Source organism: Lampetra fluviatilis, chromosome 18, assembly GCF_964198595.1.
Source record: "Lampetra fluviatilis chromosome 18, kcLamFluv1.1, whole genome shotgun sequence".
NCBI classification, from domain to species: domain Eukaryota; kingdom Metazoa; phylum Chordata; class Hyperoartia; order Petromyzontiformes; family Petromyzontidae; genus Lampetra; species Lampetra fluviatilis.
The window spans coordinates 13,490,868-13,562,956 of NC_136292.1; the positions used below are offsets into that span (position 1 = coordinate 13,490,868).

Genomic DNA, 72,089 nt, shown 5'->3' on the forward strand with positions numbered 1-72,089 from the left:
GAACCGATTAAACCGTAATCGTTTCCATCGATTTTTCCCGTGACCCGCCAGCGCAGAACCGCTAAAATCTCACGGGCGGCCATGGGAGACGATGCCGCACTGCGCATGCGTAGTGGGGAATGTGAGGGGCGGGGCCGGGGGAGGGGCGGGGCTGGGGGGAGAGGAGGGGGCGGGTTACACGAGTTCGGGTACCCAGCCCCCGCTCTTTATTCCAGCCCCGCCCCTCCCCCGGACCACGCCCCCACCCCTCCCCCCGGCCCCGCCCCGCGCCCCGGGTCCGAGGTGCGACCCCAGTGATACAGTGCGACAGATACAGTGCCGCTATCGCCGCTGCTGCTACGACAGCTACAGCCGCCGCTACTGCTGCCGCTGCTCGGTAATGCGGCGCCGCGACTCCCACTCCCGGCTGCGCCCTCTCTTCTCTCTGTGTGGCGTCTCTCGCCTCGCTCTCACCGCGTCTCTCGCTCGCCACGCGAACCGGGAAGGTGGCGCGGCGGCGCCGTGATAGACGAGGCCTGGACGCCGGGGGATGGGTCACGCGGGGCCATACGGGCCCCCCTCCTCCTGTGGCTGTCTCCTCGTGTCTCCTCTTGTCTGCCTGGCTCTGTCTCCCCGTGTCTCCATGTCTCCCCGTGTCTCCCTGGCTCTGAGTTCCCGTGTCTTTCTGAGTCCCCGTGTCTCGCTGTCTCCCCGTGTCTCCCTGTCTCCCCGTGTCTTCTTATCTCTGTCTCACCGCGTCTCCCTATCTACCCGGGGGTCTCCTCTCGCAGTGCGATTCGCGTCCGTGCAGGACACTGCTGAAGGTGCCACTGTGGTGTGAGCAGACGTGGTCAACCCTCGCCCATGTGGTGTTCAGTGTCACCTATGTGGTGGTGGTGTAAGTAGTGGTCTCGGAGTCACCCATGTAGTAGTAGTGTTCAGTGTCACCCATGTGTTGTAAGGGATCTTATCGTCCCCCATGTGAACACCATGATGCTTGCAGTGGCTGAGGCATTTGCTCCACCGCTGTTTGGCCGCTACAGTTTTGGGTGGAAGCTTGTAGCGACTTGCTTCACGGCCCGTGTCGCGCCGCCGTGGTGCCTGTGTTGAGCAGGCCACGGAAGGGATATTGAGGCACAATTGTGACGTGACGCAGGTTGGACCCCAGGGATGGCTGGCCACAGTGATGGCTGGCACGGTGCGGTGCAGCAGGTGGTCAAAAGTTCGCCTGCGGCTGAGTTTGGCATTTAGGACAGTTTCTGCTCCCGGCTCTGCACAGTGTTTCTCCTGTTCGCGTGCGCTGGTGCCCTTGTCACCACAAGGCCAAAGGATGGCTCGGGTTGTCACTGGGTGGAGTCCAATCGCACTGCATGGCAGGGAAAATGGACCAGTACATTATGATGTTAATTTACAGTCTCCGGGTTGTGGTGCTGCACACATCATGTGCAAATGGAACCAGCGCGTGTATGACACTTGAGTCCTTTTATAATGTTAGTTCATTGATGAAAGTCTCCTTGAATTTCAAATATGTTCTTTGTGGTACCCTGGTTTGCTGTACCCTGCTTTGCATTGTAGCCCTTTCAGTCCTCTGCTTGTAATCTGTAGTATTAGAAGCAAGTGAAGTTTGTTTAGACATGGTTTAGTACGGCATGGCGCGGTCGATCGGCACGGCATCATCTTGTTTCTCGCAAGCTATGTATAGCCTCAATCCTAGAGTGCAACGTGGTATCAAATGACGACGCTTCGGTAAACTGCACCTACTACTGCACCCAAGAGTTGAATTTCAGCTTCACACGTGGAGCGGGGCGAATGTGTTTTTTTAACAATGTGTCGGTGTAATACATTAAAAAAATCCAAGTGATCTACTCAAATAAGCATTGAAGTGGTGCTCATCTGTTTGTAGCCCTGAGCCAGTCGTAGACATTCCTTGTTCCTATGATGGGGACGAGCCTCCACAGGACAACCATTGTTGACCCCTCCACAAGTGGTACTCATTCGATCTACCCCAGAGGGATGATGGGCTGCGTCAACCCCCAACTCGGATGTGAACTCGCAACCTTGAAATTGCGAGCCACTCGCTTTATTGTTTGACTATTTTCATGTGGGATGAATCCGGAGTGGAGAAAACTGCCATGTGAAGGGATAACAAAAACACCATGAAGATAGGGCAACATCCTGCTTGCTGTTCTGCCTTCTGTAAAACACTTTACTGTCCCAGATTGTGAGCTGTCGGCAAGATCCACCAACTCTGCCTCCAAGTAATTCGATCCTAGGCCTGCAGCAAATAGAGCTGGCAGATTTATGTAGCCATTACACTCAATTCCTACAACTAAACCCCAGACGGTTTCTGCAGGATTTACGGTTCTTCTGTGGGTGATACCGTGCTAAAATCTACCTTAAAATTAATGTGATTCTACGAGTGATTCTGCCACAGGAGATGTGTACAATAGAATGGTATTCTACTGTGATTTTATTGCATAGCTGGGATCGGTCAGCGTTGGTTCTGGATATCTAAGCATCACCAAATCCAGCTGGCTACAATGGTACTGCAGCCCAATTCCTCGTGGCTAGAATTTGCATTGAAATGCTTTTCTGGAATTGGACTGGTTCTACACTGGTTCCAGGGCATTGAGTTGTGGTCCTCGATATCAGCTGGCCAGTAACCAGAATTAACATTACGTTGGATCCACAAGCATATAAAAGTTTTCTTATTAACACAAACAGTATTACTGTTGTATGCATATAGATGCACACTCCGATTCATGTTTTTCATTCTGCGTATCATGGGTTCCTGCTGTTGGTTCCCTGCTTGCCTGTCACCCTGCTGCGATTCCGTTGAGACTCACGCGAATGGATTCCAGGTCCATAGATCCGGATCCAGAAAGATCCAAGAGGAAAAACCCACATCGGCATTGATTCACCCAGCAGGAAAATCCTTCCTCTTTATAAGCCAAGTGCAAATTTGCTTTGCCAATGTGAGCTAAGCTGGGTTTGGGCAAAGGTTTCCCACTGCAGAATCATTATGTCATGGTGCAATTCCCACCCGCAGTGGTGGCCAACCATGTTGGCTCTGATCCAGCTGACACACATAAATGGTACTTGGCCAACTTTATGTGTGTGTGTGCTCCTACGCGTTTAGAATGAAGCCGTCCTCCTGGGCCCGTGTAGAACAAAGCACGTCCTGCAAATGACCTGCAAAGTATGGAGATGTTCCAGAATGGTTGTGAAAACAGTCAATGCGAGTGGCACAAATCGAGGGCGCGGTCCGACTTTTGGGCATATATATCAAGCAACTTTATTTAAAATTGCACCCTTCACAATAACGTCAAAGAGCGCTTCACAAGTAAACATTACATCAGTAAAATTGTAGATACACAAAGCATTAAAGAGTATATACAGTTCAAAATATGCAATACATGTGTACTGCATATGGCAATCTTACTGCCGATATGTACACACGTGTGTGCATATGTGGGGATGCGTTTGTGTAGCGGTCAGCGTTGCACTGGACCGGGCGACCCAAATTCGATTCCCACTCACGGCCACCACCAGTGACGATTATCTGCACGGGCTTGGGCCTCCCCTAGGTTGACTCGGCCTCAAATGAGTACCTGGTGTGGTGTGTAAACATCGCCACTGGGGAGACAACGACGGTCGGGCGTGGTGCTGGCCACCCACCCCCTCGTGTACCGTGCCGGCCTTTATAGGTGTTTGCGAATAGCACAGGCAGTCGGTCACCCTTGCTTGAACCAATGATGGGGAACTGACAGACGTCCATAGGCGAGTACCCCCTCTGGTCCGAGTTCGACACAACCACAGAAAACAACGACACAATCGCTTGTATTCGTTTATATATAAGGGGGAGTGGTAGCGCAATGGTTAGCGCATTGCTCTACCATTATGGCGACGCATGCTAGATTCCTGCTCACGACCAATAACGGCAAACGTTTGAACCAGTCCTGGGCCTCCCCTAGGTCGACTCAGCCTTAAATGAGTACCTGGTGTGGTGTATAAACATCAGCACTCGGGAGACAAAGGTAGCCGGGCATGGTTTTGCTTGCAATACCCCCACGTGTGCCATGGCGGCCTTTTTGGGCTACACGTGGGAGGCAGTCCAGTTTACTAATATTCATGCGAACAAGAGATCGCTTCCTTCCAGCCAAATTCAGTGACTTGCACAACGTGGGTAACTACCAGTAATGTGTGCTGCAGCTGTCACCCACCTCCAGCATGGCACGGCCATAGAGACCTCTAAAGTCTGCTCCTGTCGTGTCGCTCTGTCTAGCTTTGTATCCTTTAGCACATTACCGTACTTATCAACACCCTGCTATCAAGGTCCGCTCTCAGTCTCATCGCAAATGGTTGCCCACCACTGGGTGCCCATTGCGTGCACGGCCGCTGATGGAAAGGCCTCTGTTGGAGCGAACTCTTTAGGGCAGGGCTCTCAAACTCGCGGCCCGCGGGCCAATTGCGGCCCGCGGGACGATATTTTGTGGCCCCCACCTTAATATGAAAGTTTAATGTTAGTGCGGCCCGCGAGTTTTATATTATAGCAACCTCGCTGTTAGCTGCTGTGTGGGACAATGTTATGATGTTCTGGTTTCCTACTGTGTGCCTGTCCAGTGAATGCGGCATGCATGTGAGTGACATGGGGGGCGGGGTCGTGTGTGTGTGTGTTTGTGTACGTGTGAGAGTGAGTGAGAGAGACAGCCGGGAGAGAAAAGAGTGGCTTTGGAAGTGCGGAGAGCAGGAGGGTGAAATTCATAGTTTTCCGCCCTCTTTCGCGCAGGTCATGATGTATCCAGTGCTTCATTTGTAAATCACAAGGTGCCGGAACGCTAAGTACATATGACAGCGCAGGTACGACGAGCACAGGTCCCGGAACGCACATAAAACGATGCTTAAAACAGCACACACATGCCACTTACAATGCAGTGGGACTTATTTAGGCTATACTGCAGTGACGGTATCAGTCTTTGTGTCAGTGATTAATAAAGTGGCATCTTGAGCAAAGGCAACTTCTGTGTCCAGCGGAGAAAACGAACGGAACACACACAATTTGTTAAATTGAAGGAAAAATTCAAGGGACACCACGGCTCCTTTAGGCAGACGGATTATTCTAAACCGCAGCAGTTTATAACATGTCATTGAGCTAATATCTACATTTTACAGTCTGGGCTGTTTTACATTATTATTTACACCTGATATGTGTGGATGAATTTTAATGATTTTAATTCCCTCATCCTCTGGTGGTGACATTTACGCACCGAGCCACAGACTGTACATGACGATGTGCATAATTATTTTGGTTCATCTTAGAAGTCTGCATTTGTTATTTTATGAAATTGTGATGCTGTTGTTAAGAAAGCTTTATATATAACTTGTTAGATTATCTTGTTATTGCGTGGCCACAAATTAGTAATTCATCCACCGATGTCAACAGGGGCTCCGTCATTTTCGAGTGATTACATTATATTGTTATATTTAATTTTAATCATTTCTTAAAAAACTTTTTTTAATATTCATATTTTTTTCGATACGAGAGGTACCGGATCTGCTCAAATAAGTCCCGGAACGCAGGCAAGCCAACACGCCGGCACAAAGTAAGCACAAAAATGTATAGAAAAATATGATGATGTGACTGAAGGCAGCGAAAGCCCCGACAGTGGCCAGCAGCATTTGAACCCCGTGGTCACACAATGACGCTGCCTCATATAGTCTTCTCCTCTCCCTCTTTTGGCTCTCCACTGTGCGCGCACCGGAGCGCGTCAAAGCGCAGATCCACAGCTCATCCCGGCTCAGATCCCCGTGCTTTGAACAGAGAAGCGTGTATAGTAGCAGCCGCTACAGCTGTGTCTGCCTGTGACTGGGGTGTGGGGACGAAATCTGATGGGAACGCATTACCCTCCTCCCCCCATAATATACGCATCTGTTGTTACCGGAAAAAGCGGAAATGACGTGCATTTGCAGAAATTACGTCTCCGTGCGTCGCTGGTTGGCTAAACACTTGACTGAAACTTTATTGCGTGAGCGACAGCAAGTGGAATGAATATATATCTTGTCACATAGCCCCAATCATGTCTTTTTCAAAGCCTGCAGTGAAGAGAAAGGTTGGTGACGAGTACAGACAATTTCAGGAAAAGTGGGAGATGCAATATTTCTTTGTTGAGCACATGAGCACGCCGACGTGTCTTATTTGTACAGAAAAAGTTGCGGTGCACAAGGAATAAAACCTCAAACGTCATTACTCAACTAGACATGCTGAGGAGTATGCAAAATACCAGGGAGATGAGAGAGCCAACCGGGTTGCCAATCTTAAAACATGTCTACTGAGGCAACAAAATGTCTTCAAGAAAGCAACCAAAGAGAATAATGCAGCAGTCGAAGTAAGCTACGTGGTTAGTGAGATGATTGCTAAGGCAGGAAAGCCATTCACAGAAGGCGAGTTTATCAAAAAGTGCATCTTACAAGGCTGCAAGCATAGTTTGTCCGGAAAAGAAAGGTCAGTTTAGCAACATCAGCCTTTCTGCTAACACCGTGGCAGAGCGCATTTCTGACCTGTCAAGTGACATTTATGATCAACTGCGTGAGAAAGCCAAATTTGTCAATGCATACTCAGTCGCTCTTGACGACAGTTCAGACATCACTGACACTACTCAGCTCACAATATATGTCCGTGGTGTTGATGACAATTTTGAAGTGATGGAAGCGTTCCTCACAGTAATTCCAATGCATGGCCACACCACCGCTCAGGAGATATTTTGCCAGCTGTGTGATGCCATTGTGAATGCCGGTTTGCCATGGAAGAAGTTTGTTGGAATAACAACCGATGAAGCGCCATCAATGATAGGGAGGAAAAATGGACTGGTGGCACTTGTTCAAAGAAAACTAGAAGAGGAGGGTGTGGAGGAGGCCATTGTTCTGCACTGCATCATCCATCAGCAGGTAATTTGCAGCAAATGCCTGAAGTTTGACAATGTGATGTCTGTTGTTGTGAAATGCATCAACCAAATCAGATCCAGGGGCTTAAAGCACCGGATGTTCCGTACTTTTTTTAGAGGAAATGGAGTCAGAATATGAGGATGTGCTCTACTTCACCGAGGTACATTGGCTCAGCAGGGGAAACGTCTTGAAGAGATTTTTTGAGTTGAGAGCAGAAGTGAAAGCCTTCATGGAGAAGGATGGGGTGGCTGTTCCTGTGCTAAGTGATCCCAAATGGCTCATGGACTTAGCTTTTCTTGTTGACATCACGCATGAGCTGAATGTACTGAACAAGAAGTTACAAGGCCAGGGGCAGCTCGTCAGTGCTGCCTATGACAACGTGAGAGCATTCTCCAAAAAACTTGTGTTATGGAAAGCCCAGCTCTCTCAGACAAACCTTTGCCATTTCCCAGCATGCAAGGCAATCCTGAATGCAGGCACACCATTCAGTGGTGAGAAGTATGTTGATGCCATTTTGAAGCTACAGGAGGAATTTGATCACAGATTTGCAGACTTCAAGACGCACAGAGCCACTTTTCAAATTTTTGCGGATCCCTTCTCCTTTGATGTGCAAGATGCCCCTCCTGTGCTTCAAATGGAGCTCATTGACCTGCAGTGCAACTCTGACCTCAAAGCCAAGTTCAGGGAGGTGAGTGGAAAAGAAGACAAGCTTGGGCAATTTTTGCGAGAATTGAACCCCAGCTTCCCTGAGCTTTCCCGAATGTTCAAGCGGACCATGTGCCTTTTTGGGAGCACATATTTGTGTGAAAAGCTCTTCTCCACCTTGAACTTCAATACGTCCAAGTACAGGTCCAGACTTACTGATGATCATCTTCAAGCCATACTGAGGGTCTCAACTGCTTCCTCCCTCAAGCCAAATGTGGCTCAGCTATGTGAGAGGAAGCGCTGCCAGGTCTCTGGCAGCAAGAAGTAGGCAAGAAAAGCCATGTTCAGAAGAACCGTTCATGTTCTTCAATATTCTATTCATGTTCAAAATAACCCATTGAAGTTAAATAACTGTTAGTAATGACATTTGAGAAGTTTGGATTTTTTTAGCAAAGTTTTTTTTGTGAAATACCTGATGCGGCCCAGCCTCACCCAGATACTGCCTCCAGCGGCCCCCAGGTAATTTGAGTTTGAGACCCCTGCTTTAGGGTATTTGGTCTACTCTTCCACGTTGACCAGATGTGGTGGATGAGGTGGGTATACCCACACTTTTCCACACGCCACGTGACCTGCCGATTTACTAACTTGTGACCTACCCATGTTATACTGGCTGGGTGGACAGCAGTAGGGGAATTTGAAAAACGTGCGCCATTGTTTTTAACTGCCGCGCCGGGAGATGGAATCGCACCGGCAACCTCTGGATTGCGAGTCCGGCGTGATCACCGCTACACCGTGGCATGCTACCCAGAGGGGATGATGAAGGTGGATTGAGCCAAACCTAGGCTTCACATAATTGTGCTGGGAGACATCCGTACCGTCAGCCAGTTCCACAGCTGCCCTGTCACCTCCTGAAAAGACAGCACAGCTGGCTCCAGAAATCTTAGACGAGCGTCACAGGTGGCGCTGCCAGGCTTCTACACGGCACTCTACCCCCCCCCCCACTACCGCTGCCCCTAACACACATGAGTTCTGCCCTCAGTTGGTGGTCACCAACAGAACTGGGAGATCTGTGTGCGCGTGTCGGAATGTACGTGTGTATATGTATGTGCATATATGGGGAGCGGCAGTGCAACGGTTAGCATACTGCGCTTCGAAACCCGGTGACCCGAGTTCGATTCCCCGCTCACAGCCAACACCAGCGACGATTATCTCAATCGGTCCTGAACCTTCCTGAGGTCGACTCAGCCTCAAATGAGTATTTGGCGTGATGTGTAAAAACATCACCGCTGGGGAGGCAATGGCCACCCACCCCCTCGTGTGCTGTGCTGGCCTTCATAGGTACTCACTAACAGCACTGACCCCTACAGTCTGTTCAGGCTTTAGGGGGATCTTTGTAAGTCAATGAGAATGTGCAGTGGTGCTGCTGCTGATGTCTTAGGTGCACACGTGTGTGTGTGTACGTACGGCTGTTTCCTGCCTCAAAACAGGAAACTGCCTCAAAGTGCACCTGGCCTGGCACAGGCACCGTGGTGACGTTACCGTCACTTAGTGGTGGGTATTGGTACAGCTGTTCCCATGCGATTTTGCTCGTTTACCCAGGAAAGCCTCACTCAGTCTTGTGACTCTTTCACGAGGGTTCTGCCAAGTTTTGCTTTTTATAATCGCAAATTAAAAAAGCACACTGTCCATCTCAGTTCAAATTTGCAAACATTTGAAAATGTACCCACAAATTACTCGCACAGCAACCATTGCCCCCTACCCACAGACTAATGCAAGTGTACTTGTTGCAGCAAGTACAATGCTATTTATATTCTTGCGTGTTTGTGTGTACCCTTGTGTGTATTTGTGTGTGCGTGCGCAGATTCCCATCCGGCAATATGGGTAAGAAAAGTCGTGTCAAGACCCAGAAGGTGACAGGTGGTGCGGGAGTGAGCGCCTCTCCCAGTGGCAAGGAGATGATGGGACTCATCGCGGAGCTGCTGCAGAGTGAGCCTTTTCGCCCATGCACACCACCCGAGTAGATGTGACACGTGGAATGGCTCAGCAACTCAAAGCGCCTTAAGTCACATCCCAAAACATTCTAAGGGCACCCCCAGTAACAGCTGTTCCCATGCCGACACGAGGTGCCTCGACATCAGCCTGCAAGCGAATCAGAATATTTATTTATACTGTAGAAGGAATCTGATGAGCTATGAAGCTCTTTTTCACTGATGTCCAGTAGGAGCATGGGGTAAGAAAGTTACAACTCAGACAAACAATACAAAAACATAATAGGAGTGAAAAGTATAGGAAAGGTAAGAACATCACAAAAAATAAAACTTTTTTTATTTTTCCAGGTAAAGCCCACTTAGCACATTATCAGAGTTATGTCTTTTGTTTGTATTATGACTGCAGGTATTGCGGTCTATGCAAACATGACTCCTTGTAAAAAGATGTCAGTTTTGTTGCCAGATAGAATGGCAAAAAACCAATTATCATATTTTTACTGGCAAATGAGGTTCCCATAAGTAAGAATAGGTTTTACCCTTTCTAGCAATTAAACAGGAGGTGTTAAGATGTTAAACACCAATCAGAAACCTTTTGCGAGGAATCAAGTCTGCATTAACCACACGTACTTGTGGTGAACATGCAAACAAATATGCTCTGATAATATATGCATTGTCTTTGAAACTGATTGGCCTACACACTAGACAGCCTTCTTTAGGGCCTGGTCTCACCAGTGTCAGATCAGAGATCGCCAAAAGGTGAACAGGACAAAGACAATGCACTATCAGAGCATTTATAGCTTGGGGTGAGCAGCTACAAAATGGGACCTTTTTTCCACTTTCATATTGGCAAAAGGTCCCATTTGGTTTACAACTGTTTCGCAAAGTGCATGTACACACGCGCACATCAGTGTATGTGTGCGTGTCTGACATGCTTACAATCGGTTGGTGTTACTCGACAAATGCACAGTGCTCTGCATATACTGTGGGGGCAGAACGAAGCCAAAATGCGGCTGCGAATTAAGTGCAATGGCTTTTTGTGAAAGATCCTGCCGTGAGACTTCCTCAAAGCAAGAAAGAGCCCTGTTCCTGAATTGGGCCCCATGCAGTCTCGTTGGATGCTTAAGCTGAAAACGTGAATTGACGCACCTAAGTAAAACAACTACTGGCGATTGGTTGCACGAGCGTGTTGCCACGTTATTTACACGCCTTCCTCAATGGCATATGTCTCATTGTGGAAATGACAAACTACAGAAGTGCCTCCTAAATTTTCCGCCCTCCGTATTTTGCCTGCTCCCAGTGTGCAGCGGTCCCCCTCCAGCACCTGGCAAGGAGTGGGACGAGTACCTGCAGATCCGTGTTCTCGTTGAGAAGATTCGCAAGAAGCAGAAGGGTGAGTGTGCACAAGCACGCGTGACGCTCGTTCTTTTGGTACGCGTACTGAACTTTATACTTTTTGCCTAAAATTGTATTTGCCAATGCCCCAAATTACTGCAGTATTCATTTTTATTTATTTAAAAAAAACTCAAACACATTTGGCAATAATGTGTTGTGGTTTTAAAAGTTAAAATATATAAACGGCAACGTTTCGGGTAATGGCCCTTCTTCATAGCTCGTAAATAGAGAGGCCAGAGAGGTCGGGTTGGAGTCTCTAATTTATACCACGGGACCTCATGGCAATTACATTTTTTATGTAATGTGCATTCCTGCATAACTAATATGATATGAAACACATCCAACAACGAGACATGTCAAATATCATAGGAAAGAGTATCTTTATATCAACGATTCTAACTTGTTTGTGTATTTCTACCTGTTGTGCCTCATGTGAATGCGAGGGACTAAATGCGAGACTCCACCGCTGCTGTGGTCCAGTTATGGACGCTGATATCACGGGCAACATAACAGTAAATCACATATCTGTGTTTCAATATTTTTACACAGGTCTGTCGGTGGTGTATGCTGGTAGTCGTGATGAGTCCTTTGAAGAGTTCATGAGCTGGGCTGTGGGAAATGGCATCATGGCAGAGGGCGTGGAAATTGAGACGTTTGCTGATGAAGGCTATGGCCTGAAAGCCAAGAGAGACATCAAGGTGTGTGACAGACCCCCCACCTGTGTATACTCACGTGTGTTTGTGCAAGCTTTTACACCTTACAGAAATTAAGTTTCAAGATGATTTATTTTAGGGGCACCGCGGTGGCAAGATGTGAACTCCCTTGCCTGGTATGCAGGAGGTCATGGGTTCGATTCCCGACCCTGACGCCAGCTGTATATTTGGAGTGTCCATCTTCTCCCTGTGGTCACGTGGATTTTTCTCCGGGTCCTCTGGTTTTTCCATACACGTTTAGTATCAACATGCGTTTAGAGTATTTGGCCTGATGACGATTGCTTATGTTGCGATCGAATCGTCGTGATATTTATTATTATTATTATTTTTCTATCTACGTGGCTTTACCGAAAGACCCAAAGAATACAAATAATAATAGTTTAGTTTTTTTATAGTTGAATTGACTGCTGGATAAGTACACCTTCTGTTATTTCTGACAAAGTCCAGAAATGTAATATTAATAGTAATTTGAATCTAGTTTGAACCACCTCTACGGGGAGGGTTTACTCACAACTCACACTTTACTTCTAATTTAGCAATCTTTGGGAGAACGTTAATCAACCAGGCTATGCGTTAACTGTGTGTTAGCCGACTCTCTGCGTTGCATTACATTACACTCTCTAATTTTGCTAAATTTGTTGTCAAACTTCCTATTTCTTGCTCGGTGTGTCTTTGTGTTGTGTCTCTCTTTCTGCTTCTGGGTCTGCCTATGCTGTTTCCGTGTCTGTGTTTGATCACACTTTTCTTCGAATTTAGCAATCTTTGGAATAACGTTAATCAACCAGGCTATGTGTTAACTGTGTGTTAACCGACCCTCTGTGTTGCAATGCATTACACGTCTTAATTTTACTAAATTAGCTTTCTCAAACTTTCGATTTTCTTGCTCTAAACCATTGTCTCTCCTCCGGCCACTGTGATCCAGAATTCCACGCTGCTCCCTCCTTGTCCCCTCGTTTGTCAGCTGGTCCCGCCTCCCCAGTCCTCTCTCTGCCCCGGCCCCTCCCCCCTCTATTTAAGGCCTCGGCACAGAGTCGTTGTCCTTCTGTTTGTCTTGGTGTGTGTCTCGCTCTGTGTCTTTGTGTGTGGCTCTCTCTGCATGTGTGTCTGCCTATGCTGTTTCCGTGTCTGTGTTTTATCATTAATTCTTACCTGATGATGGTTGCTTGCAAGCGAAACGTCGTATTCTATTATTACTAGCCTTTTGCCCGTCCTAGGACGGAAGCTGTAATATTTACGAAAAAATTGAGCAGAGTATAATTGTATCTTGTGTAAATTTAATGGCAGTGAATCTTACACGAAATACTGTCATCAAACACTACACTGAATTTCACTGTAGCACTGTATTAATGGCAGTGATTATTGCACAAACTCTGTCATAAAACACCTCACTTCATGTCACTGTAGCACTGCATTTAAAACTCGCCTTCAATTAGTTCAAAATCACTGCTCTGATACTTTATTTTCTTCTGCTTTCGCTCGCTAGGGTTGTAATACATTTTTATTCGATTAAATGTCTGGAAAATCACAGAGAAATGTATATATTTTATCATAATTTAGAAGCAAAAATATTAGACTTACCTTTTGTTTAAAGTGCTGAAGAAATAAATAAAGACACCAAATACACTTTGTTGCTGCGTAGAATTATTTATTTGATTAACTTTAAATAAAGAAACGTAACATTTAAAGCGAATTTGCATAAAAAAAGTCTTGCTTATGATGGTATTGATTTTGGGGGGGGGGCTCTTTTGCAGTGACGTCACATACAAATGTAGCACTGTGCTGCATATATTTCTTTTTTACCGTCACTTTCTGTAAAGAAACGTCATATTTGAAGCGACTTTGCGAAAAATAAATATCTTTACGCTCGACCTTCTTCCGCGTGAGTGTAAAAATGCACCCGCTCATGATTATTTTATTATTAATGACGGGGGGGGGCAGGGGTGCGGCATGTGGAGTGACGTCACGCGCGTTACACACATTTCTGGGCTATTATAGTAGTAATTTGATTTGATTTTGTATGTGACTTTACCGAAAGAACCAAAGAGTAATAGTAATTTAGTACATTTGCGATTTGCGGAATTCTTATAGCGCAAGGCTATCATGAAGGAAGGTGCCGTGCTTTACGGACAGTCTTACTTACATGCCTCATTTGCAGAGACTCGTATGCCCGCACATTCACAAACAAAGCAATAAAAACAACCACGTTTGTTCATTACATTGTATACGAAACATTGTTCAATATAATTTATACTATTTCTCATAGCATTGTTGTAATAAAAGAGGTGGATGTACATGTAGCTTGCTGTCATATGCGGTGCACCTATCTGTGTTCATAAGTGAGATGTTCATATGTGAGATGTTCAAATGCATCTCACAGGTGGACTGAAACGTTGTTGTTTTGTTACGTCTCCAGTGTGTGCGCGTCTGGCTACGGGGTTTTGCCTGTGCGTGAACATGTTTGTGTGTGTGCATGCGTGTGTGCGCGCCTCGCACAGGCGGACGAGTTGTTCCTGTGGATCCCACGCCGAATGATGATGACGGCTGAATCTGTGAAGTCCTCTGTTCTCGGTAAGCTCTGTCGTCTCCGGCATGGCTAAGGTAATTAGGAGACCTCATTATAATTTTTAATCGGGGTTGCTGAGCATGGGCCAAAAACCTCAAATGACCGGCAACAAATAGCATGATGAAGGTTGTTCAGGATAAAACTTAACACGTTTTATTTTTCATTGAGCAAAGTTATAATAGCTTTTGTAAACGGGACGATAATGGGAGGCAATTCCAAAGTGGAGAAGTGCGAGGGAAGATGCGGAGAAGTGTTGTGACCTGCAGCGTGGTGGCTGAACACAGTCTGGATGAGACGAATGATGTCTTCGCTTTGTTTGAGTTTCCTCATCTCTCTGTTAGGTCCCTGTGCTTATTGGCACGTGTATGCACCTCCACGTGTGCCCGTGTTGCCCTCGCGTGCGCCCAGGTCCCCTGCTGGCAGAAGACCGCGTCATGCAGGCGATGGGGAACGTGGCACTGGCGCTGCAGTTGCTGTGCGAACGTGCCAACCCCTCTTCTTTCTGGCAGCCTTATATTCGCTCGCTCCCATCCACCTACGACACTCCGTTATACTGCCAGGCCGATGAGCTGGCGTACTTCCGAGCCACGCAGGCGCTCCCTGACGTGCTTGCTCAGTACAAGAGCATCGCTCGCCAGTACGCCTACTTCTACCGCCTCATGCAGGTGAGACTTGCACCCGTGTGGGTCCAAACTGTGATTTGGTTTTGGTCTCATTTGTTTTTATAAAAAAACTTTTTTGTTAATAAATTATCCCACGTCTGAAAGTGTTTGTGGGACGTTTTGCCGTATAGACACGATTCTGTTAGTAATTCTACACTTTTATTAATCGCAGTGAAGCTCACCGGGTCGAGCTAGCGACTCGTAATCCGACGATTTCTCGTAAAAATCTTGGGGGTTGACTCATCCCATCATCCCTGCAGGGTCAAGTTTATGAATACTATTCTGTAGGGAAGTTACCAGCTGTTGTCCTATGGATGAACTCGCTCCTGCCATAGGCTTGTGGAATTTTCACCACTGGCTTGGGGCGGTAAATTGCAGATGGGCACCGCCCTCGGTGCTCATTTGAGCAGGAAATTAGTGGACTTGACTATTAAACACATCTGCTTTTCAGACCACTCTGGTTGCCTCAGAAATTCATTACATCCACGAAATATAAACTGGTCCCTTCAAACTTCTACGTTTGGAGAGCTCTACAGCCTTGCTAATTTCTTACATCTGTTTGACTTTTTATTAGTGGTAGGGATTCATATTCTTTGGTTCTTTCGGTAAAGTCACGTAGATAGAAACAATACAAATAAAGTTAATAAAAATATCACGACGGTCGTCATCAGCGGTCCTGATGACGACCGCTTGTGTTGCGATCGAAACGTCGTGATATTTTTATTCACTTTATTTTTTAATCTACGTGACTTTACCGAAAGAACCAAAGAATATGAATTTCTGCAGTCACGAAAGTTTTAAGTCAAAATTTAGTGGTAGGGAATGGAACATGGAACGGAATAAATAGACATTGTAGAATAATTTAAAGTTACAAAATATGTCGACCGAAAAATGAAACACGGCGGTATAAATGTCATCATTCCTGCGGTAATTGGGAACATTTAACTTTTGTCATTTTTTCATTTTCAGAATCACCCGGCTGCCAGCAAGCTTCCTCTGAGGGATTCATTCACGTACGACGATTACAGGTGGGTCTTTGTAAAAAAAATCACTTGTTAAATGTAGCCCGTTTAACACGTAGGCTTTCGCAACCAATATTTACGCGATCTAACTCAAAAAACCTCTTATGGGTTAAAGTAGCCATTTGAAATTTCCATTTTGAATGGATTTCTTTGAAGACATTTGAAATAAGTAACATTTAAACGAAGAGGCGCCACGGTGGCGAGATGTTAATTGCCTCACCTGGTATACAGGAGGTTGTGGGTTCGATCGCGACCCTGACACCTGTATATTTGGAGTTTGCATGTTATCCCCGTGGTCACGTGGATTTTTCTCCGGGCCCTCCGGTTTTTCCCTGAAAATTTAAAATCAACTTGCGTATAGAGTATGTGGCTGCTATACATGTCCACGTGATAAGCCACTTCGTTGAGCTATCATGTGTGATAGCCAGGTCACTTTTGAAAAGGAGCTACATAGCTTAGTGGGCCTTACCTTGTAAAATAAAAAAAAATCGTTTAGTTTTAGACAAATATACGGGAATGACCTACGCCAGTTGGTGCTGTCATTGCGGGTACTGAAGGTACAGTGGAGATGAGGCAGCCTCACATGACCTCCAAGTTCACTACCTGATGAAGCTCTCACGAGTTGGAGCGAAGCATCGATTTGTTGATGTTAAATTCCAGCGTGAAAAGATTTATGCCACCCGTGAGGAGTTCTATTGGTCAGAAATTGATCCATGCAATTGCACGTTTAAATAATAGCTTCTCTAAACGTGACAGGCTTGTCGGGTGGTGGAGGCTGAATGACAAGAGTTTTGGCATTGAACTACTTTGCAGCCTAACCTCTAACAAACATGGATTATTGTGAAGTGCATTGGCACAAATCTTGCGTTGTTTTTGTTGTGCATGAATTACCAATGGCAATTCTATTTGTACTGTTTTAGTATGTATTTGATGGAATTCACATGCACATATGCATATTAAATAGATCTAATTTGCATGGATAAGAACTAATTACAGAGCCAAAATCTTTTACTCGGAAGGAATAATAATGCAGATTAATCAAAGTAAATTCATTTTGAATAAATGTATATTTATAGAGCAGAGCTTCAAAAACTTTCCATTCTTATCAGTAGTAGCAATTCTAATCATTTTGCATTATGGGTTACAGTCAGTCGTAGAATATATAGTTGTGTAACCATTCCTGTAACTAACCAAATTTGCCAGCAGAGAGCAGATAGGCAAATGTGGACTCTTTTTCCATCAGAATAGGATAGAGTGTTGCCCCCTCGCACGCGTGAGTTGTCTCCGGGGACTCCGATTTCTTCCCACATGCAAACACTCAATTTATTGGCCAATAGCACCTTAATATATTGAGGACTGCAGTACTTGGGGGTTAATTTGGCACCGGGTCACAGCGCGGATGCTGCCTTTCCTGGTCGTTTGTGGTTCCTCGTCGCGCCCCTGAGCCATGTCCCTCTTAGGAGAGCGAGCGAACATTGTGCGGTGCGTTAGGAATTGAAACCATAATCATTATAATGGGAGATTAGCACTGTAAATGCTCATTGAAGCAGCAGGACCTTGACTTGAACTTGCTATCGACTTGGACCACGTGGGGGCAGCAGATGCCAGTGCAGCAACAAACATTATTGTGCTTACCGCCTTCACCAGCGTGGTAAAATATGCTCACATAAGCCTCTCGACCTACGCATCAAGGGGATGCCCTCATCCAGCAGTGGATTGACAAAGGGATGATGACATTTTATTTTTGATTCTGTACAGTTACAATCACAGTTGGCCAGCGTGAACCATGCCCATGATGGTGTTTAAGATACGTAATAGAAAGATTCAAAATAGATTTTTGGGTTAAGTCATGTAAGGATCTGGCCAAATTTATGTCATAGGACATAAATCCTCCACCTAACACAGCCGAACAAATTAAATTGTCACGTGGTGCACGATAATTGAATGCACCAATTATTTTCGTTACAAGCTCGCCAGTAAGTTGAAGGACATTTCTCAAAACTAAATTGAGCAATTAGATACGTGACGTCTAGCTTGAAACCAATCCAAGCATCTTCAGGACATGATCTAAAGTCAGAATAAGATCCTGGTAGTCAGAATAACCATTTGTCCTAACCCATCTTCTTAAATAGACATCATATTGGCTGCAAAAACCTTCATGTCAGATGTAGTAAATTAACCTCTGGTTTTACGTAACATCCTTTTATGATGTTCATCTCATGTGTATGGGTGTGTGGAGCGGTGGTGTAGCGGTTGGCACGCTGCGCTACGAACCCAACGTCCCGAGTTCAATTCCTGCTCATGGCCAACACCAATGACGAATATCTGAAACGGCCCTCGCCCTCCCCTAGGTCAACTCAGCCTCAAATGACTATCTGGTGCGGTGTGTAAACATAGCCACTTCGGAACACAAAGGTGGCCGGGCGTGGTGCTGGCCACCCATCCCCTCGTGTTCTGTGCCAGCCTTCATAGGTGCACGCTAACAGCACTTGCCCCAACAGTTTGTTAAGTCTATACGGGGGGGGGGGTCTTTGTCTTTGTGTGTGTCAGGTGGGCAGTCTCTACAGTGATGACACGACAGAACCAGATCCCAATGGAGGATGCCTCCAGAGTCACCCTGGCTCTCATTCCCGTGTGGGACATGTGCAACCACACCAATGGGCTGGTACAGAGCACAACCCGCACTGTTTTTTTTTATTTGCGTGCATTTCGTTTTTATGACCGTTGAATACCGCAGGTTTGTTAGTTGCACAATGTTGTTTTTGTATTTGTTTTGCTGCTGCTGTGTGTACTCGGTACGGATAGCTGAACATGATCATGTAGCAAACAAAATAAACTTAAACATGCAAGTAGAAATTCTGCTTTAAGAGTAACAACCCATGTTCAGTTACATCAGGCTGTGGCTGGCAAAAGATACAAACCCATGTGTTCCGTCTTCCAGATCACAACCGGCTACAACATGGAAGATGACCGCTGCGAGTGCGTTGCCCTGCGCGACTTCAAACCCGGCGACCAGGTATGGCACAGGGCGCAGGCTCGCCGCGAGCGCGCCGAACGAGCGACGCCGTGTCGGGCAACAAATCGTGGAGTAAAGACGCCCGTCCGTTTTTTCGATAAACTTATGCACACGTGACAACCGTTGCTCATATTGTTGCTTCAAGTACTGTTGACCATTAACGAACGCAAAGTGACGTGTGATGGTTACCATGTGTGATGTCGCCAATGATGGCAGTGAATATGTAATGCTGAGGTTGAGCAGTGCAAGTGGGCAAACATTACAGGAGATTCATCCGTTGACGGAAAACAATTGCACCTGTTGCAGTATATTTCCTGCTTTGCTGTTGATCCCAGTGCAAGAGTGCATGTTAACCATCCGACACCCTAAGTGCACTGGAAGAGGGCAGGCGACAGAGACGGGCATTGGAATGGCACCCGGAGGTCAGCGACCAATGGGATGACCAAAGGCCAGATGTTGAAGTCACGTGTCAGCGTTATGACAAATCCGACATCCAGCAGCAGGAAGCGGTTTTGGCAATGCACGTGGCCTGTAATCCGGCACTGTGGAGGCGAGGGTTGGTGGATCACACAAAGGCTGTGAATCTCCCTTTCCATGGGCATCAAGGTGCTATAACCCGAGTTATGGCCACCCCAACAGCTTCGTGTGTCAAGATTTCTCCGATCTTACATTTACATGCAAATTTAATCTCTAGCCCCGCCCACTGACCCATGGGCTATACCCATCTCAAACCTTTATAACTCCCTGCCTCAGCAGCTCTCCCGTTATATTTTCACCTGATGACGATTGCTTGTGTTGCGATCGAAATGTCGTGATATCGTTATTATTTTTCTATCTACGTGGCTTTACCGATAGACCCAAAGAATAGGATGGAGATGTTTTTTTTATTAGCATGTGTTTGGGTGATTTGTTTACATTTATTGTACTTTGCACTACGATAATGTTTTTGTACTGTTTTTTTTATAGTAACTTACTTACCCACCCCTTCTGGACATCTGTCAAAAAGAGCTTTATAGCTCATTGGATTCCTCCAGTCTAAATAAATATTCTGATTCTGATTATAGAGAGAGAGGACTGCAGAGATTGGACAATTATTGGCAGCAGTTCACTGCCTGGCTGCTGCCTTTCGCCCCTTGTCTATGGTTCCTCCTCGCACCTCTAATTCCGTTCTCCCCCTTCGAGAGTGAGCGAATAACGCCCGCTGGCGCATTGCAAGTTGACATGAATTAAGGTGTGGTCATATCAATGGCATTGGACGTTTGTGACTTTTTGGAAACTAATGAAGTGTCCAACATCGCAGCGCTGCCACTCTGCTGGTGGTCATTGCCGTGCGGTCTTTCTGACTTCGCCACCCATGGCTGCTGCGGATGTCCGCAGCAGTGAGGCTGTGAAGCCGCTGAAGTTGTATTCATGGTAGCAAAGTCGCAGGTGTTCACAATCATGGCGCTGAAATGTATTGCACACTTTATTTACCCATCATTGGATCACTACCCTTGTTGGTTAATTATTTGACATTTGTTCTAGGCCATGTAATGATAGCGCAAAATTTTTGTCATGAAACCCTCCACGTGTCCAACGTTTTATCGCGTCGATGGATGTTGCTTCAGCTCTCCGGCGAGTTGAAGAGCAAATCTTCGCTGCCACATTTAGCAATCTGATTCAACGGAGATGGCCATCCACCCACTGTGCCAACTTGATCTATGGGATCAAGTTGGCACAGTGGGGAGCACAGCTGGTGAATTTGCCAGTCTTGTCCGTTAACCCATAATACCTGGGCCTGTCGCATGATCTTTAGCGCTGTGGTGATGTAACAACCGGAACTTCGTGGCGAATGATGGCTGCCGTTATTGTCGGCGAGTATAAATCTCCCGATGCCGTCACCAAGGGAAGGCGGCAGAGTGAGGGTTGAAATGTGAGAGATGCCTCAATATGTACCTGCCTCCTAACTCCTGTAGGCAGTGCATCGTTTGTTAGGCCAATGGCAAAAGGATAGTAGTACCATAATCATAGCAATGCCAAAGGCAGATCAGCCTTCAGTAGGCCATTAGCATCTTCAGAAATGTGCATTAAGTACCCTCCTGCGGTTAAGAGAATGGCCAGTAGATGGCAGTAACTTAGTTATTTTGAGTAACTTTGTAACTGGATTTTTTATTTAATGTTTGCCGTAAAAAAGTCAGGGTAGTTTGGTTTCTTCACACGGAAAAAAATATATCTATAAGTAACTGACGCCCAAAACCCTTTTTGAATGGATACTTGAGACTGACGTTTTCTTTGATAATTAAGAAAATAAACTGTACATGATGATTCCACGGCCTTTAAAAGATTTTAATCATTTGACATTTGTTCTAGGCCATGTAATGATAGCGCCAAATTGTTGTCATTAAACCCTCCACGTGTCCAACGTTTTATCGCGTCGATGGATGTTGCTTCAGCTCTCCGGCGAGTTGAAGAGCAAATCTTCGCTGCCACATTTAGCAATCTGATTCAACGTTTCACTGGAAACTGAAACTGCATCAAATCAGATCAGCAATCGGGAAGCAAAACAAATTTGTGCGTTGAGTTGATGTCGATTTTATTTTCCAGTCACATTTTCCCTGCATGTCGTTCGACCCCCAGATTTACATCTTCTATGGGATCCGCTCCAATGCGGACTTTGTCATCCACAATGGCTTCTTTTTCGAGGGCAATGCAAACGACCGAGTCAAGATCAAGCTGGGCGTGAGCAAGAGCGAGCGCCTCTATGCCATGAAGTCTGAGATCCTGGCGCGCGGAGGGATTCCTGCGTGAGTGCTCATGCAAGCGCACAAAGACTTAAGATCCCCCGTGTAGCCTTAACAGACTGTTGGGGTAAGTGCTGTTAGCGAGCACCTACGAGTGGGTGGATGGCCATCTCCGTTAAGGCACACCTTCAGCTCCTCTGCAACTACAAAAAACAAAGTTCCCCGTATAGTCTTTAACAGACTGTTGGGGCAAGTGCTATGAAGGCCAGCACGGCACACAAGGGGGGGATGGGTGGTCAACACCACGCCCGGCCGCCTTTGTCTTCCCAGTGGCGATGTTTACACACCGCCCCAGATACTCATTTGGGGCTGAGTCGACCAGGGGAGGCCCAGGACCGTTTCACATAATTGTCACTGGTGTCGACCACGAGCGGGAGTCGAACTCGGGTCGCCGGGTTCGTAGCGTAGCATGCTAACCGCTACACTACCGCTCCTCTGTGCAAATGCCCGCACACAGACGGCGTGCACACTAACATGGGCCTGGGTTCCATTCCCGACTCGGGTGCCTCTCTGCGTAGAGTTTGTATGTTCTACCCCTTTTCTGCATGGGTTTCCTCCAGCTTCTGCAGTTTTCTCCCTTTGCTAAAACCATAATAATTTTACGGGTATTGCCCAAGTATCCCAATGCTGAAAAATGAAAGGCAAATTACTCAATTGGGATTGCGCACAGCAACATGGCCCCTGACTGAAAAAACTTTGTAGGACCCTCTTGAAAAATAATCCTGAGACTTGGTAAGGCCTTCCTGGCAAAGGCAGTGGAATGATAAACATCAGCAATACTCATGCTCAAGCACATATATGATACACCTCTGCATATGTTCTCACACATTAAACAGGACCCTGCGGGGTGGGCTGGTAGGAACGAATAACCAAAGAATATAAACATGTATTATGACACTTGTTTAGCCAGGAAAGCCCCACTGAGTCTAACGGTTTTTGTAGGGTCCTGCCAAGTATTTGCAGTAGGGGGCGATGTTGCTACACCGAATCGGACGATACGAAGGGAGAGTGTGAGGCCTAGTTCTAGGGTTTAGGCCTAGCTGTAGGCTTTAGGCCGCCGTGAGTTAATTTTAAAATTAAATGTTTTTATTATTTATGTAAAAGCTTAAAATTTAAATGTTTCTATTTAAAAGCATCAGGGAATGTAACATTGTTAAACATTAACTCCCTTGCACACACGCGGGGGTACGATACGAAGGGAGAGTGATAGGCGTAGTTCGAGGCTTTAGGTCTAGCTGTAGGCTTTAGGGCGCTGTGAGTAAAATTTGAATTTAAAAGTTTTAATTAAAAGCTATCTCAGGGAATTATAAGGGAATGTTACACTTGTTTAGCCAGGAAAGCCTCATTAATTTAAATGTGTTAATTAAAAGCTATCTGAGGGAATTATAAGAGAATGTTACACTTGTTTAGCCAGGAAAGCGTCACTGAGTCTAAAGGTTTTTGTAGGGTCATGCCAAGTGTTTGCAGTAGGGGGCGATGTTGCTACACGGTCGGACGGACGGTCGGACGGACGGACGATATAATCTATTGTAGGCTGGTCCACTTCGTTCCTACCAGTATGAGGACATATCCACACGGTCACTCCAACATCCAAACATGCATGGGTACACGTAACAGTACCATACATTTACATTTCTATTTGTTTACAGTTTTTTCATTCTGCCATGACTCTTTTGTCAACCCATATATTTTAAATATCTTCTGTCTGAATATTGATAAAACTAAGGTCCTTATTAGCAAGAAGTCTGCCCTCGGTATTGATCGACTTCCAAGTGTCCTCCGATTGTGAAATTATGACATTTTGTTGTGATCGTGATAGCTTAGTGGTGGTCGATAGAGTTTTTGTTTCCATGATCGAGGTTTTATTTTTGGGTTAGATCACGTAACAATGAATGTGTTGTTAAACACGCCACCACACGGCACAGCCAATGAGTTAGGTTTGTCACGCAAACCAAACGTGCTAATTCGTTACTACTTCAGCACACCGGTGTGTTGGAGAGTAAACCCACAACATTTACAATTCGAATACGACGTTTCGCCAGTAATTACGATAACCAGCCTCATCAGGCAACAGCCAGATTTGTGGAGGAATCCTCCTGTTTGTCCTACACATTTATATTGACGCGATCTAACACAAATAAACCTCTAGGGATAACATTGGTCGCGAAAGCCAACTGCGTGTTAAACTGAGTTTGTGTTTGTCTGCAGTTCCACGATGTTTGCACTGCACTGTGGAGACCAGCCCATACCAGCCCAGCTGCTCGCTTTCCTGCGCACGTTCTGCATGACAGAGGGTAATGAGCTGTGCTCTTGCAGGCACATCCCCACCAAAAATGTCACTTTCCCAAACCCGTGATATGTTTTTTCCGAGCATGAAGCGCACAACTGTTAAGCAGCATTTTTGGGGATGGCGTTGATGGATCTTTTGAGGGCATTTTTTCTCGTGTTGAAAAGCTAAAGTTTAAACTTGAAATGTGTTCTTCAAAAAATCCAACTTCTACCCAATTTGAAGTGCTCACACAGAGAGGAAACCCACATTTTTACCAACAGTGGAGCTGAAGGAGCAATGCTCACAACAATGAGCAGAGTGCTCAGTGCTATCACATATCAAGTTGGCACAGTGGGGAGCACAGCTGGTGAATTTGCCAGTCTTGTCCGTTAACCCATAATACCTGGGCCTGTCGCATGATCTTTAGCGCTGTGGTGATGTAACAACCGGAACTTCGTGGCGAATGACGGCTGCCGTTATTGTCGGCGAGTATAAATCTCCCGATGCCATCACCAAGGGAAGGCGGCAGAGTGAGGGTTGAAATGTGAGAGATGCCATAATATGTGCCTGCCTCCTAACTCCTGTAGGCAGTGCATCGTTCGTTAGGCCAATGGCAAAAGGATAGTAGTACCATAATCATAGCAATGCCAAAGGCAGATCAGCCTTCAGTAGGCCATTAGCATCTTCAGAAATGTGCTTTAAGTACCCTCCTGCGGTTAAGAGAAGGACCAGTAGATGGCAGTAACTTAGTTATTTTGAGTAACTTTGTAACTGGATTTTTTATTTAATGTTTGCCGTAAAATGTCAGGGTGGTTTGGTTTCTTCACATGGAAAAAAAGATATCTGTAAGTAACTGACGTCCAAAACCCTTTTTGAATGGATACTTGAGACTGAGGTTTTAATTAACAAAATAAACTGTACATGATGATGCCACGGCCTTTAAAACGTATTTCACTCATTGAGTCCTTCAACCATATTGAGGACTCGATCAACCGGATGGACTGTTTTGTATCATTCACACTGCTCAACCACTACACGGCACGTCACAACACGCTCGCCAACTCGCACACTCACACTCACCAAGTCACTCGCAAACTCACACACTCACTCTCACACTCACAAAGTGACACACTCACACACTAACTTACCCACTCGCACACCAACTCACCGTCTCACTCAGAATAAAAGAACGTATTTATAATGGAGGAATCCAATGAGCTATCAATCTCTTTTTCACAGATGTCCAAAGAGCTTTAAAGCTCTTTTCCACTCACCAACTCAGCCACCCACTCACCGCACTGCCGGTCACCGTGCTCTAGTTAAGACAGAACCAAGAGAATGTCTTCACAATTCTGGCTAATCGCCTGATGATGCTGGTTGTAATCACCAGCGAAACGTCGTACTCGGGCTTACTCTCCAACACACCGGTGTGCTGAACTAGTAACTAATTGGCACGTTTTGTGTACGTGACAAACCTTACTAATTGGCTGTGTCGGGTGGTGGCGGGTTTAAAGGCACATTTATATTTTCGCGATCTAACCCAAAAAAAAACTTTATTCAGCACATTTCTTCTTCTGCTTCTTCCCTCGCTCTGCTCCACTTTGGGATTCCCTCCCATCGTCACTTTTCCCAAGCTCTTACTATAACCTTGCTTAATTCAAGAGATGTGTTAACTCCAGTACAACTTTGATGATGCTGCTTATTCCTGGCCACTTGACCTTTTAGGGTTTTGGAGCTGTTTTCCCCAGCAACTACGTAAAAAAATAAACCGTAAGAGTGGTTGTATATAACCCTCTTCATACCGCTTCATGGTTGAAAGCACTTACGAGTGTGTGTGTGGTTGTGTTTGGAGCGACAGTGTAGCGGTTAGCGCGCAGCGTTATGAATCCGGCAACCCGAGTTCGATTCCCGCTCACGGTCAACATCAGTGACGATTATCTGAACCAATGCTGGACCTCCCCTAGGTCGACTCAGCCCCAAATGAGTATCTGGTGCGGTGTATAAACATCGCCACTGGGGAGACAAAGGCGGCTGGGCATGGTATCGTGCTGGCCTCCAAAGCACTTGCCTCAATAGTCTGTTAAAGGCAATACGGGGGATCTTTGTTTTTTGTGGTTGCAGAGGAGCTGAAGGTGTGCCTTATTGGAGAAGACGTCATGGATAAGATTTACCGCCTGGGAGATCCAGCGCTGCCCATCAGCTGGGAAAATGAAATCAAGCTGTGGACGTTTCTGGAGACGCGAGTTTCCCTGCTTCTGCACGCCTACAACAACAACAAGGTGGGGCATGCATGGTCATGAACCCACGCGTGTTGTGGACACGCGTGGTCAGGGGAACCACTGCGTCTGGCCGGCACGCGCAGTCAGGAACCACTGCGTCTGGCCGGCATGCGTGGTCGGGAATCACTGCGTGTGGTGGGCACGCGTGGTCAAGTTGGTTTCGGTGTTCACGTCGATGAGTTCAGACTCACTTGCTTGCAGTCGACAAACAAAGTGCCCAGTTTCTTACCTCACTGTGGTCGGCAAAATTCAGTACGAAGCAGTCACGGTGATTGATGATCCAGAACACGCTCGTTCACTGGCGGTCGGTCGCCTGCGTATCTGCTCCGCTGTCACTGTTGGCAAGGTTTTTACTCCCGTGGCCTTCACTCGCTGATTCCACTGCGCACGTTGAGGACCCGGTTTCCCGCTGTCTTAATTTCCCCCAAACAAACTCTTACGACAATAAGATTTCTCAAGAAACGTTTTGACTCTTTTATCCTTCAACTCTGGCAGTGCTGTTTTATTCTTACTTTTCACTTTAAGTCTCTTGGTCCTTTGGGCTTATCCTTGGCAGCTGTATTTCAACAAACACCAAAGATGTTGTCTCTATTTCTAGGTCTTCCTTGTTAGTTACATAACAGTAAACATTGCATCACTGCACCCCCTCCGTGCTCATTAGTGTTGAAAAATAAGAATAGGGTTTACCCTTTCTGATAATAAAGCAGGTGTTAAGATGTTCAGACACCAAATAGTTACCTTTTGCAATACATCAAGTGGCTCTTATGTGTGTTCCTCAAATAAACTTGTTTGACCTGCGTGTAGTATTCTTCCTTACACTTGTAGTGGTGGTGTTGACGTGCGCCGACTGTGACAGTGATGGATCACGGGGCGGCACGGGGTGCGGGGTTGGGCACGCGTTGTGGGCGTGGTATGGACGCGCGCGCCGAGTGACAGATGACGGGGCGGCGCGGCGTGGGTGGTGAGGCACGCTGAGATGTGGGAAAACAGGATCGTAGCCAGCGCCCAGTGATTGGTCGAATAGGATGGGTGCTCGCAGCGACGTCCGCAGGTGGGGTATAAAGGGGGACGCGCGAGAGCACTCGGGGAGAGTTATCCAGTTGAAGATCGAAGACGGAGTTGAAGACCTAGTGCCCCGAGACCCCTAGTCCCGCCGTCCTTGTAGGGACCGGGGCCCTGTGTGGCTCGGAGGCGAGACTGTGGGACCCGGGGTCCGACGCCCACGTGGGTCGGGCTGGGGACCCACAGTCAAGACGGACACCCCGGGCAGGGAGTGTCCAGAGTAGCTCAGTGGGCGTTAGTCGCCAGAGTAGCTAAGTGGGTGTTGGTCACCCGAGTAGCTCAGTGGGCGTTAGTCGCCGAGTAGCTAAGTGGGTGTTGGTCACCCGAGTAGCTCAGTGGGCGTTAGTCGCCAGGGTAGCTAAGTGGGTGTTGGTCACCCGAGTAGCTCAGTGGGCATTAGTCGCCGAGTAGCTAAGTGGGTGTTGGTCACCCGAGTAGCTCAGTGGGCGTTAGTCGCCAGGGTAGCTAAGTGGGTGTTGGTCACCCGAGTAGCTCAGTGGGCGTTAGTCGCCAGGGTAGCTAAGTGGGTGTTTGTCACCCGAGATACTAAGTGGGTGTTAGTCACCTGTGAACGAGTTTGGTGAAATAAAGTGTGCTACCCGTGAAGTCGTCTCCCGCCGAGTTACTACATTACAACTGGCGTCAGAAGTAAACCTGTCTTCAAGAAGAATGGACACGAGGAAGACTACCCGTACCCACGAGCGAGGTCGGGAAGACGACGGCGTACCGGGGACACCAACCTCGGGAGGAGAGGACGAGGAGTTGCCGCCGATGCAGCACTTCGCGGTGATGGCCGACGCTCCGCTCGCCTCCGACACCAGCCTCCAAGACGCACACTCCCGGTTGGCGGAGTTGCTACTCGCCGCCGTCGCTGTCTTGGCGGACATCTCCGTTCCGGCGAGCGAAAAAACGGCTGCGGGGTTGGTGGAGAAAGCGAGGTTGGAGGGATCCCGCCAAAAGGCGCTTCGCGCCAAAAGTCTTGAAGTTGCCGCCGTTTTTGAGGGGCCGCCATCGATTGGCGGGAAGCACGGACACCACGTGGCCGGAGACCTCCGCTCAGCGCAGCCCACGTCATCAGCGCGCGCCGGAGCTCTCCATTTTGCGCCTGACGACCGAGCCGACATTTTACACAACTACAGCGGAGCGCGGGAAAATCTCTCCGACGTCGACGACGATCGGGTCCTCCAGCAAAGATTGCCCGCGCTGTCGGCGTTCAAGGCGGATGGGGGCGACTGGGGAGCCTTCCAACGAAGGTTCCTCGCTCATCAGGAAATGTCGGGGTGGTCCGACACCACTGCCCTGCGTGCGTTGCCAGCGATGCTCGACGACGACGCGCTTGCAGCCTTCACATCTGCTGCAAGGTCGTCCCGCTCTACGCTCCAGGCCGCACTACACCTGATGGCGAAGGTGTTCGGGCCGCCCTCCACCTGTCGCCACCAGTTCTACGATCGGCGAAAGGTGGCTGGAGAAACGACGCTCGCCTATCGCACGGCGCTGCTCGCCTTGGCGGACGCAGCTTTTCCCCGCATGGACAAGGGGGGGAAGGACGCCATGGTGACGGAGCAGCTGCTGGCGTTGGCCCACGAGTTGGGGGTCCCCATCAATGTGGCGGACGAAATGGATATCTGCTCCCTGGCGATCGCCACGAGCATTCACGCGTACGAGGTCCTCAAGCGCAAGCCGGCGGTCGTCTGCAAATTGGCGGGGAACGCGGCACTGGCCGCCACGATCGCGAACCTCAGCCAGCTGCGGATCAGGAGCAGGCCTTCGCTGCATCGCGTCCGGGGGAGTGGAGAACGGGAGGTCGTTCGCCCACACATTCATCCCGCAAGCTGGAGCAACCGAAACCTACGACGTCCCTCGTCGTCTGCTACAACTGCGGCCTTCGGGGTCACGTCGCAGCCGGGTGCCGGGCCCCGCGTCAGCGCGCCACAGGACCACGTCGGGACGACGACCAGGCCCACAAGTCATCCCAACAAAACCCGGCGCTGGCAACTCAGACTGTACGGGTGCCCCCGGGATCGCAAATGTTGGTACCCCTTCGGTTGAGGAAACCACTCGAGGTGGGTGCGGAGGCACAGGGAGTGCTGTTGGGGCCGTCTAACAGGGCCAGAAGGGGCCTCGACTTAGCGGTTGCTCAAACCATGGTGCCTCGGGCTTGACGGCTGCTGACCGTCGGGAACCGGAACCCCGCGGCACGCACGGGTCCTCGATGCCTGGCCAATGTCTTCCTGAACTGCCGGCACCACCGGACGGTCAACCGCGTCTGGTGCCGTACGACGGACCGGCAAGGCGGACTCGGGCTAGGGCACAACAATTTTCATGAAGACATTTTTTTTTCGACACCGAGCTCGCCCGGTGTTCCCCTCTGCCGGGGTAATGTCCCGTTCTAGGGACGCTCGGAAAGAATGGGACGCTGCACGAGTCGAGGAGAAAAAAAAAATATATACATTTATTTTTCTTTCTGCATACACATTGGTATTGTCACTCGCCGGATTGTATATATTGTTCTGTTGTCGTGGTGGCATTGGTTGATGGTTGCGGATGGTAGTGTTCGCGTTGGGTTGTGTTGTTACGTTAGTTGTTGTTCTTGTTGTTGTTGTTGTGTTACGGGGCACACAGGGGGGTTTGTATATTTTTATAGCAGCCGGGTCGGCTGCGAGCTATGTGGTAGGGGGTGATGTAGTGGTGGTGTTGACGTGCGCCGACTGTGACAGTGATGGATCACGGGGCGGCACGGGGTGCGGGGTTGGGCACGCGTTGTGGGCGTGGTATGGACGCGCGCGCCGAGTGACAGATGACGGGGCGGCGCGGCGTGGGTGGTGAGGCACGCTGAGATGTGGGAAAACAGGATCGTAGCCAGCGCCCAGTGATTGGTCGAATAGGATGGGTGCTCGCAGCGACGTCCGCAGGTGGGGTATAAAGGGGGACGCGCGAGAGCACTCGGGGAGAGTTATCCAGTTGAAGATCGAAGACGGAGTTGAAGACCTAGTGCCCCGAGACCCCTAGTCCCGCCGTCCTTGTAGGGACCGGGGCCCTGTGTGGCTCGGAGGCGAGACTGTGGGACCCGGGGTCCGACGCCCACGTGGGTCGGGCTGGGGACCCACAGTCAAGACGGACACCCCGGGCAGGGAGTGTCCAGAGTAGCTCAGTGGGCGTTAGTCGCCAGAGTAGCTAAGTGGGTGTTGGTCACCCGAGTAGCTCAGTGGGCGTTAGTCGCCGAGTAGCTAAGTGGGTGTTGGTCACCCGAGTAGCTCAGTGGGCGTTAGTCGCCAGGGTAGCTAAGTGGGTGTTGGTCACCCGAGTAGCTCAGTGGGCGTTAGTCGCCGAGTAGCTAAGTGGGTGTTGGTCACCCGAGTAGCTCAGTGGGCGTTAGTCGCCAGGGTAGCTAAGTGGGTGTTGGTCACCCGAGTAGCTCAGTGGGCGTTAGTCGCCAGGGTAGCTAAGTGGGTGTTTGTCACCCGAGATACTAAGTGGGTGTTAGTCACCTGTGAACGAGTTTGGTGAAATAAAGAGTGTGCTACCCGTGAAGTCGTCTCCCGCCGAGTTACTACATTACACACTGATAAAACTTTTCATGGAATGGTCAATAAATCTATCTCTGAAATAACCACACCCATTGCTCATTCAGTTTTGTGTAATGGCACGCCTATATACATCTTAAAGACTCGAAGAAATGCTAACTACCTTACAACTGCGGATGAGATTATGGCTGACTTTATTATGCAGTCCGTACAGAAATATGTTGACTCGTTACAGAATCTCGTGAATACTCCACCGTTCTGCAGCCCTAATTCCGTTTTTATTTCTCGGTATCTTTTTCCTCCGCCTCTTCAATAATATTTGCTTTTTGTACATTTTTACCTCCCTGCTGCCTTACTCAATATTTTTGCTAAACGTTATTCCTCCCTGTTACAATAACAGGTTAAACAAGCTCCACGATTTATTTAGAACCTCTAGTACCTCCAGAATTTCCTCCCAATGTGTAATAATTAAATGTTGTTACGCCTATCTTTATTCTTTATAGCCTGTTTAAGAAGGCGATTATATTTCGATTTAAAGCTTTCGTGACTGCAGGGATTCATCTTCTTGGTTCTTTCGGTAAAGTCACGTAGAAGGGAAATAATAAAATAATAAAAATAAAACAATACAATAATTCTCACGACGTTTCGGCCACAACGCAAGCAGGTGAAGAACAGGTCTGTCAGAAAGACAGCGTCTGAATGGGCACCACCAGGCTTGGCAGCGTATATTTAAGCTGGGTTGGAGGGGGGAAGGGGCGCCTTGACAAAGGAATTTACATATCAAGAGGAATTTAGCATATTTATGCGAAATGCTGATATGGGATTAGTCACTACTTGTGGAATGCGTAGGAGGTGGGGGGTGGGTTTCAAAGTCATATTATGCCCGTGCATTATGCAGGATTAGCAGCATCAAAGGGAGGGAGTAGGGTTAGCAGTAATAGAGGGAAGGAATTTTAATAGTAAGGAGCTGCAGCAGCTAAACCACCACGTAAATATACTAAAATATAAACTACATCAGTATCATCAATATACTAAATATACTCTCCAATAAGCTGAGCTACTAACAGTAAGTCATACATTACAATTCTATGTCGCAAAAAATATAATATGCCTCCAGCTAAACTTTTTTCTTACATCACACTTGTCTACCCCGTACTATATACTGCCATAGACAAACCCAACATTAATTTATATACTGCATTACTATACACCACCCTATACCTTAGACTATACATTGTAATATTACACTATGTATTATTCTACCCACCCTACTGTATACCACACTGCTATACAATTACGATACTATATATTACCTTATACATGATATTAAACATTACACTTTTATACTATTTATTTTTATACAATCTGCTATACACTATACCATTGACCGTCGCGTGAAAGGTACTAAGAGGAAGCAACGAAATATGTCAATGAGAGAGTGGTGGTAGGAGACTTGCAGCGATTATAGACATACACAAATCATATAATTGTGAAATAAACAACTGACTTCTGGAATTGTATTCTGGCTTCCTGGGTCTGGTCCTGAAGATCTATTGGTGTAGTTTCAAGCCTAACATCACGTCTCTAATTAAAAAATTTGGTTGTGAGAATTTGTCTTCGACATACTGGCGAACTGAAACTAGACTATTTGGTGCGTTAAAACGCTTTTACCACTGAGTGACAATTTAATTTGTGTGACCATGTTGGGTGGTGTAGGATCCTATGACACATATTTGGCCAGAGAATGACGTGTCTAAGCAAACAAAAATGGTTACGAATCGTAATATTTGCTGCAAAAACCTACATGTCTTAAATTACGACCTGTGTGTGCTTTTGCAAGGATGACGACACTCTGCTGACGGACCCCAAGCTGTCTCACCGCACCAAAATGGCGGTGCGTCTGCGCAGAGCCGAGCAGGACATCCTGGCCAACGTGGTGAGCTACGCGGGGCGCATGAAGGACGCCTCCAAAAAACTGCTCGCCGAGAATGCGCCCATACCGGAGCCCACGGACGGAAGCCGCCTCGCCGGGGAGAACGGCCTCACGCCGACCGAAGACGACGAGGAGGAGGACTACGACACGAAGATTCGCTTGGGCCTGCAGACGCTGCGTTGTGGCGCGGACAACGAAGAGAAAGGGGTTAAACGCGCGCCACCAAGCACCATTGGGGAAGCCGAGGCGGCAGTTGGGGAGAGAAGAGGGGAGGAGACAGACGTAGTTCCTGAAAGCTCCGAGGGGGGCCAGATCGAATTGCCAGGCAGCAAAACCAAGTCCCTCCAGCAGACGAGTGAACCGTCCTCCGCATAAAGCAACGACGTGTGTGCGACGTGCCCGAGGACAAGCGCTGAAGAAAGATTGATGAACTGTGAGACGTAAAAAAAAACGTGACACTGGAATTAAGATTATTAATTCGTACATTTAAGGAGTGCGCAAGTGCAATTGCACAGCCAAGCATGAACACAGAGGGAGAGAGTTCAGAAGCACAGTGGTGGCCGGGAGAGGGTGAGGCAAGGCGGTGTTCCTGTCGTCCTCTTAGCCTCTTCTAGATGAGCAAATCTTCCAAATTCCAGGATCATTGTGGTGACAAATTAGGATTATTAGTTATGCACAAGAAAGGAAAACCAAATCCGACTTGCAATTAAATGAGGTGTGTGTATTTGTATTGTATTTTTCCACTTAGTTGTGGCACATTACCCAGGATTTTAGGATTGGCCCGACGATGGGGGTCATAAGACTGCACGTGTTGTCATCTGTGAAGGTCCTTCTGAGCATCCGCATTGCTACGGTTAGTTTCATGCCTCACTTTGGGGGCCGAGTTTGAATATTTGCAGGATGAGGCTATGATTCAACGTGGTACAGCGAAACTCCAAAAATCTATGCTGATTTGGGGAGAGGGTTTTAAAGAATCCTATCTGCAATACACCACCGGCAAATACTCTGAAACATTGTGGTAAAAGTTAAGGATTTTAGACTTGCAAATATAAAAATCCACAATTTACAGATTGTATAAATTCCCAGGAAAAAAATTTCATTTTTTGGAAAAATGAAATTGAGCAAATCTACAATATGCATCTATCCTCTGTGGGGTTTAAAAAAATATGTTTTTAAGGCTTGGAATCCAACATGGATTGAATGTCTGCCTCCATTAGCCGGCCACCAGACCTGCACTGTTAGCCATAATTGTTTAAATTACTCTGTATTAACACACCACTCGCACACACTTGCAGAACATACAAGTAACATAAATATAAGCTAACTTAAAATGTAACCAAACTTTGGTTTAATCAAAATAATTCTGAATTTAGCACTGCACATTAGAACTTGCACTCGTGTGGCACTAGCATTGCACGTGCATGGCGTTGAGAGCAAGATACTCGTGTGTTTACAGACCGGCGCAGGTTTGAACGAGCGGGCGAGGCACTCGCAGTTTTAAATCCTGCCCGTGAGGCCCACCACCTCCTTCACATTAAACACAGAAGAGTTGGCGGTCGTGCCATTTCGTTGCAACTGCGGTGGATCATGGATTTTAGGAGGAAGTAGGTACGCGACTATTTTCGAATCCACGCAACATCACACCGTCGCCAGCTTCCGCGGATTATAGAAGTTTTTAGCAACTTATAAAAATTCCTAAACGTCGTGGAAATTCGCGAATTGAATGATTTTCACCCCCAGCTAACAGGAGATTCTGAAAACTATGGGGCGCCAAGAATTTTTGGATTTGCAGTTTAGAGTTTCACTCTATTTGGATCAATGATAGGAGTTGATGTAAATATACAAGTGATTGTTATTAAAAAAAGAGAACAGCTGCTGAGTTGATCCGATGGTGCATTAAGACATTGCGTAATCTGATGAGCGTCTTGAACCTTAATCTGTAAATGGAAACATTTAAATACAGATCACAGTAGATGCATTTTCAAACAAGTTTCATTCTGTAAAGCCTCTGGGTCCTCTTGATTTTCTTGCAGATTCTTTCAAACTCAAAGACAATCTTGACTTAAAGCTTTCGTGACTGCAGAAATTAATATTCTTGGGTCTTTCGGTAAAGTCATGTAGATAGGTTCAAAGAAATTTAAAAATAACAAAAAACTACGACGTTTCGATCACAACACAAGCGGTCGTCTTCAGGAAAAGGGAGGTGAGCTTCCAAGGCAAACTGTTTATAAGGGTTTGAAATGGATGTAGCCCAAATGTCAGCAACCAGTTTAAATCATAATTGGCTATGATGTTACCATCCTACCACCTTCCGATGTTAGTTGTGCTTTACGCCCATTTCAAACTTGCGCTTTCACAGGGTTCACACTAACACAGCCACTTCGCGCGCCGACCTCTTGGTTACGGCTCTGTGATCTGCCATTAAGATGCAAATTTCTCATTAACATGCTCATTTTCACCTGGCAGCCCTTTGGTGGAAAACGAACCACCGTCGGGTTGGCTGCCCACCACTTACATTATCATTGGCTGCTGACATTTGGACTACGCCCATTTAAAACCCTTATAAACAGTTTGCCTTGGAAGCTCACCCCCCTTTTCCTGAAGACGACCGCTTGTGTTGCGATCGAAATGTCGTAGTTTTTTGTTATTTTCAAAGACAATGTTTCGCATGTCCATTTTTTTTTATGTTTCGCAAAAGTTGAGAAAATTTAAACATCAATAACTTGTATTTAATTGTCGCTCAGTTGTATTTACAAGAGAAAAACATATCTGCACTGCTGAATTCTGTTACTGCGTAAGTGTAAATAAAGTAGCATCATGACTGGAGTGTATCGCGTGTACGTCGCCCTGCGAATGTGGAGTTGAATTGACAGCTGAACTTTCGCAGCTGAGATGGTTTATAATTCATTTTTAGGTTAGGCTCATTAATAATCTGGCCAAATCTGTGTTGTAATACCCTCCACACCTGACATAGTAAAACTATAATACATTCCAGGAAGTCTGGCTGAATAATGAAGTAATTCAGAAGGACTGACTCAGGGTTGTGTTCTGATTTCCTGCATCTTGTTTTGAGGATGCTTGGCATAGTTTTGAATGAAATGAATCAAATTGCTCAATTTTATCGTGAGAATAGTTTTTTAACTCACCGGTGAGCTAAAACGATACGAATGTGTAGGGTAAATGCTTGTATGCTTGACAATTTAACTTGTGTGGCAGTGTCGGGTGGTGAAGGGTCTTACATCATAGACTTGGCCATATTATGTGGCCGTACCAAAATACTTAAATTCATGTTCGTTGACCACATCTATGTTTAATATACAATGTAGTCCACAGTTTGGCCCCAATACCTTCAAAAGTACAGCGAAGATTACATTACTCATGAATATACACAGCCCTTTGTCAATCCACTGCTGGATGATGTCATCACCATGCCATGTGGGTTGTGGGGGACTTTGACCATACCTCACCATGCACTGTACTTTGACTATTTGGGTCTTTCGGTAAAGTCACGTAGATAGGTTCGGAGAAAATTACAAAAAATAACAAAACTACGACGTTTCGATTGCAACACAAGCGTTCGTCATCTTCCTGATGACGAACGCTTGTGTTTCGTCATTTTTATGATGACGAACACTTGTGTTGTGATCGAAACATTGTATTTTTTTCTTATTTTCTTTGAACCTATCTACGTGGCTTTACCAAAAGACCCAAATAATATGAATTCCTGCAGTCACGAAAGCTTTAAGTCAAGATTTGTACTCTGACTCTTTAACAACCTGTTGTGCATGGTGGTCACTCATCCAAGCATTATCCATGTTGAAGCCCACTTGGCATCCAAGATGTGGCATCCCGCGTGGTTTGGTCATTGTGCAATAACATTTTAATTGTAACGTTAATTAATTTTACTTGCAAATACAGCTTGAGTTTGTATAAGTACATTAACATAAACTCTAAACCAGGTTAAACTCATTGAGCATAAATTTCGATTTAAAGCTTTCGTGACTGCAGGGATTCATCTTCTTGGTTCTTTCGGTAAAGTCACGTAGACTTTACCGAAAGAACCAAGAAGATCATTGAGCATAAGTCAATATTCTTAATCATGGCTCGAGATCAGGCTTGGCTCTGGCTCCAGTGGGCATGGCTCAAACCCACGCTTACTTGAGCCGAAGCCAAGTACCTCGCTTCCAGAAATCACTTTTGTAAAGGGGCACAATCTTAATGACGTGAATTTCAGCATCTAAACTTTTAAATGGTGTGGACCAATTCTAGATTTGAAACTTTCGTGACTGCAAGGATTTATACTCTTTGTTTTTTTTTTCGGTAAAGTCACGTAGGCAAAAAAAAAAAGAAAAAACGAAATTAAATCACGACGTTTCGGAGGCAACACAAGCTTCTGTCTTCAGGTGGAACCGTTACAGCCAAAATCACCGTAGTAAGTGAAGAGAGCTAATAGAGAGACGCCACTATATAGGTTAAGAGGGGGGGGGGGGGGGCTAGGCTGAGTTAAGCCGATTGATAACATCTAATAATTATGCAGGAGAGGCGGGGGGGTTATTGGGGTGCCGTGAACAAAGGGGCGGAAGTTGAATTGATTGATAGGAACGGTAAGTTAAGCTGATCACTATTAAAACACTGTACGTCAAATTTATGATTGATGGTAGTGTATAAAGCTGGGAGTAAAAAGAATGGAAATATGGATATGACTAACACGATAAAGCAGCTAAAGTTTAACTTGGTTAATTACATCCTTCCAATGATTGCTCAATTTGAATCCATCCTCTCGGTTGAAGTTATGTCTATGTTTGTATATCTGGATGGCTTCATGGACAAATCTTTGGTAGTATCCAGGAGGCTTGCAGAGTACCTTGGTATCGGAGAACACAATATCATGAGAACCAGCAGCATTATAACTGGTCAGTTACGGCCGAAGAATTCGTCCTGCCGTGCTTCAAATCTGACTTGTGCTCGCGAATGCGGTCAGAAACATGTCGTTTCGTTTCCCCGATATAACAATCACCACAGGTGCAACTCAGTTTGTAGACACCAGGGTACTGTTCATCAGGAATGACATCCTTTACGGATGGGATCAGATCACGGATCTTGTGTGCTGTACTGAATCGCATATCCGACCCATCAGTTCGCATATCCGACCCCCCACTTCGCATATCCGACTCCCCAGTTCGCATATCCGACCCATCAGGTCGCATATCCGACCCATCAGTTCGCATATCCGACCCACCGGTTTGCATATCCGACCCATCGGTTCGCATATCCGACCCATCAGTTCGCATATCCGATCCCCCAGTTCGCATATCCGACCCCCCAGTTCACATATCCGACCCCTCAGTTTGGATATTGACGTTTTATCACCACGTGCAAATTGTAGTCAGGTCCTGCAATTTTTATATCACGGCTCTACGACACATTCGACCACATAGCCAACACGGTGGCGTGTAGCGTAGTATCGACAAGGCTCGATAAACAGGACCCTGCGGGGTGGGCTGGTAGGAACGAATAACCAAAGAATATAAACATAATGTATTATTACACTTGCTTAGCCAGGAAAGCCCCACTGAGTCTAAAGGTTTTTGTAGGGTCCTGCCAAGTGTTTGCAGTAGGGGGCGATGTTGCTACACCTAATCGGACGATACGAAGGGAGAGTTTGAGGCCTAGTTCTAGGCTTTAGGCCTAGCTGTAGGCTTTAGGCCGCTGTGAGTTAATTTTTAATTTAAATGTTTTAATTATGTAAAAGCTTTAAATGTAAAGGTTTCTATTTAAAAACATCAGGGAATGTAACATTGTTAAACATTAACTCCCTTTCACACACGCGGGGGTACGATACGAAGGGAGAGTTTGAGGCCTAGTTCTAGGCTTTAGGCCTAGCTGTAGGCTTTAGGCTGCTGTGAGTTCATTTTTAATTTAAATGTTTTTATTATTTATGTAAAAGCTTTAAATTTAAATGTTTCTATTTCAAAACATCAGGGAATGTAACATTGTTAAACATTAACTCCCTTGCACACACGCGGGGGTACGATACGAAGGGAGAGTTTGAGGCCTAGTTCTAGGCTTTAGGCCTAGCTGTAGGCTTTAGGCCGCTGTGAGTTAAATTTTAATTTAAAAGTTTAAATTAAAAGCTATCTCAGGGAATTATAAGGGAATGTTACACTTGTTTAGCCAGGAAAGCCTCACTGAGTCTAAAGGTTTTTGTAGGGTCATGCCAAGTGTTTGCAGTAGGGGGCGATGTTGCTACACCTAATCGGACATCGGACGGACGGACGATATAATCTATTGTAGGCTGGTTCACTTCGTTCCTACCAGTATGACTGCAACCTCACTACGTCTGGCACAAACACATGACCAAGCTGCAGCGTGTACAACATTGTCTGTCACGTGTCGTGACGGGTGCTGCGAGACCCGACCGAGTCTGCCCCGTGCTCCGAGCTGCATTGGCTTCCGGTTGCTGAACAAATCCGTGAATCAGGTCGCACTCATGACACAAAGTGCTTGCCATAAATGAACCACGATACCTCGCTGATCTCGTCAAAGAGTATACATCATCACCACGGGAACTCCGCTCATGCTCGCAGCGGCTTCTGGCTGGCCATCGAACAAAGACGGTTACTATATCGCGTGCTTTCAGTAAAGTCACGGAAGTATAAAATAAAATAAAAGAACTCACGACGTTTCGATTGCAACACGCGCAATGATTGCGCGTGCTTTCAGATGTGCTTCTGTGGTTGTCTGGAACGCTCTTCCGATATTAGTAAGCGACTGGAGGCTATGCACTTTTAAATCTAGACTGAAAACTAACTTCTTTAGAACTGATCTTTATTTTTAGTTTGTTGTCTTTCGCTCGCACCTTCGATTAGTACGGATGGCTACGTACGGTGCGAAAGAAGTTCAACACGCTTGAGATACAACACCAGATCAGCGTTTCCCATGCCATCTCCCAATATGACTCCATTTTATTAACCACAGATACTTGTGGTGAAAATACAAACAAAAAACATGCTCTGACAGTATATGCATTGTAACTGATTGGTCCACACCAGAGGCAGCTTTCTTGAGAGCCTAGTCTCAAACAGTGTTAGACCAGAGGACGCCAATCGATTGATCTATGTTTTATTGTTCTATTTCAATTAAAACATTTTAATAAATACATGTTGGAAGAAATTCATATTTTAAGTTCTCATCCTTGGTTTGAGCAGTTCATATTTTGATGGTATCATATGGTAATGCTCCATCACGTGTTTTAAATCTATTACACAGTGAATATTGAACTGAACCTTGACTTTAAAAAATGTAATCGCAAATCAAATCGCAATGATAGAAAAATCGCAATTAGATATTTTCCCCAAATCGTTCAGCTTTAATACATGCTCGCAATGGGTGCCGCTGGGTTTTGAAGGCGGGCATTGCGAGTTTCGGGCATTCTTTCTTCACATTCGACTGGAATTCTGGAAGCGGAGCTCGGGAACGTGTTTAGTGCAAAAGCCAGTCACGTGGAATGCCAATGAACTGTTCGATTTCAGCTGCAGACAGATCCATCGTTTGAGACAGGCGCTGACATTGGTTTTGTACCCCAATCACACGCGGTCACATCCAGATCAGAGAAAAATGTGGTGGAGCCTGCTTCCAGGCAGCTGGTCAGTCGTCATCATCTGAGCAGGGCACTGGTTCAATTTCATTGTCAGACAAAAAAAACGTTGATAGTTGAGTGACGTAACCATAACTCAGCTTGGGACAGATTCATTGTCCAGATATAAATATTTCTCGTGAATCTTGCGAAATTCGTTCACTCGTTTGAATGTTTGTGTTGTGTTCCTTGCATGCTCGCATTCAATTCAATTTAGTTTCCACAATACCGCCATGACCCCGGTTTACGCCCAGGATGCGTTCCTGAAAACCAGAACGTCAATCGAAAACACCGAAATCGGATCAAAGGGTTTGATGGCGGATCGTAACCTGGCACAGAAGACGCTCAGTAACCCATTGGGCATCTGTACTGTACAACAATCTGTGTTAAGAGTGTTTATTATTGATATATTATCATATATCACCTCGTCTGTTCTACTATGTATATTATTAGTTGTTGTTTATCATTACAAATTTTTTTACACTTGTACATATAAAAAAATGTCATCGTAAATACATTACGTGAAAAAAAACATTCAATAGCGTACACATAAAAGAGACAAAAGCCAGCCAGGGAGGCGGCGTCTGAATGTTCGCTGTGGAACTGAAACAATTTTGGGCCTCACGGTGAAGTTGGTAAAGCGTGGGGACATTATGGCGAGGCGCACAGCACATGAGGTGGGATTGAGTATGAATAAGTCGAGTACGTTAGAGCGAAAGGGCTTCAAGGGAGAGGCCGTAGATCTGTATGTCAGCGACACAAGGGGCCGTCCATAAATGACGTCACGCACCTAGGGGGGGAGGGGGGGTCAGACATTTGTGACGATGTGTGACGAGGGGGGGAGGGGGATGGGGGTTTGAGAAATGTGACGTCACATCAAAATGCTCAACTTTAAATAAATATAAACAACACGTTCTACTTAATTAAATATAATTGTTATATTAACACTAATTTTGATTAATTTTCATTATTAACTATTTGATTATTTAAATTTACTAAGGTCACCTTTTATTCATTCCATGAAGGAGCATTTTGCTCCTCCATGGGAGAATGGAGAAGCATACATTTTGTGAAATGTTTTAATGATTATTATTAAACATTTTGATTCTAACGATTGTACCAGGGATTTTCATTCTGTGGAATTAATATGTGATTGTTATAATTGTACTATCTGCGGAAGTCCACGAGAAAGGCAACTTGAGAAGAGATCGCTTGTCTTTAGAGGTCGTCCTGAAGGTCGCTACTCTTCGTATAACAGTGAGTACTTGCGCGAAAGTACGTGTTGGGGCTGCTGCCCCCCGATTCCTCTCCCTCTTCCTCCTCCTCTTCTCTCCTCGCTGCTGCCGTTTCCTCCCTGCGAGACGTAACTCCTGGCTGGCCCTTGGCCACCTCGGGTCATTCACACCCACCCTCCCCGTGCATACCCTCAAACAGTAGGAGGACTCCCTGCACACCAATGACGTAACTCGTACACGTGTAGTTGATTGGAGGTTGTTTTATAGATGATTAAAAGGGCTGTGGGGCGGGTATTCGGGACGTGTTTTAGAACAAGTGTTGCTGTGTACTGGGGAATTAAAGAAAATGATTTAATCGTCATCCGGCCCCTCTGCGCAGTGATGAGTAATTGGTGACATTTTTCACGCACTGCGCTTGGGCACAATCTAAACAATAGCCGTATGAATAATCCCACATTTACCCGTGCATATCTACCGTTGCTCCCCATTGGGCACACGCTCGCTAAACAAAAGCGCAGCGCAAGCGTAACGATAACCGAATCGAGGGTAAGATCCGCGCGTTAACCCGTCGCTCACACCTATGCCCACACACGCAGCGCGGAGGTCAGGGGTCGCAGGACGAAACGCGCACTCGCAGAGTCCTTCGGGCGCAGCGTTTCTTTTACCGGGACGCTGCGCACCCAGCCACACAAGTTACGGCGAGCGCACTTACACCACCATGCATTCCCTCACACTCGTAAAAACCACACGAGGCTATTATCGATCACTAACGATGTATTCCCAGCGTGTCTGATGCTAAATACCCCGGAACCCGAAGCCGAAATCAGTGTGGATGTTTAATCGGTTCGCAATGGTTTAAGCCCAACCTTTCCCGCCTCCTTAGACTTATTCCCTCTCGGAATTATCCTGCCGTTCTCTACCTCTCTCTCCCGTACTCACACTTTGGCTCGGATCTGCGGGAAGTCGCGGAGAGATGAGGCTGCTCGCTGCTCTCGTTGAGAGCGGGCCTGGCCGCGCTGGGACTCGTCACACGGACGATCCAGTGGCCGGCAAGCTGACTGCTCCTGACTTGTGCTGGACACCAACTGACTCCTCGTGCCCCCTCTCTCCATTTTTATTATCCTCTACATCAAAGAATTCCTCGGCTAACCCGCGATCCTTCACAGCCATTGGTGTGCTTCTTCGGTGCTCGCCCGCTTCCCTCTTTACACATAAAAGGGGCCGCCGCTGGTCCTCTGCCTCGGCAACGAGCACACTTGTTCGACCAATCAAACTATCACCCTGGCGGTCCTGCCCCATGCGTGTTGTAGCCCCCGTTCGTGCCCCCCCCCCCTACCTGCCGTGCTGTGTGCATCTCTCATTGCGTTGGCGGGGTGGCCTGACCGTGACTTGTGATCGTTAAGTCACTTCACGGCGCCGCAGTGTTATTTAACCTGGGGAACGTCGGACAATTTCCTGGCCCCAGGAAACCGTGGGGAATGTTCCCACAAGGAAGGCCCCTGGGTGAAAACCTGGAGGCCAGGCGACTTCCCTCGAGGTCCTACATGGGGGTGTGTGTTCATGTGGGGGGTTGTGGGGGGAGAGCGGTGTTGGCCCGGACGCCTTCTCGCGGTGGCGTGGCAGGCATGGCGCCAACAGAGCGGCATCGCTTCTGTGGCATCACATACGGTAAACTTAACTTTGAGCAAATGTGTGGTCTCGGTGTGTGTTTGTGTGTTCGTCGAATGGGCGGTTAAGGAGGCAATAAGATGCGGTTAATATGATCCTCGATGTTGGTCCCTCATATCTCCACGGATATGAAGGAGATCTCCTGTACTTACCAATATTCTTTGTCCCCAGACGACCTGCTTGTCAGTTTTGATGTGGTTTCCTTGTTCACCAAGGTGCCTGTGCCTGACACCATCGCAATCATTGAAGACTTGGTTCATCAAGGACTGAATGCTGGGGTACCCCCCCTGGTGAGACACTGCTTAACCAATACATACTTCACCTGGAATGGAACCTTCTACAAGCAAATTGAGGGCACCCCAATGGGCTCCCCCTTATCTCCGGTTGTAGCCAACATCTTCATGGAGAAATTTGAGACGGACGCCATCCAGACTGCGACTCTACGCCCGACCTTATGGAAGAGGTACGTAGACGACACTTTTGTCATCTGGCCACATGGCCGGCCTGCTCTAGACCAATTTCTCGACCATATCAATTCCATACACCCAGCCATCAGATTCACCATGGAAGTCGAAAATGATGGCAAGCTACCCTTTTTGGATGTCCTAATCAAAAGGAGACCTGATGGTTCAATGAGCCACTCTGTCTACAGGAAAGCCACCCACACGGATGCTTATCTAAAACCGGATTCCCACCACCATCCATCCCAGAAGAATTCTCTCATCAAGACTCTATATCATAGAGCCCAATGCATCTCCGACCATGAACACATTTCCAGTGAACTCAAACACGTACGCCAAGCTCTTAAGGCTAATGGTTACTCCGACTACACAATCCGCAAAGCCATCACTCCAACCACCAAGAAAGATCCTGTTGAGGAGCCTTTCAAGACCATCACCTTACCCTACATTGCTGGGGTCACAAAAAAGATCTCCAAAATCCTGATTAAACACAAGATCCAGGTCCGATTCAACACAGTACATAAAATCCGTGATCTGGTACCGTCTGTAAAAGATGTGGTTCCAGACATACAGTACCCTGGTGTCTACAAACTAAGTTGCCTCTGTGGTAGCAGTTACATTGGGGAAACCAAACGACATGTCTCGGACCGCATCCGTGAACATAAAGCTGACCTGAAACACTGTAGGACAAACACCTCAGCCGTGGCAGATCACTGTTACAACTCAGTGGGCTCACATGACATTGACTTCTCCAAGACAGAGGTTCTCTGCAAGCCATCTGGCTATCATGAGAGATTCGTACATGAGGCGATCCACATTTACAAACACAGAGACAATTTTAACCGAGAAGATGGATTCTGGCTTAGCAATCACTGGAAGGACGTAATAAACCATTTTGATACACATTAGGGTGGGTAGAATAATACATAGTGTTATATTAAAAATGTATAAGGTATAGGGTGGTTTATAGCAATACAGTATGTAATTTAATGTTGGTTTTGCCTATGGAAGTATATAGTACGGTATAGACGCGTGTGATGTAAGAGAATAAAGTTTAGATGGAAGCATATTATATAATTTTTTACAACGTAGAATTTTTCATGTATTACTTACTGTTAGTAACTCAGCTTATTGTAGAGTATAGTAAGTTTACTGATGATGCTATGTAGTTTATACTTTAGTTTGTCATGCAGTTTATACTGTAGTTTTTTACGTGGTTGTTTAGTAACTACAGCTACATACTATTAACATTCCTTTCCTTTGTTAATGCTCCCCCCCTTCCCCCCCCCCTTTGATGCTGCTAATCCTGCATAATGCACGGGCATAGTATTGATTTGGAACCCCCCCCGCCCACCTCCTACGCATTTTCCATATGCTGAATTCCTCTTGATATGCAAATTATTTTGTTTAGGCGCTCTTCTTCCCACCTCCCCCCCCTCTAACCCAGCTTAAATATACGCTCCAAGCTTGGGGTGTTTCATTCTTCGCCTGAGGATGGCTGCTTGCGTTGTGGCCGAAACGTCGTGAGAATTGTTTTATTATGTTTTATTTTTATTATTTTATTACTTCCCTTCTACGTGACTTTACCGAAAGAACCAAGAAGATGAATCCCTGCAGTCACGAAAGCTTTAAATCGAAATATTCTTTATTTTATTATAAAATCCATTGGTGGCAGATGACGGTTGAAAAACGAAAGACGCTGCTTCGTGCTCTCTGTTAGCGTGAGCTCTGACGGCAGGGTACACAGGCGTTTACAATGGTGGGCCAACGTGTTAGTTGCCGGTTCCAACGACCTGCCAACTTTAGCCCAACGTTCTCATGTTTACTGGGTTGCTGTTGCAGAGGAAGAGTGAAGCTGACATTTTTCTAAGCTACAGAGATATAAAAATTGGATTAAAAAACAATAAAGTGTTGGCACTGAATTCAAGTGACCCCTATCTTTCCTGGTGATGTATTAAATTATTACAAACAAAGATTAAGAACTCCTAGGTGGTAAATGTGATGTGGCCACTTGTGAGATAATCAGGTGCGAAGACTAAACATGAAGTGCATTTACTATTGTACACCTAACATCGCGGATATTAACATTCTCTGTTGACCTTTGCTGATGAAAGGTGTCATACATAACGCGATCTATACCGCGGTATTCCAATTAACAATGTTAATTAAAGGCACTGCGTTCTTATGCAAAAAAACTACTTAATTGCTTTGAGTGTGACTTACAGTACTTTTTTTTTGCTGATCGCACAATAATTAATAATGATTGCAATGCCAACCCCATGGCGTGGGACCCCCCCAAATGCCGTTATTTCACAGTGCAGTACCTGCGCGCCAGATGCACCGCCCCTCTTGCCCAGCACTCACGATCCGGGGCCGAGGCAGGAGGCGGCAAAGCGCGCCGGCACCAGCTGCTCCCCCTCGCACCCCGCCCCTCGCACCCCGCCCCTCCCACCTCTCACCCCGCCCCTCTCACCCCGCCCCTCGCACCCCGCCCCTCGCACCTCGCGGCCCTTCCGCGCCACCCTGCAGACTCGCGTGAAGTCTCAGAGTGCGATTCAGTTGAACCCACTACAAAAGTGCGGAATAGATTCGTGCACGTCGGGATTTGGTTGGCGGATCGCACGCATTCATCAATCTGCGTACTCTGAGGGCGCCAAGGTTCCGCTATGCTACTTTGCTTTCTTTCTGGTATGGCAGTACAGAAAAGTGGATTTATTCCCAATCCGTACGGGGAATGAGTGTTACCACTCGCTCCGGTTCCTCCAACACGTAGAATAAACACTCATTTGTGAAGTTGCCAAACATCCCATTGTAGGACCACAGAGGGCTGGGTTATTGTTAGCACCGGTTCTGGCTGCGTTTCTGCTTGTCTGGCTTCCCACGCCTCATCACAAAATCCGTCGGCATTTTGAGATGCAACTCGCACGTACGACGCAATTAAAAAAATATATATATAGTATTGATTTTTTTAATTGCAATTATATCCCAAATATGCTTACAGGGTATTGGGATATTGAACTAGCTCTGGAGTCCACGACAACAAGTCTCTCATGCCATGCTAGGCAGCAGTCACGGTTCGTAAAGAGTGGTTCCACCTCATGCCAGTAATATGATATATTTTTTTTATAACAGGACCCTGCGGGGTGGGCTGGTAGGAACGAATAACCAAAGAATATAAACATAATGTATTATTGCACTTGTTAAGCCAGGAAAGCCCCACTGAGTCAAAATGTTTTTGTAGGGTCCTGCCAAGTGTTTGCAGTAGGGGTCGATGTTGATACACGGACGGACGGACGGACGGACGGACGATATAATCTATTGGTGGTCTGGTCCACTTCGTTCCTACCAGTAATAGTAAGCCCTCAAGAGCTGGGCTATGCTGACCTAAATATAAAAACATATATACTGTACTCGGTTTTTGTGTGCGAAAGGTGGCGGCGACTTGGAGAGGCCTCCATCCAGCAGTGGATTGATCATGGCTGATGATTTCACTCCTTTCAGATTCAGTAAGATGAGCATCGCTTGGGTGGGTATGTAGCAGGTGGTGGAAAGCCAAAGTAATCGTCCTCTTGGGGTGAATTTTTCCAAATTCGGGAGAAGATGGTTCGGTGACATGGCCCAGTGCAAGTGTGTTTTTGCCGTTTGTCGCAGAGTTTCGCGTTTTAAATTCCGCAGCCTGATCTGGTTGAATACTGCAGGTGTATGAACTGTAAATACATGCGGCTCGCTTCAACGTTGGGAGATCCCGTGATGTCGTTTGGACAGAGTAGATCATTGTTCGCCATGGTTCAAATTTCAATTAATTCTAATAATTATCAGCAAATTGCTGGTTGGGATTCCGTATTGAAGCAATGCCCCCGTATTGTGATACTACCGCAGACTGTCTGCGAGGCATAGCGCCCCATTTACAACAGCCTTGCCGCCAATAAGGATGGGCGCGAATACCAAATGTACTTAATTATTATCTACATGGCACTCAGCATCGCTGATGTGGACGAGTACTGCCTATAACTAATTTGATTTCGAGGTAACATTAACTGTGCATTAATAGCGCAGCCACCCGGACCTCCCACGAAAAGGGAATAAAACATTTTTCATTGGACTCTCATCCGATTGAATAAAATGTACGAGTCAATGAATCGATACCGTGGAGCAATTCTCAAACGAGTCCGGAGTGGCTCGCCACGGTCCAGCTTCCTTATTTCCAATTCGAATGTAAATGAGGTAATTACACGTTGACTGGATCTGCTGATTGGCAAAATGGAAATCTAGACCGCATGGGGCTACAGAATGGCATTTGAGAACCTCGATAAACTTTATTCTCCTTTCCCCAACTATTGTCTCGTGGCGGCTTGGCCGCACGGTGTTCTGTTTGCAGTACAAAGAGTGTCAGTATCGTTCAGTTACAAATGGCATTTGGTAATTATAATCATCTACATTTACACATCTGCATTATATTGTTTAGTTTTAACATTTACAGATTCAAATATTTGCAAACATATTTTGTTGAATGTTTAGTTTTTAAAAATGTATATTATATAATCTAGCAAAGTGACTTTGCTGCATATCTTTTGAGCATTGTAATATAGTAGATTCTCGATTATCCGCGTGCTGTTTATCCGATTTGCAGATTAACGTGCACCTGACATTTTGACATAAATTAATGAAGCATGGATTTTCCCTTAAGCCTAAATTAATAATCTAAAAACAGTTATACATTGCTATTCTTGGAAATGTTTATTACAAGTCACGTGATTAAACAAATATGTGCTCCGGATAATCTGAAATCCACGTGATCACCTCTACAGTACAGTAGTTGCACATCTTAACAACAGTGGCGTGGAGTTTCACTGATTTTGATTGGCGTGGCTCTGCTATCATCCACTTAGTGGACCGAGTCTTCTGTGTGGCAGCAGGAAATTGTTATTATCAATGAGCACGCACATCGATTGGTCGATCGTTAGTATTCGTTCAAAATTGAAAGAGTAACAATCGAAATCGATAGTTGTACTTCATTTTGAGTGATTTGTCCGATCATTTATTTTTGGAGTTTTAATTCACGAAACTGTGCAACTTAAACATAATTTAGACCTATTTTAGACGGGAGCCGGGATCGGAGAGGTGGAGAGAAAAAATGCTCGTTTAGGTCGCCAGTTATGTTTTTAGTTTCTTTATGTCAGCTGTGTTTTGGTTATATCCCTCTCTCCCCTTGTCGTCCCTTCCCACTTACTTTAAGTCAAAAGTCACTCTTTCCCTTTTCGGTGAGGCCACCTTGTATGGTTTGGGACAGCTAGTCTTTCTATCCCCTGCTTTAATCAACCGGATTGACTGACGTTAACGGTGTGTGTACGTGCGTCACGACGTGATGTATCAGGCCCACACATTGCCTCACTAAAAATGTATCTATATTTTACAACACAAGACATAACGTATACCTATATCAGTGGTTTTCGGCATAGAGATTCGCAGAAGATATACATATTTTTTACTTATCCGCAATTTTGAATTATCTGCGGCAGTCCTCCCCGTCATTAGCGCAGATAACCGCGAGTCTGCTGTACAGTATATGACAAATCTGCCACTGGTATGGAGCGTGCTGGCTCACCGTTTCTTGCCATTGGCCTGCGATTGCGCAAGAGATGCGATTGATCATCAGGAGTTCCCATAGGAGAATGGTACATTGTTTTACAACTTCCTCGTTACACTTTCTCACATGAATATGCAGCGCATGCCCATGGGTAACCTTACCAGTGGAGGACACATTTTTAACATCAAGAATCCAACTCCATGATACCTACTTGACAAGTTTCGTGCACTAGCAGGCTGTAGTTCAGGCATGTTTTTTAGTCGAGTGTGAGATAATCTCTGTATTTACCAATTATTCCAATGAAATGTGTGATAATTGGTATTGCTGTCACGAGAATATTTGACTCGTATGAAAAGCATGCCACTTCAGAGGTCTTCAGATGTGTGATACTTCCCAAGATTCACTGGCACATATTTGGATTCCGGTAAATTATTGTTGATGTCCGAGGCTGAGAAACTAGACTGGTGCTGGAAGGATTCTCGGGGTTAAATGTTGACGCTAAATGTTGCCAAAATTCATGAATGGGTGGTGACATGACCCAGCAGGCATTCAATCACCGCTTGTTGCAAAGGTTCATGGTTCGATTCCAGCGGCTGCCATGATCATTACTGTGGGTAAATTAATCATACAAAATACACTTCATCTGCTGCAAGTGTGTGTTCATGATCCCGTGATGTCACTTGATAGAGTAGGTCAACATTTGGCAAATTTTAAAAAGTGACACCGCAAAGTACTTAATTGGGGATGACAGTAAAATCTCGCCGGACACGTGGGTCACGTTCCTGGAAAATGCGTGTTTGGAAAAAATCGCCTTCAACAAATAACAGATCTCAAGGGAAAAATAGGGTTACGTTCCTGGGTCCAAAATTATCACTCCACTCCCTCTTTGTGTAACTAATTCAACATGATTTCCCCCCACTCGATATCACATACAAATAATAAACATACACGTGATACATGTGTAGTTACGCAGATCACAGACAGTAATACTTTGAGGCACTTATTTTATTTAACAAGCACCATCGGGATAATACACACCCTACGTAGGTGCACACTATTATAATAAAGACTGCCTATTGTCGGCGGCACTACTTAGAACAGTTGGTAGGCTGTCTGACTAACAGAACCCTGGGATGGTGAAGACAGAGACGACAATGAGGAGATGGTGACGACGATGATTTTTAACAGCACGACGGGGATCCCACTTCCAGCTCAGGGCCTCCTCTTATACTCCCAGCGTGGCCTTGCTCCGCCCTGGCCATACTCCCTTTCTGGAACCTACTAGCGAGTTCCCGAGGATTCCCGATGGGCCCCTTCTGTGACCTTTATCCTAGCTGTCCCCCTCTCGTATATATCGTGGCCTGCTGATGCGAATATTGCCGTACACCACATTTACCCTTTTCCATCAGCAGCCATGTATGGTGAACTTCTTTCGCACCGTATGTAGCCAACCTTGCTAATTGGAGGTGCGGGGGAAGGATGATGGTGATGATTAATTATATATCATCCCATCCCTCTTTTTTTTACTCATAATTGTACGTGATTTCCCCATTCTTATTACAACACACACACAACATACATGGTAAATATGTAATGCGGGCGTAAACGGCCTCGCGGATATGACGTCACGGGGGGAGGGGTTAGGTCACGTGAGAGAGAGGGGTAAGGTCTTAAGGGAGAGAACCGGAAGAGACGGGAGTAGAGTTTGGGAATAGAGACAGAGAGAGGCCACGCAGGGCGGAGAGTGGAGAGTGGCGAGATCGCCACACGGTGAGACTCGGCACCGTCGGCCAGTGGTGACCGAGCACGGAGGAACGGGGAGCAGCGGTGGAGCTGCAGTGAGAGCAGCCGGAGGACTGCACAAAGGGAACCTGCAGCGGAGCTGCATCGGAGTGGAGAAAGGCTACGGGAGCGATGGCAGCTGTCGAGCTGCCAAGCGGGGAGGCTCTGAGCGAGGGCCGTGTGGGACAAGTGTAAAGAACCCAATAAAGGACAACGGAGACAGACACAGTGAAAGAGTCATTTATTACAAATAAACTAAAATTGGGGCAAAAATTAAGGAAAAGTGAAACTGTGACTTATGATGAATGATGATGGTGATGACGAAGGTTAAAATGATGTCAGTGAGGGTGTTGGAGGGGGCTTGACAGGTGTAATGTGAGCGTAAGCGAGGTTCGCTGCTGGCCTTTGGGTCAATCATACGGCCCGGGGTATTGTGGGGCGGAGCCAGTATGGGGGCGTATGTGAAGATCCGCCGCTCACCTCGGGTCCAATCGGAAGCGAGGTGAGTGGGGGCGGAACCTAGGGGCGGAGCCAGCAGGGCGCGATGGGGAGGCCAGATATGGAAGGTTCGGAAGGGCGTGGTGTGAGGGAGGAGACAGGGTCACGTGGTGAAGGGGATATAGGTGGGAGCCCGGAAGGGCTCCGGGTCAGTTGGTGGAGTGAAAAAGCGGGACCACGTTGGGTGGCCGGAGGGAATCCGTGCCATCAGCCACGTGGCTGCAGGAGCTTCAGCACACCGTCGGCCAGCGGTGTGCGGTGCGGGGAAAGCGCGAAAGACTGACGAGAGAGCGCGTGTGGGGCGCGTCGCAAGGAGCAGCTGGTCCGGTGTCGGGACCAGCGGGGTGCGGGTGTTAACCCGAATAAAGAGTGACGGAGACCAAGCAGTGCGTGGTGAAGTCCTTTATTACACAGGTAACGCATGGAGTGACACCGTGTGATGAGTGTGAAAAAGATCTTCATAGCTCATCGGATAGCTCCAGGACAAATACAGATCCTGATTCTGAGTGGTGGGAAGGGATTAATGAGACGAGATATTCATCCACAGCTAAAACAATGCAGTATGATGGGGCCGCTCACTCTTTGTCGACGTGGAGATGAGAGTCTTAGCAGCGTCAAACCACGTATGGCCGAAACTTTACCCCCGTTTTCTGGAAAACAGAGCTCTGAGGTAAACCGTGTAGAGCCGAAACACACGTTCGATAACACGGCATTGAGTAAGGGCTCCCACTCCAATAACCTGGCATGACCCGATCGCTCCGAACCTGGTATGACCCACCCAGCCAGCCCAGCCAACCATCTCCGCTTCTACCTCTCTCTCTATTCGTATTCCTCTCCTCCCACCACTGCATCTTACCCACATCCCTCCGCCTCTCTCCCCGTTTCTCTCTCTCGACTCTCACCCTCGCGCTCCTTATCCCCACCTCTCCATTTCTCGTCTCAAATCTATATTATCTGTCCCGAATCCTCCCACCCACCGCTTGTTGCTTTCCCTTGAATCTTCTCTGGTGAGGAGAGACTTTGACTTTAAAAGGTCTCTCCTCATCATTCCTCTTCCCCACTTTCTCCATTTCACCCCCCCCCCGGCCCCCTGCTGCATCTCGCTCCATTGTCGCATTGACGCGCGATGCACGACCGGCGTGGAGGGCGTGTGAGTGGAGGCATGACGTCAGCGTAACGCACGAACCCGGGTCAGAGCTGTGGAATGCGGATGCCATGCTCCAGGCAGGCAGATAGGAATCCAGGCAGGAGGCCAGCCAGAAAACGCGTTTCTAATATAGTATGATATCGTTGGTCAAACAATGACCTGCCATTACAGATTGTCGTTCACTCTTCAACATCCTCCTTACAGCAGATGGCACCTGTCTGCGGTTCCTTAAAAAAACACAGGAGGCTGTGGGAATTGAACTGGTGACCTCAATTTATTAGGCTCAGTGGCAATTAAAACTAACCACTGGGCGTTTTAACCACGTACATTTTGATTGACTAGAATAATTACAATTCAGCAGAATCTCTTCCTTATTTTTCTCAATGTTGTATGTAGAATCAATCACCACGATTTTATAAAAGTGTGTTGCTAAACTGCTAATGCTTACATTTCAGATGGTACCACTTTTGAATAATGCATTGACCCATCTGTTAAGAAAATGGTGCATTCATGAGCATTGCTTAGATGCATTCATTGTGATCACTGCGAATGCGCATTGCACAGATGTGCTCTAACGCCCCACACGACCGCAGTGTGATGTTCACTTCATGTTGCCGCCTGTGGCATGTCCTTTGTTCTCTTGTCCCTGGGGTGCCTTGCTATCCTTGGGCAGTGCGATACTTCTCTACCACCCAACCACACAGAATCAAAACGGCCAAATGATTAGGAAAACAAATACATAATTTAGATGTTCAATCCACCGCAGGCTTTTATAATTAATAGATCCACATGGAGAGGCGACAGACACGTGGCTTGGCATAATGATATGGGTACCTCCCTGTGGTAGACCTCTCCAGTCGCAACAGGCGCTGAATTAGTGCTAATCATTGGCAATCGGCCCCAGGCTCCCTCAGTGAAACTGCTGTGTTTACTGAAAACTGAATACCATTACAAACCCGTCCTGTCACACGCAGCTGCTTGGCTTGCTGTCAGGGGCGCAGGTCCCTATTTCAACAGGGGGGGAGCGGGCAATGCAAGATCCCATTGTGGGCCCCCCTCCTTTCTACCGACTCACTTTTACTGAACTAACTAAGGATGGTTTTTGAACCCGTAGTTACAATACAATAATACGTTAGGCTATAACGCTCAATATTTATTTTTAGTTGCACCGTGTATTGGTTTTAAAGGAAGACAGTGTCACAATGACAGTATTAATAAAAAAAAACATATTTAAAGTTACAATGCTCACAAATAAGTTATTAGGCGTCTCTTGATATGACAGCCAGACGCGTTAATCATGGTGCTTGGTCCATGATAGACCGCAGGTAATTGTTAATTATTTTCAAATAAATTTTCTTAACATTGCTTGTATTTGTCGACCTGTTGATTTGGGACAGGCTTGTGGCCGGCTGGGACCCTATGCGTCGCATAACGCTGCCCACATTTCCCCCACAGTTGCGCCCCTGCTTGCTGTGTCTGCAGCTGGGAGTGGGTTGTGTGCACGAGAGGGGTCGTAAGTGCATGGGGCAGCTGTGGAGCTAAGGTACTCATTGACCTGTCGACGGAGTGTTGAGTGCCATGAGATCCCTTGGAAGTGACCTCCAGTCCACAAAGTAAGAGGGCAGCAATTTCCCATGGATGTGTAATAAAAGACTTGACCACGATCTCTGGCTCAGTGTCCTTTATTTGGTCCGTACTGTATTACCCACACGGCTGTCTCCTCTTTGCTCAGTCCCCACAGTGCTGACTCCGATGTCTCTCTCTTCTCCACCAGCAGCCCCTCTGTTGGCCTCTGTCGCTCCTGTAGCCCCCACAGCAGCTCCGCTGCTGTTACTCACTCTCAGCCCCCCTGGCTGTAATCGCTGCTGCTCTTCTCCCTTTTGCTTACTCCGCAGCGCTGACAGCCTCGTGCTGTCTCTCTCTCTCTCTCTCTTCGTCGCTCCTGCGACTCTCTGCAGCCACACCGCTGCCTCCGACACACAGCCTTCCTGCTCCTGCGACTCTCTGCAGCCACACCGCTGCCTCTAACACACAGCCTTCCTGCTCCTGCGACTCTCTGCAGCCACACCGCTGCCTCTAACACACAGCCTTCCTGGCTGTACTCTCCGCAGCTTCTCACCACCCTTTAGCTCCCTGCTATTCTCCGGGGTTGGCTCCCGCTGGCCAACGGTGCCCCCTCCTCACGTTCGCCCGCGCGGCCCCACTCTTTTCTATTCACACCCCGACTGCCTTCTCCTTCCGGTTTACCCACTTAAGGACCCCAACCTTTTCACCCACGTCACCTGGCTCCGCCTCCCCGTGACGTCACATCCGGAAGGTCGCTTACGCCCGCATTACACCACCCTCCCCCGTAGAAAAAACCCAGCCGACCTCGGCTGAACAATACCAAAGCGTAATGCGGTGAACCGACCTTCCGCCCTTTACCCGTAAGGAGATGCAAGGGCCTCGCAATCGTCGCAAACCCCGGCACAAATCTTCGATAATACGAGGCAAATCCCAAAAACCGCCGAACATCCCCCACGGTGGCCGGAGTCGGCCAATCCCGGACGCACGCCATCTTTTCCGGATCCGTGGACACCCCCTCAGCACTCACAATGTGCCCCAGATAACGGACGGACCGTTGCAGTAGGTGGCATTTCTTTGGTTTAAATTTTAAATTCGCAGAGCGCATCCTCGTGAACACTGTCTCCAGCCGTGTTAAATGTTCCTCAAATGTGCGGCTGAAGACAATGATATCGTCCAAATATATAAGACACGTCTCCCACTGCAACCCCGTCAAAACGAGCTCCATCAATCTTTGAAATGTGGCAGGGGCCGCATTCAATCCCATCGGGAGGCAGTTAAATTGAAATAACCCCTGCGGCGTACGGAAAGCGGTTTTCTCCCGTGAGGACTCGTCAAGGGGGAGCTGCCAAAATCCCGAAGAGAGGTCCAGTGTGGAAAAGAACTTAGCCCCCGACAATGCGTCAAGGGAGTCGTCCATACGCGGCAGGGGGTACGCATCTGCCACCGATATCTTATTCAATTTCCGGAAATCAACACAAAATCGCAAGTTGCCATCCTTTTTCTTAACCAAGACCACAGGAGCGCCCCATGGGCTGTTAGATGGCGATATGATGTCCGCAGCCAACATGCCTTCTACTGCCCCCCGAATGTGTTCTCGCTCCGCAGGACTCATCCGATGCGAATTTAATCGAATAGGGGCAGCGTCGCCCGTCTCAATGTGATGGGAAAGCAACGATGTGCGGCCCAGATCCAAATCATCGGAGCTAAACACATCCGAATATGTCAACAACAATTTACGCAGCGCATCACGTTGCTCCACGGACAGGGAAGAATTTTCGTCACATAAGTTAGCAATCCAACGATTATCCGAACCCCTCGGCTCGGAAACACCAGCGACCACTCCCCGGCTATGCGGACAATCGTGCGTCGCAAACGCCGTAGTGGCATGTGCCACAACCGTACCGGCCGGAACACGGATGTTTTCCACCCCCGCGTTAAGCACCTGTAAAAACGGTAATTGATCCGGCCGGACAATGGTCTGTGCCCCAACTAACGCCAATCCTGTTGTTATCGTGGCGGATGGCGACAACAAGACCCCTACTGCTCCCAGACGATTAGGCAGGGGCTTCCGATACCGCAAGGGTATAAGCATCTGTGAACCAGGTGGGATGTCCACAGATGCGACGGACAGCGCCTGCACCTGTACGGCCGAAGCAGGTCGCCCCCAGGGCGACGGCAGAAACGATATTTGACGGCCACCCGGCAATTCAATACAATTCTCATTGATTTTGATCAAAATGGGCATTCTAGCCAAAAAATCGGTGCCTAATAAGCAAGGAACCGCCAAAGATCTTGATATTAACACAACACCCGAAGCCGACACATCCCCAATAGATATCTTAGCATCCACCTGGCCCACGATACCCATACTACCCCCGTTCGCAGCGACGCACGACCCATTAACCGGGCGCACAGCCCCCGGCGGGATGCCCAACAGATGGAAAATGACATCCGATATAATAGTCGCAGACGCTCCAGAGTCGACCAAAATGCGCACGTCCACCCCTTGTATAGACCCCGGTACAGTGGACGAACCCGTAGCGGCCGCGACGACTCTCCGCGCCAATTTGCGCCACTGCGTCACCGAGCGACAAGGCCCCGTCGATGGCCTATCATGAATAACAACAATAGGGTCGCGCAACGAAGGTGATGGGTGAGGTGCAAAGCCTTGCCGGGCGTCTGGTGTGTGCCGACATGCCTGTTTCGGAGGGTCTTTGGGCGTCTTGTCCGGTACAGAAACCTCCTGCTGCGGCGGACCCGGGAAGCGGGCCCAGCAATCCTTGGCGTAATGGCCCCTATGGCCGCAGTGGAAGCAGTCGGCATCGTTGCGCCGAAGCGCAGGTCTTGCATCCCGGCGGCCCCGTTCCGATGGCGTAGCGCGCGGACCAGGGCCTCCGCGTCCCGACCATGGAGAGGAGGCGGCCGTCAGCTCCCGAGGACCCCGCTCATCCGGCACATAGACCGCCTTTGTGGGGTCCCACCCCATCGCGCCTCCTTCCTTGACGGGCCCACCCGTCCATGCCGCCACTTGCTTCCAGCGACGGAGATTAAACTGCGCATCCAGACACTTTGCTGCCGCTCGGGAAGTGAGCTTCTCATGCCCACACACAGGCATGGGGATCCCCAGATCCCGAGACAGCTCCAGCATTTTGCCTAATATGAGAGGCTCGAGCAGGTCCTGTGGCGTCTCCGGATAAGCTGCCATGGCCAGCTCCAGCACCGCACCTCTGAACGCCACGGGCGATTCCTCGGGTGCTCGCTGTCGTTGAGCGAATCGCCGATGCGCATCGTCAGGTGGCTCATAAGCGTCGGCCATTTCTTCAAAAACTCCGCATAAGGTCTTCTTTTTGTCGGCCGTTATGGAACGGAAAAATCGAACAGATTCATCGTCCAGTAGAGTCGGCAACACTTCCAAGGCCTCAGCATCGGTCCATCTTGCGGAACGTACCGCCGCCAAGAATCGGCAGGCGAAAGTGCTCCAATCGCCCCCGATGGAGAATTCCTTAACTGTGGTGAGGTGGCGACTCCGACTCCTCTTCACGTTCTCTTCAATTGTTGGTTGTTCTGGAGGCAAATTCAAAAAGGCGTCGGCCCGCGGCGTGTCCAAGATGGCGGTTTGGCGCCGCGGGACGCGCAAGATGGCGGCTTCTTGCCGCGTGGCTAATGGCGGCGGCAGGGCAGGCAACGTGGCGGCCCGTGGAGCACCTTCAGCTTCCTCCGTCGTCCTCGGCGTGACGAGTTGACATAGCTGCGCCAGGACGTCCTTGAGTGCCTCCAGTTGCACCGCCATCTGTTGCCATCTCTGATCAGCGTCCGATGATGTTGACGGCCCCGCCATCGCGCCGACATCTTCCACACCCGTCCCCATGCTCGCTTCAGCAGAGCTCTCCTCCACCACCCCAGCAGGATCCATGGTCGGAGGGAATTCGTCGTCGTCGGACGATGAAGCTGATGCTGGCGGCGGAGTAATCTTCTTCCTCACTTGCTTCGACATGCCGTTTCACTTCTGGCACCAGTGTAATAAAAGACTTGACCACGATCTCTGGCTCAGTGTCCTTTATTTGGTCCGTACTGTATTACCCACACGGCTGTCTCCTCTTTGCTCAGTCCCCACAGTGCTGACTCCGATGTCTCTCTCTTCTCCACCAGCAGCCCCTCTGTTGGCCTCTGTCGCTCCTGTAGCCCCCACAGCAGCTCCGCTGCTGTTACTCACTCTCAGCCCCCCTGGCTGTAATCGCTGCTGCTCTTCTCCCTCTTGCTTACTCCGCAGCGCTGACAGCCTCGTGCTGTCTCTCTCTCTCTCTCTCTTCGTCGCTCCTGCGACTCTCTGCAGCCACACCGCTGCCTCCGACACACAGCCTTCCTGCTCCTGCGACTCTCTGCAGCCACACCGCTGCCTCTAACACACAGCCTTCCTGCTCCTGCGACTCTCTGCAGCCACACCGCTGCCTCTAATACACAGCCTTCCTGGCTGTACTCTCCGCAGCTTCTCACCAACCTTTAGCTCCCTGCTATTCTCCGGGGTTGGCTCCCGCTGGCCAACGGTGCCCCCTCCTCACGTTCGCCCGCGCGGCCCCACTCTTTTCCATTCACACCCCGACTGCCTTCTCCTTCCGGTTTACCCACTTAAGGACCCCAACCTTTTCACCCACGTCACCTGGCTCCGCCTCCCCGTGACGTCACATCCGGAAGGTCGCTTACGCCCCCATTACAGATGCTTAACGCCCGAGAATAATGTTCGTCGCATGACTGTTAAACTGATATTTTAATTCTCGAAGCTGAAAGCTAACTGAATTGAGGACCAGTAACCACATTTAAATGTAATCTGATCATATTTGTGCGGTTATTGGTGACCTTACTGCACCTGACAACCTGGTTTTAATTGCAAACAGCTGCCTGGGTTTCAATCCAGGAATAGGAAAACGTTGACCCGAGGACAACGGATGATTTATTGGATTAGTTCAGACCACTGAGTCATGGGGTCGCAGGATTGTGGCTAAGAAGAGTTTCATTGTATATATCTTAATTATTACAATATTAATGCCGAGTTTCCCACTTTGCATTTACTTTGTTTAATATTTTAATGTATTGAGATCTTTGTAGTGTTTTACTTACACATATGTAGTGGATTTAACTGAGTCGCAGACGTACTCTTTGGAGACAACACATTTATTAACACCAAATCATTAACACAAAGGGGTTACTGCCCATTTACCAGATAACCTATGGTGGTGGACCACCAGGCTAACTACGCTAGTTACTGGGAGTAGCTACAACGGACAGTACCCTGGCTCGGGTCCTTGTCCACTGTTGGTGACTTCTTCTCGGACGTAGATCGTAGATCTTCAGATGACAACAGCAACGCTAGAACCCCGGTCCCTGCGGGGACCCAGTTTATATGCTCCCGGGTCGTGGCTGGCCCCGCTCTTGACCACGACCCCCTTCGAGAAACCTCTTTGTGATTTCTCGACCCTTCCCGTAGGATCTGACTCGTGACCACCCCCTAGCCCCCACCTGGGGCCCCTGTGTAGATCGTACTGGTCACGTGCCTTCCAGGGTCAACCAGAGTGCCATGACCTAGGTTAACCTCATCCCATGGCTGACACTCTCACACTCCCTCCTGTAGGAGTCAGCACTGCACGCCACGCGTGGTGACACTGAGCGCTATCCCAGCGCTCACCGAGCCCCCCTCTAGGGCTGGTACTACACCCACCTACGGGGTGTCTGCGATGACAATGCATCACACACCGTGCCTCGCGAGAGCCGGAATTATTCAGCGACATTCGCGATATCGCTACATACGTGATGTCCGCGATGTGAGTACAGCGCACGCTGTGCCTCTCTAGGGCCGGCACCACACAGTGACATCTGAGACATCTGAGATGTCACTACACATATATATGTTTAAAGGTAATATAAACATCTGTATTTTGATCACTTTCACTATAAATATTTGCGCTGTCATTTATTTAATATCTGCTTTTCAGATTTATTTTCCTTTTTTTTTTTTCGCCAGTTCTCCCCTTGCAAAATAACCGTGTGCTTTATTTATTTATTAACGAGTTCCCACATTTTCATTGGAGTATCGGTCGGGATAGAAGTAACAATATTTTTTATGAAGCGCAAACGTTTTTTCTGGTTTTCATAATTTGCACAAGTGCCATGCCGTACGAAATCTTCCAAAGTCCTGTCAAGCTGTCCCATTATTTAGTCAGGTTTGACCATCTGACCCTGAAGCCATTTCATGTTTCTGCCGCTGTGCATTTTTGTGCTCTGGATCACGGCTCACAGCTGCCTCCAACTCTCTCCTTGCTCTCTCTCTGCACACACAACGCCGCTGTTGTCCAACTCATTCATCAGAGCCAACTTGCCACGTGCCAAACCAAGAACGTGATTCAAATTGTGTCTGACACGATCAAAGTTTTCTTTTTACGTATGACCATGGTAAGAAGTGTGCCCTTGTATCCATCGTTCACCTGCTCACTCACATAACAGACATTGTTTTTATTGCTGTCATATCAAAAGTTAAGATTGTTGGCAACAGTATCGAATCAGATGGCCAAGAGCAACTCTGGGGTAGTTCCTATACAATCTCCAGAAAATTGCAGTCCCCATCGTCAACTCTAGTAGATGCCAATTGTGCGGTTGGAATAACGGAGTTGGGTTACATGGCAAGAGCATTGAATCAGTGCCCTGTTACTGATATCAGATCAATCCCAGAGGATATGGGACATTGCAGAACGATTTCCGGGACCCATTCGTGAATGGAGAGGGTTTCTGGCTTCACATGAAGTTCTGCGGTCAGAGACACTTTTCAAATCACGAGTGCATAATAGTGCAAGTTCGTAAAAGAGAAGAGCTGCTCACCATTTTTTCCCTCCAAAAATGGCAGCAAATCCCAAATCAGGAGCATGAAAGGGACTTCTACAAATATCCATGGAGCCAAACAAACATGCTCCGATCTGGTCAGTGGCCAAGGTGAGGACCTCAAGCTCGCTGGTGAGAGACTGAGAGCTTGTGGGGGGGGGGGGGGGGGAGTCACCTGTGCAACAGTGGCAGCATCTAGCACAAGGCGGGAAGCAACGGGGAGGTATGACGGCACCAGCACTAAGGGTTTTGATAATCTCTTTGTCTAAAGCTATTCATTGGTGTGTGCGCTCATGCATGCGTCAACTGAAATTCGGCATTCCTCTGTCAAGATTCAAAGTTGATTCCTGCTCAAACGAGCAGTGCCAGAAATTCCACATACCTATGATGGGGTCGAGTCTATCCATAGGACAATCACCGTTGACTTCCCCACAAAGTGGTACTTTTTAATGACCCCCGTAGGGATTATCATCTGAGTCAACCTCTAACCAGGATTGGAACTCACAACCTTCCAATTGTGAGCAGATTACTCCTCCGCTGAGTCGCCTCTGCCAGCTTAATGTCAAATTGTTATTGTTAACCCTCTGGCCTTGCCTAATCTCTATGGGCTGAAATAGAGTTTGCCCACTGTTAATCAGACCTCACTGTACGCCATGGTCGGTATCGGACTCATCGTGAGGAACGGGGAAGGTTCTGAAGCCATTGGAGAGCTGAGTCTCATGCTCTGGCTGAATAGTTATGCGCACCATACACCTCTTGGAAATTAATCAAACGTGGAGCAAAACTGCACCACCCAGTCGCCTCAATTGGCAGTGTGGCACAGTTGGAAAACTGCGGAGGATTGTTAAAATATTTTCCCGCTGAAAAAAATGTCAAGTTTAATAAATAGTAAATAAATAAATACAAAGTACTGCAAGCTACTCCTAACATTTAATTTGCTGTCGGGTTGTCAATAGGTTTTTTATGTACAGGTATGTTTTGTTAAAGGTCAGTCCATTACTTTTTCAGTTATGCCAGGACGGTGTCGTGAATAATATCTTCTGGTAGTAGGGGGAACGTCAGCTGCATTTGATGCAGACGTACTGACACAGAGTTGTGTGCACAATAGTCCGGCAGCTTCCGAGCTCTCACCACTTCGTGACAACAGATTGCCTCGTGATGCTTGACAATCTCTGCAATTTCACATCAGTTCACAGCACTCACACAGTCATAACAAATGCATTAGGTTTTCGTTTGGCAGATTGAAAGGTCACACTTTGTCTGTAGGTCTTTATTGGCTGTGTTTGTCTACTTTTCCCCTTTTCATCTGACTTGCAGTGTCAAGGATATTTCGTATCGGTGACTGGTAATAGAGTTGTGTATAAGTCTTAACGTGTACGCTGATTAGATTTCCAACTTCCCAAATACATACTATTTTGTTCTTTCAGTAAAGTCACGTAGATAGAAAATTAATAGATTACGACGTTTCGATCGCAACACAAGCGACCGTCTATAGGTGAGAGAGAAAGCTGCTGAAACAAGGTCTTATGTAGGCCTGAGATGAGTGCAGCCTCATGGTAAGAGGGCGCGGCTAGAGATGGTCTGCCTGAGGCTGTGGAAGTGGCTATTGTATTGTGAGAGATTAGCATGTCAATGCACGAGCTTAGTATGCCGCAGCATTGGTGACTTGCCTAGTATGTCGCAGCATCGGTGATTGAGCGAGAAGGACATCCAAGCCCGTCAATACAAAGACATCCAACCTAATAATACAACTCAGAGTCAGCTAAAATTCCAGGAAGGATGGAAACATCACAGCAAGTTAAGATTTTACCTGGTTAATCACGTCCTTCCAATCAAAACCATCACCTTGCCATACATAGCAGGGGTTACTAAAAAATATTTCCAAAATCTTAACAAACACAAGATCCAGGTTCGTTTCAACACAGTACACAAAATCTGTGATTTGATCCCATCTGTAAAGGATGTGATTCCTGACATGCAATATCATGGTGTCTACAAATTAAGTTGTGGCTGCGGCAGCAGTTACCGTGTTCGCGAACACAAGGCAGATCTGAAGCACGATAGGACCAATACCTCTGCCGTTGCGGATCATTGTTTTAACGATGTGGGCACACACGAAATAGATTTTTCCATGACGAAGGTACTCTGCAAACCCACTGGCTATCATCAAAGATTTGTTCATGAAGCCATCCAGATATATAAACACAGACACAACTTCAACCGAGAAGATGGGTACAAATTGAGCAATCATTGGAAGGACGTGATTAACCAGGTAAAGTCTTAACCTGCTGTGATGTCTCCATCCTTCTATTGTAGCTGACTCTCTGAGTTGTATTATTAGGTTCGATGTCTTTGTATTGACGGGCTGGATGCCCTTCTCGCTCAGTCACCGTTGCTGCGACATATTAGGCAAGTCACCGATGCTGCGACATACTAAGCTCGTGCATTGACATGCTAATCTCTCACAATACAATGGCCACTTCCACAACCTCAGGGAGACCATCTCTAGCCCCGCCCTCTTACCCTGAGGCTGCACCCATCTCAGGCCTACTTAAGACCTTGTTTCAGTAGCTTTATCTCACCTGAAGACGGTCGCTTGTGTTGCGATCGAAATGTCGTGATCTATTAATTTTCTATCTACGTGACTTTACCGAAAGAACCAAAGAGGATGGATTCCTGCAGTCACGAAAGCTTCAAATCAAGATTCCCAAATACACTTTACTGAAATATAAAATGTTATGCTCTCTAATATATAGCAGCTCATGAGTGCTGGAGTGATGCGAATTCTAATAATGTTCTAGAAGGTCTAGAAAGCTCATGTTTGGCACAATATATTTGAGTAAATGCTTATGACTAGAAAAAGCAAAACATAAAAAATTATTGCTTCCTTTGATAATGTTTCTATTTCTTGATTCGCAGTCCAGAGGTCACCGTTTCGATTTCCCGGCATGGAATTTCAAACAATGGGAACTTTTTTTTGTTATCCGCCAACCTCGGTCTACCCAGAAAGTATGAATGGGTATACCACAGTTGATGGGCAAGGGCATGTTGAGCAGCATCTGCTGAGGGTGGCATGGCAGGCGGGGTGGTTTATAAGAGAAGTGGACAATTGCCTGACCGCATTTTGGTGCGGAACAATACTACTCTGCGCATTTTATTTATTTCTGGCAGGGGTTTGCCAGGCCAGATTCACCAACGAGTTGTAACTTACACAAAGACAACACAAAGATATCCCTGTAGCCTTTAACAAACTGTCGGAGTAAGTTATATTCACGAGCAACAATTAAGGCCAACGTGGCACACGAGGAGGTGAGTGGCCAGCACCAACCCCGGCTACCTTCGTCTCCCAAATGCTGATATTTACACGCCACAACCATGGCACAGCACAGGCAGAACAGGTCTAGGGTGGTGCAAAGACTCGTGTAGAAAAGTCCATGTGTACACGATGGCCGTGAACTCCATGCCGGGGTGAGGTAACGGACGCAGGGGGTGGATGGACTCCACCAAGGTGAGTCGCGTTGTCACTCGTGCCTCGGCAGTCAGCACCGAACTGAGCCAGGCAACAGGGCAGTGACTGCCGAAGCTGAAAATCGCCATCAAAGGTGAGTCGTGTTTCACCTACACACACGACTGAGAGCAACCGCGAGCACGCAGTGGCTTCTTCCTTCTTTTGTATGGCCGATGTGGATGCAGAGCAACAGCTACAGTTTCACATTCAGGTGATCAAGCCAGATAACCGCGTCAAAAGTTGCGGAGTCTTATCACTACGATGTCTACTTCATATTTGTGGATCGAGAATTGCGTCGTGATATGTTGTATGGTCTGATCTAGATGACCACAGTCGCACACTGCTGGAGTTAAAACATTTCCATTTGTGTATCAGGTATCCGCATCTACCATGGTTTGTGCGGATGCGGTTAAGAGCGCCTAACAACATGATATTCTCAACCTAGGATCTACCATTACACCAAAACTTTAACCAAGCGATAGGATGCTTTGTGTGTACATTGGTTGAATTCATTGCTCCCTGTCATACTGGATCATGGTTTCAAATAAGCAGAGTTAAACTGATAACTCTAGAACTCACTATACCCTGTGCATGGTTGCAAACATAGTTCCTAAGGTACAAGCCGGGTTCCGAACTGGCAGAAATTTCTGACATTTCTGCGACCAGGTGCTAGCTTTATCAGGTCACAATGAGGATGGATTTGAACGCCAGCTCAAAACATGAGCAGCATTCATCGACCCCTCCTCGACATATGATATTGTATGGCGGAAGCGTCTCCTCCTGAGGCTCGCGACAGCCGTGCCTTGCCGCCCGACTATCAGACTCATAACTGAAATGCTGAGTGACCAATGGTTCGCTGTCCACCTTGGTGGGGCTGCCAGCAGCCCTAGGAGATTGAATAATTAATTCCCACAGGGATATGTTTTTGCCCCAGTGCTGTTCAATATTTACACCAGCGACATTCCGGCGACATTCTCCCGTAAGTTATCTTACATGGACAACATCGCATTGGCAACCCAACCCCGGACAATAGAGAACACTGGAACAGTTATCTACAAAGATCTCAAGACCTTAGAAGCAGACTTTACGAATATGTACCGAAAGCCAAACACTTCCAAGAGCGTCGTGTACATCTTCCACCTGAAGAGGCAAACCATGAAAACATTAAATGTCAACTTCTGCAGAACACCACTAAAACAAGACCACCACCTTCTTGGTTCTTTCGGTAAAGTCACGTAGAAGGGAAGTAATAAAATAATAAAATAAAACATAATAAAATAATTCTCACGACGCTTCGGCCACAACGCAAGCAGCCGTCCTCAGGTGAAACCAGGTCTCTCGAGGCGACAGCGGTATCTAGCAGTTACTCTAGACCGGACACTCAACTACCGGCACCACTTTGAAAAAGCCAAAATGAAAACAAAACCACGAGTGAACATTATCCAGAAATGCGGAGAAGCGACACCCGCGCATTGAATATATCAACGCAGGCCCCGGTCCACTCAACAGCGGAGTACTGTGCTCCATTGCGGAGTGCCAGCACTCATTCAAACCTTGTCAACGTCGAAATAAACACTGCACTTCGTATCATCAACGGCACCTTGAGTTCCACTCAACTCCCGTGGCTTCCTGTGCTGGCGAACATCGCTCCAGCCAACATCCGACGTGATGCTACAGCGATCTGGGAGTACAACAAGATCATGGAAAACTTCGCCCTGCCGCTCCACCAAAGGACCCCCCCCCCCCGCCCTAGGCTTAAATCCAGGAAGCCTTTCTGGATAGGCGCCTCCGCTCTGGCAGCTGAAAAGAAAGACACCGGCACTCGATGGTCTGAAGGCTCGGCGGCCACGAACGTGGCAAACAAAAACATTGTTGAGGACCCGACTGTGAAAGTGTCGTGATTCTCTCTCTCACGACAGCTGTGGACCATGCTGAACCGCGCTCAGACGCAGCACCGGAGATGCGCATTGTACACTTTGTTCCATAAATGGAAAATCGAATAATTACCAAACTATGACTGTAGTGAAGCCCAAACCGTCAAATGCATCACCGACAAGTGTGCGCCATCCATGCCACACACCCTGGTGGTGTCGCTGCAATCCGTACAGCGTCTATTGCCGCCATGGATTGGTTGAAGGACCTTGACTTTCAACTATGACACCATCTATACAAACGGTTGCCCCCCCTCCCTCTCATGCCATACGAAAGACGAAAGAAGAACTACACCCTGTTAATCACACTGGGACTCTGATCGCTTGTCAATGGATACGTCGAGTTCGACTCTAAATCCAGGCTGCTCACTGAGCACTGTCCTCTGTTACTCCTATATCTCTGTTACCAGGATGACTGTTACCCTGTGTCCCTGTTTGTCTGTCTGTGTATTCCTGTCTCCGTATGTGTCTCTGTCTCCCTGTCTCTCTGTATGTGTCACCTGGTCTCGCTGTCTCACTCTTTTATGTCTCTGTATCACAATGTCTCTCTGCATTTCTGTCCCACTGACTCACTGTTTCTCACTTTGTCTCTGTGTCTGTCTCACTTTCTGTCTCTGTCTCACTCGGCCGCAAACCCTCATTCTGTTTTGTATGTTGCAATAATTTCCCAGTCTTCTGTTCTTGCTTGTGAATCTTTTATATAATGGCGTTGCGACCCGACCGTGCTCTATGATAGCTGGCACTAAACTGTCCCACACGCCGTCCCGCATGGTTTTGCGGGAGTCTCGGTACCGATAAAGTTATTTCATTTTTCTCCTAGTTTCCTTTTGATGATGTACATGTACGTCATCGGAATGGAAATGGGGAAAAAACTAATGACGTATACGTACCTCATCACGTACATCATCAGAATGGGAAAGGTTTTCGTAAATATATATTTAATAATAATAAAGATGTCCTGAATAATGATGAACTTTTGAAGAGAAGTCCCAACACACAAGAGTAGACATTTCAGAGATCTCCAAGTTAGAAAATTTGTGCAGGAAAGTTGGACAAAGCAAGCCCCAAATCGCTCTTTCCCTGTTCCTTATAGTGTATTGAACTAAAAAGCTAAGCATCCTAACCTGCTTATTTCTAGTGATGGGCCTAAATAGATTAGTTCTAATTGGTTACTTCAATTACTTTAATACATTCCCCTGTAATCATATACTTTCTCACTTATCGAACGATTTCTCTAGATTATGGTAATAAAAAATAGCTTTCATTGAAGGTTGATGGAGTCATTAGAGAAGAATTGCATATGTATCCTAGGATAGCACCACCCCACCAGCCTCCCTCACCATGCCTCAACCCTCGGTTTTCTTCTTTCGTACGACATTCTTGGAGACTGCAACAGGTTACAAATTGATGTCGAAATTTGATACTCATCCGACTGCTTCAAGAGTAGCCGCGTGGATTTGTTTCAGATCGCCATTAAATGATCCGATTGGGCGGTCGTTCACGGTCTGAAATGTCATACCACCACCACAGTCACACACTGGACTCTCGTAAATGTTCCATTCATGGATAAAGTGTCCCCACATCTTCCATGGAGTGTCCGGATGCCGGTTCAAGGGGGACCCAGATCTTCCTCGGTAGGTCAGATCCTGCTTGGTGGATTGTGGGCGTCACCGACGATGGATTTCTGCAGCAGGTTGGTGATTGCTCCCAGGGCTTCCCTCCATCGTGCTTCGGTGGTCTCGGTGTTCCCTCGGCACCCTCACTACCGACGCATGGCATGGTGTGTGCTGTCATATCTGGTGTGTGTGAGAATGTGTCTGCTGCTGGGTCAGTGAACCTTCATTCACGTCCACATCCTTCCATCTCTATCTTCAGATAAATGGGCATTATTTAATACGTAGTCAGCAAATAATGGTTATTGTTTCCCTTTTTAAATTTTGACTTAAAACTTGCGTGACTGCAGGAATTCATATTCTTTGGTTCTTTCGGTAAATTCACGTATATAGAAAAATAATAAAAAATGAAGTAAATAAAAAATAATAAAAACAAAAAAACACTAATGTAGACTGTAGCCTGGTTCTTAATCAGAGTGAGTGTACTGGCAGTTTATAATTTAGACTGTAGCAATGGTTATTAATCTGGGTGAGTGTACTGGCAGTCTATAATGTAGACTGCAGCCTGGTTCTTAACCTCGGTGAGCGTACTGGCCGTCTATAATGTAGACTGTAGCCTGGTTCTTAACCTCGGTGAGTGTACTGGCAGTCTATAATGTAGACTGTAGCCTGGTTTTTAAGCTTGGTGAGCGTATTGGCAGTTGAGAATAAAAAAGAGCCTACCTGGGAGAAGACTCCACGTTCATCGCCGCGTGCATGGCCGATATGCAGGTCCACTGACAAGACCATCATTAAAACAAACAACCGTGCAGCGACCAAACTGGACAAAAGCTCCACCTTTCGGACGTGCTACATTTGCGGAAAGCGGCGAACACTCTACCTCTAGGCCATGATGATGATAAGGTTGACGTGGAACTGTTTTATCTATCCAGAATTTCTCATCACACATTTTGCACACCGTGTTGTATTTCGATAAGGGGCAGAACAGACCAATGTACAAACATCTCACTCATAATAGTCAAAAAAATATGGGCACAAAGTTATTTCAAATTGTGGTACATTTAATTTGCAGCGTTTAATAACCAACTAGGTGGCTCAGCAGTAGAGCGAGCAGCTTGAAATCGGAAGGTTCAAATTTCAAATTCCGTTTCGGGGTTCACTCAGCCCATCATCTCTTCGTGCTCGATAAAATGAACCCCACTTTGTGGAGAAATCAACGGTGGTTGCCCTACGGACAGCTTTCGCCACTGCCACAGGAAATGCAGAATGTCCACCACTGGCTCGGGACTGTAAACAGATGAGCACCAATGCCTCAATGTTGAATTAATTTGGAAATCACATTGACTTTGCCTTTTCGTAGAATTCATGTCTTAACTTTTTTTTTATGTAAAAAATATATTTTTAATATTTATATTTCAGGGTTGCAGTCAGATACTATTTTGAAGAGGCTAATTGTGTATATATTCAGCACAACAGAATGCATCCCTTTGACGGTGTAGAGAAGAGAGTCAGCCACGAGTGGAGAGGAGGGAAGAGTCAAGCCCAAGCATGAACAGTTTGTGAAATTGTGGTGCCACGACCTCGGAGCAACTCCGCAAGCACCGCGATTGTCCACTATCCCCCACTCTGAGCACACGCACACACGCAACACTTGTGGTAGTGTCCTGGTGGGGGATTGCCTGGCATATTGGGCTTTGATCTGAAGGGCCCCTAGAGGGAAAGTCCCACGGTTTCCCGTTGCCAGGAGATTGGCCGACCCTCGCAGGACAGGTTACATTGTGATGCCGCTAAAATTGGTTTCAAATTGTATTGGCGCAGAAAGAAAAGGTTCCCTGGGCCAACCGCAATGAGTTACTCACAACATTAGGGGAAGGACGGAGGGCGGAATATTAAGCAAGCAAAAGCGCAAGAGCCCTTCCAGACAGTGGGCAATGAGGGACAATGGGTGGCCGCCGCCACCTCGCAGCACTCAAGGGAGGACAAGGTAACAGGGGGGGGGCGGTAACCACAGGTAAGCGCATGATTGGCTGCGCGGTACGACGTCACCCTGGGCTTTTGAAGTTAAGGGAATAAAAAGAGTAGCCCGGGACGATTTTGCGTTCTTGTCTTCAAACTCCGGGCCGTCAATACCCACTCCCTGCCATCCTGCCTCCTCGAGCCGCTCGCAGCATCCGTGTGCTGCCAGCGAGTGCTGCTACGAGGCAGTAATAGGTGAAGTTTTCTCTCGTCCTTCTCCCTCCGATTCTCACAGGGTCCGTGCAACACCGTGAGTTCAGCTTCGAGATACGTGGTAGGACGTTTGAGTGACTGGGTTCGTAAGCAGAGTCAGGCTAAGCTCTTCTCGCAAAATATTCCCCCCAGGTAGTGTATTTGCGCCGTTAATAAACTTTAGTACAAAGTATCGGTGCAGTGTGATTTGTGTGTGTGTGGGTGGAACCTCGACGCGGTGTTGGTAATTTGAGGGTGTGTGTAAGGCACGCGTGTATTATAACATAAACGGCCGAGGTAGCGAACGACCACCCGCTCGCGCGCATATTCAAACAGCCGCTTTAGCACTAGCCTTTGTGCGCAGGCGAATTAGGGTTTAACCACCCGAGATGCACGCGCATATTCATACAGCCGCTTTAGCGCTAGCCTTTGTGTGAAACAAGCGCCTGCAGGGGCGCGCGCGTGCACGCAGCCGCCTTTGTATTAGTGGTGTATGTGGGCGTGTGCGGAGTAACCCCGTGCGGCGGTGAGTCAGAGGGGGCACTAATGTGGGGGGGCCGATCACCCAGTCGGCGGAGGCCCGGCGGGGTCCGAACGGCGCGGTGGAGGAAGAAGTAGAGGGGGGAGTGTAGGAGGCAAACGTTGCACTCCACCTGCCCGGCGAGGGCGGTGGGGCGGACGTCGGCCCCCACAAAATCAATGCTGACAGCCGGGGGAGTTCCAAAACGCAGGTACAACAGGCCAAGAAGACATCTCCCTTGGAGATAATCATTAGCGTCTTTATGGAGAATATAAACAATACAATTAATCAGCAGAGAATATGTTTCATGCATCCGTTTCTCCACATTAAAAAAAAATGTTTCTCCTACTCAACTCATCATCCGCACAGCTTTGTGGGATTGCAAAATTTAAGCAGCATTGATTCAGCACAAGCAAAATTTTGGACCAGTTTCTACATACAATGTCTCATCAGCGGAGTCAGGCTTGCATTAATCAATGATGGTGAATGGCCGACATTGCAAGCAAAGACCCTCTGGTATGTGTGCCAGTTTGATGCGAAATTATATCGTAATGCATAACGCAACATAATCATGCACGTTGTGGAGAGGACAAATTATGCACTCCCACAATACATTGCGAGTGCTTGTACTGTTATTCTTCATGTGGTTACTTTATATATATATTAAACGGATATATATTGTCTGATTATAAGACGTTGATAGCTGGAGCAGAGGGCATGCAGATGAGAGTAACGCAGAATGAGGCGAGATAGGCCACCGTGCATTCTTTAACACGCGCGTGCAAGGTGTGGTATAGCATTGTGAATCTCCAGCAGCGTGCAGCAAGAAGGACACCCAAACTCTCGCATTAGTCTCAAAGCTGCCCAACTGTCATAGATCAACAAGCGAGCATTATCTGAAATGAGAAATCGCGATCGTGTACGCGACAAGGCTCTGCCTGAACAGTGGCTTTTTGGGATTTGAACAGATATCTCGGATGCCGTTTAGCTGCTTAGTACGTAGATGCTCATTTCAACTGGAAATGCTCAGAAATAACTAAATCCATACATGCTGGCCGATGGAAAGCCACACAAAAGCAATCTACTATATATC

General features: G+C 47.3%; 1 protein-coding gene across 2 annotated transcripts; it reads left to right on the forward strand.

The window, feature by feature from the left end:
* The first annotated feature begins 260 nt into the window (after window positions 1-260).
* On the forward strand, window positions 261-35,691 carry SETD3 (SET domain containing 3, actin N3(tau)-histidine methyltransferase). Of its 2 annotated transcripts, XM_078864667.1 has the most exons (14): window positions 290-376; window positions 4,769-4,839; window positions 9,428-9,552; window positions 10,852-10,944; window positions 11,496-11,644; window positions 14,155-14,227; window positions 14,631-14,887; window positions 15,854-15,912; window positions 18,457-18,571; window positions 18,848-18,922; window positions 21,539-21,705; window positions 23,911-23,996; window positions 26,093-26,250; window positions 32,677-35,691. In XM_078864667.1, the coding sequence occupies exons 3-14, from the start codon at window positions 9,444-9,446 to the stop codon at window positions 33,142-33,144; spliced, it is 1,809 nt and encodes a 602-aa protein (XP_078720793.1). In that variant the 5' UTR covers window positions 290-376; window positions 4,769-4,839; window positions 9,428-9,443; the 3' UTR covers window positions 33,145-35,691. The 2 variants fall into 2 exon arrangements, with proteins under 2 accessions (XP_078720792.1, XP_078720793.1); XM_078864666.1 differs by lacking the exon at window positions 4,769-4,839 and having other exon boundaries at window positions 261-376.
* The last annotated feature ends 36,398 nt before the right edge of the window (window positions 35,692-72,089 follow it).

Bases quoted from the DNA above. Each gene is read 5' to 3' on its own strand.
- SETD3 (XM_078864666.1), top strand. From the start codon at position 9,444: ATGGGTAAGAAAAGTCGTGTCAAGACCCAGAAGGTGACAGGTGGTGCG. The intron at 9,553-10,851 runs GTGAGCCTTTTC...GCCTGCTCCCAG, and splicing joins CATCGCGGAGCTGCTGCAGA to TGTGCAGCGGTCCCCCTCCA. The intron at 10,945-11,495 runs GTGAGTGTGCAC...ATTTTTACACAG, and splicing joins GATTCGCAAGAAGCAGAAGG to GTCTGTCGGTGGTGTATGCT.